The sequence below is a fragment of the Astatotilapia calliptera genome, chromosome 9 (genome assembly GCF_964374335.1).
Source record: "Astatotilapia calliptera chromosome 9, fAstCal68.1, whole genome shotgun sequence".
NCBI lineage: Eukaryota > Metazoa > Chordata > Actinopteri > Cichliformes > Cichlidae > Astatotilapia > Astatotilapia calliptera.
The window spans coordinates 8171418-8230429 of record NC_137430.1 but is presented as its reverse complement, the minus strand read 5'-3'; the positions used below and the strand labels follow the sequence as shown (position 1 = coordinate 8230429).

General features: G+C 42.1%; 2 protein-coding genes and 1 long non-coding RNA gene across 4 annotated transcripts; all 3 read left to right on the top strand.

The window, feature by feature from the left end:
• Positions 1–6498: 6498 nt before the first annotated feature.
• Positions 6499–34505, top strand: itgb1a (integrin, beta 1a). Of its 2 annotated transcripts, XM_026179155.2 has the most exons (17): positions 6499–6848; positions 25533–25599; positions 25960–26045; positions 26477–26708; positions 26801–26971; positions 27902–28140; positions 28385–28540; positions 28633–28728; positions 29107–29196; positions 29443–29583; positions 29697–29899; positions 30015–30253; positions 30357–30579; positions 31280–31512; positions 31716–31882; positions 33215–33292; positions 33685–34505. In XM_026179155.2, exons 2-16 carry the CDS (start codon positions 25533–25535, stop codon positions 33290–33292), a joined length of 2421 nt encoding a protein of 806 aa, XP_026034940.1. In that variant the 5' UTR covers positions 6499–6848; the 3' UTR covers positions 33685–34505. The 2 variants fall into 2 exon arrangements, with proteins under 2 accessions (XP_026034940.1, XP_026034941.1); XM_026179156.2 differs by lacking the exon at positions 33215–33292.
• LOC145430905 (uncharacterized) lies at positions 8849–12771 on the top strand. Its single transcript, XR_013911237.1, has 2 exons — positions 8849–9258; positions 12633–12771. It is a non-coding gene; the product is annotated as an uncharacterized LOC145430905 (long non-coding RNA).
• Positions 34506–38485: 3980 nt separating the features above from the next.
• Positions 38486–51479, top strand: LOC113028741 (ras-related protein Rab-18). The gene is made up of 7 exons (XM_026179159.2): positions 38486–38698; positions 40697–40752; positions 47014–47075; positions 47355–47427; positions 48302–48420; positions 48835–48901; positions 49578–51479. The coding sequence occupies exons 1-7, from the start codon at positions 38631–38633 to the stop codon at positions 49745–49747; spliced, it is 615 nt and encodes a 204-aa protein (XP_026034944.1). The 5' UTR covers positions 38486–38630; the 3' UTR covers positions 49748–51479.
• Positions 51480–59012: the final 7533 nt, after the last annotated feature.

The window sequence follows — 59012 nt, the reverse complement described above, 5'->3', positions numbered from 1 at the left end:
GTTGGGGGTGGGAATCGAGCATCGTCTGGGATGCTTTACCAAAGGATGGTTGCCCCCTTATACATACGGTTGGAGGGCTGGAGGGGGAGGAGGGGTTCCTCGCCAACACAAAATACCGTGAGACCACAGTCCCTCCTCTCCACACCCTTCCCCATGAAAAAATCAAAAAAAGGGGGTAGCCTATGGCAGGACACTCACAGAGAACAGCAACGTGTTTGTTTTTTCTATCTCTTTTTAAGCTTAAAAGAAGTGAAACGTCGCCCAGGTGTGAACTCTTCAATCCCAGGGTGGTGGTGCCCCCCCCCTCCACGAGGCTGCTGGGGCCCCTGAACTCAGTGGGGGGGTTTTGTGCCACAGTCAAAACAATCCAAAAAAAAAATCAATCCTGGGAGGCGTGGAGTCTTTTTACATGGATGTGCTTTGTATGTTGTGCCGTGGTGAACACACGTTCTCAGCTTGTTCATTTTATTTTTCAGGACCGGGCGACCCTCTCTCCCCTCAGCTTTTACACCGCCCCCTGCCCCTCCCCCACCTGTGCTTTCAGCTGTAGAGCACTGTAGCTGCAGCAGCTAAGGAGAAAGGATACTGTAGCGTGGACTCAAAAGAAATAATGTTGCACTGACAAATATATTTAAGAGGTTTATGTGTTTCTAGCATTCATTTGCAAAAAAAGAAAAGAAACTGAAGAAAATCAAAAACTGTTTTCTTTTTCTGTTCTTTTTATATATACATGCATATATATATATATAGTTTCAGATTATGTGACATAATTCTGAAATGTAAAAATAATGAGATGTTTTCATTATTGAAAAGGCAGAAGAGATTTTTTTTCCTCCCAGCAGTAATGTCCCTCCCCCGTACATTTACATGGCATATTAACCCTTCGTTTTGTACTGTCATTCAGACTTTTGTGCAGATTTTCTTTCTTTCTTTCTTTCTTTTTTTTTTTACAATAACAAGGAATTAAGATTTTTATTTTCAGTACTGCTTCTGTAATTTACTGTTGTTAAGGGCGGGAGGGGAAAGGAATAAACAGCAAAGGCCTTAAAAAATTGGAAAGGGAATTTGTGAGTTGTAATTCAGGCTTTGAAATGTTTTTTTTCTTTCTTTTTCTGCTCCAGTCGGACATCCAAACCACGGCCCTGCTGTGAAGGGTTAAACCAGCAGCTTCATAAGCAAGCAGCTCTTTGAAACAGCATCTTTTTTGTTGTTGTTGTTTTTGCTTGAGAGTGATGTGAAAGCACTATCAAGGCAACGCAGTGATGTTAAAAGAGAACTTTTTTGTCTGGTCTCTGTCTCATTGCCACCGCTTTCCAAAGATACAATAAAAAAAAAAAGCGTCTCCACACGAAGGAGGATGAACTTTTCTTTGCTGAGGAGTTTTGCTTTTTTTCTGCATTTAATAAAAGAGAAACAACTCACCGGCTCGATTGGCCTGACACTGAGCAATGACAGGTGAAAATTAACCTCCTGATCCCAGATCAGAACTCTGCTAATGTGAGTTTCCACCTTACTGAAGTAGTTAACAGTGGTGAAACTGATGGCATAAAGTAAAGGGCGGGTGGTGACCACTAATGAGAAGCTGATGTGAGCTGGGATCAGTCACTCAGCTGGATTTTGATCCTGGTCTATCATTAGTTCAAACTGCATTTTCACTGATTTTTTTCTTCTTCTAAATTTACAGGGGTCATATCGTTTTGCCACTTATTTTGGCAGGCCAGGAAATGAGACAGAAAGTATCACCACAGAGATTTTTAAAATCTCTGGTTTCAGTGTCAGTTTCAATTTAGAGCGTGAGATACAGCATGTAAGCAGCTCAATGAGGAATGCTTATACACACATCTTGAAAGACATAGCAGGACCCTCATCATCGTTAGCAAGCAAATTAGAGTCCTAACATCTTTCAGCTGCTATATCCTTCACACGCTATTGACTACATGAGAGCTTAGAGCATGCAAACCCAACTTCATCGTTGTTTTATCTCTCCTCAGACTGCTGAAAACTAATAATCTTGCAAAACTATGCTCAACATTAATTAATGATTAATTAATTAGTCATTAACACACAGAGTATCATCAGTCATTTATCTGTGTGGCACGATTGATGGAGAATTGTAGCTTGATATACACCACAATTAGAAAGTGTCTGATATGGATACTTTATTTAGCAGTACTTCTTTGGGTTTTAAAGTCTTCTTTTCCAAAGGCTTTAAAGTGCTGCTTCTTTGTGAATATGTTATCTACTAATTCTAAAGATTAGTCTTTAATTATTAATTTTGGGGATAATGAAAAATCCCTTTTGTGTTTAGCTTTTCTATTCTATACCAGTGCAGTCGCTCTTATTAAAATCTGCAGAAGTCATTATTGAATCACCTCCTTAAAAGGCTATTAGTTTATCACTTATTAAGAATCAGTCAGTGCTGTAGCTACAATATCAGTAAAAAAAAAATCTCTTGCTCCAGGTCAAACGTAACATGGAGCCAAAAAATCAAAGCCACAGTCGCACTGTGAGGAGAATCACTCACATTGTTTTTTGTCACAACTAGAAATTTGAAAATGTTTGACTTACTAGTTTGTAAAGGCTTTTTAGCTTTGCAGGAAAGAAGTTATAGCAGCATAACCACAGCACTAGTAACGTCCCGGACAGGCTCGCATCTGAAACTTGTAGTTTTATATTTTGCCACTGGGTGGCTCTGTGGAGTAATATTGAGTTCTTTATTCTGTATCATATTCCACGTTTGTTAAATAAAAGGAACATTATTATGAAACGGTCTCTAATGTATTAATGTAGAGCACTACAGTAAATGTGTATTTGCTTCATTATTTTTCTTTTTTGTTTCCATATTGTTTAATGTCTGCAAATGATTTAGTGGACTAGGAATGATTTGCCAGTTATAATACGTGCAAACATAATACACAGTTTGTTTGTTTTTTATTGTGGGCATTGTGATATGTTATCACGGACGCAGAGTGACTGGCTGACTTCAATAAGTTGCTGTGTTACACAGTCTTTACTGGTACTGCCAAATAAAACAGAACCGTTAGTTATCTGCGCCTTTCCTGCTATAACAAGAGGAAATTGTGTCTGTCATCTCGCTATTTTTCCATGACGAAGTCGTCTGCCCTCAAAGTGCAGCTCTGAAAAAAACTTAGATTTGAAATCGTATTTGTTATGCCCCTGTCCATGCAGTAGCCAAATCCCACCACAGGGGGGCTCCAGAATCCACAGAAGTCCTATGGCATTTATCCAGGACACCTCAGCTATTACGGCCCATCACTTTTATACCATTGGCTGTAAAAAAAAAAAAAAAAAAAAAAGGCTACAAAAACTCACCATCCACTTCATTAGGAACAGGTTTTTTGTTCCATATTGATATGATAGCATCACAGAGATGCTGCAGATCTGTTCGTTGTACATCCATGATCTGAAATTCTCATTCCTCCATATCCCAAAGAGGCTCTCTTGGACTGAGATCTGGTGGTGGTGGAGGCCACCTGAGTACAGCGAGCTCATTGTTATATTCAAGAAACCAATTTGAGATAATTTGAGCTTTGTGACCTGGCATGTTGTCATTAGTAGATTATACACTGTTGCCAAAAAGGGATGGATATAATCAGCAAGAGTAGCTACTCAGGTAGGATGTGGCATTTTAAATGATGCTCAGTACTAAGGAGCCCAAGATGTGCCAAGGAACCACAACATTACACCACAAGCAACAACTTGAATTGTTCATACAAGGCAGGATGGAGCTGTGCTTTTATGTTCTTAAAGCTAAAGTCTGATCTTATCATGTGAATTTTGCTGGAATGTATGCACAGTTTTATTTATATAGCACCTTTTAAGATAAATATCACAAAAAATTGTCTAAAAAAGTTACCCAAAAGCAACTTTACTTAAAAAGATGGCTCTTTAGTTGTTTTTTATAAGAAACCACCAAATCCGTAGATCTAAGGCTCAGTGGGGGAGAGTCTAGGGGTCACTGTGGGAAAATCTGTGTCTCCTTTAGTTTTCTTGTATAACACAAGGTCTCTGATATCCTGATCGCAGGATATCAGAGACCTGCTGGAAACAAATGGCTGTAAAGGTTCAGTGATGTACATCAGTGTTTACCCACAGAGAGCTCTGAAAGTCACAACCAAAATCTTGAAGTGGACTCTGAAGTTGACGAGGAGCCAGTGCATCTGAATTAGAAAGTGACCTGACAGTACTCACAGGTGCATTCTGAACAACTTGCATACATTCTGAGGAGGTTTTGTTGAGACAAGTGAACAAGCAATTGCAATTTTCCAGAAAGGATGAGATAAAAGTATTTGCCATAATTTCTAATTCACAGCGTGAGAATCACAGCGTGAGATTTCATGTGATCGTGATCATCCAAAGTTAAAGCACAAAACTGTGAGGGGCACAAACAAGGACTTCTGTTTTTTCTATATTAATCTGAAAAAAATGTCAGCCACCCATGCAGGACCTGAATCTGGTATTTAGAAAATCAGCAGCACAAGAGAATACAAAAATAGGGGTTGACTTTGCCTCCACACCTAAACAGAAAAACAAGAACAGTCAGTGAGATTTGGCAAGTGGGGGAACATTAAGATCTGTTGTAGTTCCCAGCTCAGGGAAAATAATAACAGCTCACAATAATTTCTATTGGCACCATAGGCAAGAAAAGCAACTGACAATCTGTATAGCTTATATCTTTATATGTATATATTTACAAAAATTGCTATATTAAAGTTTTGTTTTTTTGCTTCTATTGTTTATTGTTTATTTCATAGCATGGTGTCTATTATTCAGTGGAAAGACAGTGGATCACTGCTGGAATATCCACTCATGTCTCTTTTTGCAGGATGTCTCATGGAACTGCCTGTAGGATTGTCTAGATTTGCATTCAAATGCCCATCCAAAACAAATGCCTCTTTGGGGAATGTTTGCTCCCTTTCAGCAATGTCTTCTTTCTTACTTAAGTGTGATTTGGGATGTATATCAGTAAAATCACAACTTAATCGGAACCTGCAGCAATTTCTGTTTCTCTGGAATGATATGAGCCATGTCGTTTATATGAGCCATATCACAAGTCATATCAACGTTTATCCTTGTAATAATACAAAAAAAACATACTTTGAGTTTTAAAACTACTGCTGAATACCTGAAAAAAGTAGAAAGAAATAGCTGTAGTTTCTAGAACAGATCTTTCTGTGAGAAATAGAGAGCTGCATTCTCTTGTAAACACTCCCAGGAGGCTAAACAGGATTTGAGGGTCTTCCGGCCCACTGTTTATTTTTTCTCACTTTCTTTCCCCCACTGTGTCCACTAGTGCTCAGGCACAAAATAACAAATCAGAAAGTTTAAAGTAAATAAATAGCTGAGTGAGTTTACTTATTTATTTTTTTACTAGAACTCATACAAAAAAGTAATGGTAGTGGCTCATTTTGTATTTGTGGCATCTAATACCTCTAAAAGAATTTTCATAAAAAAAATAAATAAATTTCAGCTTTGTGGTTGTTAAAAAAAAGTATTACACATTTTTAAAGAGTCCACTCGAATTTCAGGTTTTCAGTAATATAGATACTTTACAGCAAACCCTTGATTTTATTCTTTTTCATTTTTTGTTTTCTATTGGTTTTATATAACTTTTTATTATATAACTAAATTGGATTAACACCAAAAACATTTTAAATAAATTATCATATTTAAAATATGAGTAGAAGAAATTACGACTGGATTTTTAAAAAATGTTTTGTAGTAAATTACACAGTAAAAGATAATTAATCAGATGTATTTAAACTTTATAGCCTACTCTTTTTTTTAGCTTCAGTGTGAAACTGTTAGTGGACAGTGAGGTACAAGTACAGAGCCAACTGTCCTTATAGTGATGAGGATGATGCTGATGGTGATTAAAGATGTGGGGCTGTCTTCTAGCGTTGACGTAGGCAACATAAGGGTCAAGTGAGCAAAATTAAGACGGTTAAACGAATGCGCGCGCCTTCAAAACAAAAAATATCAAAGCTTGTTTGTTTGTTTTTTGAATACGTAAAAAGACTTTGATGACGCATTGGGAAAACTTTTTAATTAGAGGAAGTGAAACTTTAATTGGAATGGTTAACAGGACATCTGTATCTTAGAAAGTACTAAGATACAGTACTAAGAAGGTCTAGATTTTACCCCAGATATTACAAAAATTTTAACCCCATATAAACAAAAAAAGAAAGAAAAGAAAATTAAAGACTTCTACCACCGTCTTTGTTTTTTGGAATTCCCCATTAATCTCCATTTACCAGAGAATTCTTACTCTTCTGTAAAGCTTTCGTCCTTCTCGAAAGGGGCTATAAAAATCTTTAACTTAAAAGTTATTGAAATTTTTTCCTATTTTTGTTATATATACAATTATAAAATATAAAGATAATAAACAAAAAAAATAAAAAGATTTGAATTTGATTTTATGTTGAAGGAGCTGTAACCGGAAACGCTCGGTGTGCCATTGTCCGCGATGCTGCTGCATTTTTTATTTATTTTTTTTAGGAACAGCGGCGGAGGACTGAGGATTTCACTCTTCGCTCGTCCCCTTCATTTAATCCGCGGTAAAGAGGTCCGCCCAGGCAGTGTGCGGATACTGTCTCCCTCTCCAACTACCGAATATTTGGTTTTAAACATATATACTGCCGACATATTTCTCTGCAGAGAGGAATGAGCAGCAGGATAAATCTCCAGTGACTTTTCGGAGGAGAGAGTGGTCCCCGGTGCCAGCAGGGCAGATAGTTGCTGTCTGCCTGTGCCGCTCCTGCGGGCAGAGGACTACAAACGCTAGCTTACTTCTGCTTATGTCTCCTGTATGAAATAACAGCGCCAAGGTAAACTTCATTCGTTCATTTATTTCCTCTTTTTTCTTCTTTTTTCTTTATTTTTCTAAACGTAAGTTTATACTGTCACTGTTACATTTTAATGGCAGGTATATAAAGTTTGTAACATTTGTAACATTTTATTATTTTTCTCATCGCCCACGTTTTTTTTCACTGATACTTGAACCCGTTTGCAATAATCTAATCACGGGCATTGTGTTGTGGTTTAATTTGACATGACAGACATGCAGATTTAAAATGTAAAGATTCTGGCTGTTTATGGGGCATAGTTGTGGTTACTGGCCATGTGTCAGTGTGTTACATTGTCATTAATAGTCAAACTGAAGTGTACTAATGTGCTCGGTGTTGTGCCAGAAATCTGATCGTCAAAAAGTGATTTCCGGTATTTGCAAAAAAGTGATTAAATAATATTAAAATTAGATAGATGAGTTGTTGGCCTATGATATGCAAAACATGTGCCAAATGTATAATAATAGATGATATCATAATAAATGATATCATCTTCAGACACAAACAACATTCCTGTCACAAGGTAGAACATGCAATCAGTTTTTGGCAAAGTGACTAAAATGTATTCTTTATTTATCTAGTTAAAAAGTATCGTTGGCATTAAAAATGGCTTTTTAAAGAGAATTTGCAACAAATAAAACATAATAGTTCTACAAAGATATTTTAAGTGGCCACAAAGGTCTGAATTAGTTATAATGTAGGTACAATGTCACATAAAGTCATAACTTCCAAAACATTAATTTATTTATTTTATATAGAACCACTTTGTAAATACTGTTGACCTCAGTCTATTTACCAATATACGCAAAAAAACAAACAAACTGCTAAAAACCTAAAAACAGAGCTATAAGACTTTATAAGTGTTTACTGTCTGCTGCTTGTTGTTGCCCATGCAGTGCGTGATTGATAGGCTGAACAACTTCCATTTATTGAGTAACCCCCCAACCCCCCAGTCATTTAAAGGAGAGCTGGAGAGTGAAGGCCTTGTAAATAATATAGCCCACTGCACTGAAACCACCACTAGGTAAAGATCCTAGAAGTTTAATCAGGAAAATGGAGGCAGGAAGAGAGACAAGGATGGAGGGAGTTTGGAGGGGGGAGGGGGTAGAAGGCAATATGAAGGAGGGTGATGGGGCTGGAGGAAGGACAGTAAGGACATGGGGGAGGAATGCTAACTGAGGAGGAGGGTAAATGTAGGACAATGAGGGGAGTTGTAGCCAGTAGCCACCAGCTGAATAGATGTGACCTCAGGTTCCCTGGGGAGCAGCTGCTGGGGGGTGGGGGTGGGGGGCTCCCAGCTGATTTATAATGCCACTTAGACTCAGAGCCACACCCAGGCGTTTCTTCTGGATGTGTGATGTTTCCCATGAACGTGAGTGCGTTTGTTTCTTTGTTGGGGAGTGGCACACACGTTATGTGCGAACTTGTTACACTGAGATAGATGCGATCAATGTGTGTGTTTGTGTTGCTCTGTGAGACATAAGTGATGAATGTGTACAATTGCCCCCTGCGAGACATGCTTTGTGCCGTAGGGGAACATTTCAAGCGGAAAGATGTAACGTGGCACAAATAATTGCCTTTTAAAGCCATTCACCTCAATTGCCTGCACACCCATCCTACCTTGAGTTTGAAAGCGGGTCAACAACCTGATGAGCTCTGAAACAGCGAGACATTCACATGCGATCAGCCAGCACCAACCTCAGCAGTCTTTTCTATAACAAGTGCTCTCCAACCTTATGAGATTTAAAAATCCTATAAGAGCAACAATTTCTAAACAATATAATCACTTTGATTTGTTGCCTTTACTGGGTGCCATTCTCTTAGCGCACAGTTTTTTGGCACAAATACATTTGTTCACTCATATTTTCACCACATTGAACGCCAGTGCACCTCTAGCCCCTTTTCTTCCCTGTTCTTTTTTTAGATGGGGTGCCTCCTCTTTCTAAAATCAGCCCCGGAAACACCAGGGAGGTATGAAGCGGTTAACGCTGACCTCGGCTCTACAAGGTCTGCTGAGAAAATGAAGAATTTGTTCTGCTGGGAGTAAATGACAGCAGACATTTGCAGGGCTGTAAACTCTGTCATTCTTTGTTTATTATTGTGACAGCGGGAGTTTTTAACTGGAAGGCTCCGTGAGTTTGTGTAACTCACAAATAGAGGCAGTTTGTGTTTAGCAGGACAGAAAAATTACATGCGCTGTTTGCGCTGGGTTTCTTTGTCAGATAAGCAAATGTAAGGAAATGACAGGAAATGAGAGATGAGACAGCTATGGCGTGCAGTAAACATCCCCAACTGCACTCAAACTTGCAATTTTACAGCATTCCAAGTTTATTCCTTGTAATTTTAAAGAACATACTACGTCTTAGATTGCTGACATCTCACAGAGCAGCACGTTGGTACTTTAACTCCATCCATCCATCCATCTTCATCCGCTTATCCGAGGTCGGGTCGCGGGGGTAGCAGCCTAAGCAAAGAGGTCCAGACCTCCCTCTCCCCAGCCACCTCCTCCAGCTTGTCCGGGGGAATACCAAGGCGTTCCCAGGCCAGCCGAGAGATATAATCTCTCCAGCGTGTCCTGGGTCTGCCCCGGGGCCTCCTCCCGGTGGGACATGCCTGGAACACCTCGCCCAGGAGGCGCCCAGGGGGCATCCTTGCCAGATGCCCGAACCACCTCAGCTGGCTCCTTTCGATGTGGAGCAGCAGCTGCTCTACTCTAAGCCCCTCCCGGATGGCCGAACTTCTCACCCTATCTCTAAGGGAGAGGCCAGCCACCCTTCGGAGGAAGCTCATTTCCGCCGCTTGTATCCGCGATCTCGTTCTTTCGGTCACTACCCACAGCTCGTGGCCATAGGTGAGGGTAGGGACGTAGATCGACCGGTAAATTGAGAGCTTCGCTTTTACACTCAGCTCCCTCTTCACCACGACTGACCGGTGCAGCGTCCGCATTACTGCAGCCGCAGCCCCAATCCGTCTGTCGATCTCCAGCTCCCTTCTCCCATCACTCGCGAACAAGACCCCGAGATACTTGAACTCCTCCACTTGGGGCAGGAACTCATCCCCGACCCGGAGTGGGCACTCCACCCTTTTCCGGCTGAGAACCATGGCCTCAGATTTGGAGGTGCTGATCCTCATTCCCGCTGCGTTACACTCGGCTGCGAACCGCTCCAGTGCGAGCTGGAGGCCCTCACCCGATGAAGCCAACAGAACCACATCATCCGCAAAAATCAGAGATGAGATTCTGAGGCCACCAAAGCGAAAGCCCTCCGCCACTTGGCTGCGCCTAGAAATCCTGTCCATAAAAATTATGAACAGAACCGGAGACAAAGGGCAGCCTTGGCGGAGCCCATCACCCACCGGGAACGAGTCCGACTTATTGCCGGCAATGCGAACCAAGCTCTTGCAACGGTTGTATAGGGATTGAATGGCCCGTAGCAATGGGCCAGACACCCCATACTCGCGCAACACCTCCCACAGGACGCCCCGAGGGACACGGTCGAATGCCTTCTCCAGGTCCACAAAACACATGTAGACTGGTTGGGCAAACTCCCATGCACCCTCAAGTATCCTCGAGAGGACAAAGAGCTGGTCCAGTGTTCCGCGACCAGGACGAAAACCGCATTGTTCCTCCTGTATCCGAGGTTCGACTAGCGGACGAACCCTCCTCTCCAGCACCCTGGCATAGACTTTCCCGGGGAGGCTGAGGAGTGTGATCCCCCTGTAGTTGGAACACACCCTCCGGTCCCCCTTCTTGAAGATGGGGACCACCACCCCGGTCTGCCAGTCCACAGGTACTGCCCCTGATCTCCACGCAACATTGCAGAGACGTGTCAACCAAGACAGCCCTACGACGTCCAGAGCCTTCAGGAACTCGGGGCGGACCTCATCGACACCAGGGGCTCTGCCACCAAGGAGTTGTTTAACTGCCTCAGTGACCTCGCCCCCGGAAATCGGTGGGTCACACCCCTCATCCCCAGACTCTGCTTCCTCCCCGGAAGACGTGTCAGTGGGATTAAGGAGGTCCTCGAAGTATTCCTTCCACCGCCCGACAATTTTCTCAGTCGACGTCAACAGCGCTCCGCCAGCACTATACACAGTGCAGGTAGAGCACCGCTTTCCCCTCCTGAGACGCCTGACGGTTTGCCAGAATCTCTTCGAGGCAGTCCGAAAGTCTTTTTCCATGGCCTCTCCGAACTCCTCCCACACCCGAGTTTTTGCTTCAGCCACTGCCCGAGCCGCATTCCGCTTGGCCTGTCGATACCTGTCGGCTGCCTCCGGAGTCCCACAGGCTAACCAAGCCCGATAGGCCTCCTTCTTCAGCCTGGTGGCTCCCTTCACCTCTGGTGTCCACCATTTGGTTCGGGGATTACCACCACGGCAGGCACCAACCACCTTGCGGCCGCAGCTCAATGCAGCAGCTTCGGCAATGGAGACGCTGAACATGGTCCATTCGGACTCAATGTCCCCAGTCTCCCTCGGAATGCTGTTGAAGCTCTGCCGGAGGTGTGCGTTGAAGATCTCGCGGACTGGGGCCTCTGCTAGACGTTCCCAGCACACCCTCACTACGCGTTTAGGTGCACCAGGTCTGTCCAGCGTCCTCCCCCGCCACCTGATCCAACTCACCACCAGGTGGTGATCAGTTGACAGCTCAGCCCCTCTCTTTACCCGAGTGTCCAGAACATATGGTCGCAGGTCTGGTGATACGATTACAAAATCGATCATCGACCTACGGCCTAGAGCATCCTGGTGCCACGTGCACTTATGGACACTCTTATGTTCGAACAGGGTGTTCGTTATGGCCAAACTGTGATTAGCACAGAAGTCCAATAACAAAGCACCGCTCGGGTTCAGATCAGGGAGGCCGTTCCTCCCAATCACGCCCCTCCAGGTCTCGCTGTCGTTACCCACGTGAGCATTGAAGTCTCCCAGCAGGACAACAGAGTCTCCAGGTGGAGCACCTTCCAGCACCCCCCCCAGGGACTCTAAGAAGGCTGGGTACTCCGAACTGCCACTCGGCGCATAAGCGCAGATGACAGTCAGGACCCGTTCCCCGACCCTAAGGCGCAGGGAACAAACCCTCTCGTCCACCGGGAAAAACCCCAACGTACCCGCAGCAAGCCGAGGGGATATAAGAATACCCACCCCAGCCCGCCGCCTCTCACCAGGGGCAACTCCAGACTGAGACAGAGTCCAGCCCCTCTCCAGGAGACTGGTTCCAGAGCCCAGACAATGCGTAGAGGTGAGCCCAACTATATCTAGCCGGTACCTCTCAACCTCACGCACCAACTCAGGCTCCTTCCCCACCAGAGAGGTGACATTCCATGTCCCTATTGCCAGTCTTGGCAGCCGGGGGTCGGTCCGCCAGGGCCTCCGCTCCTGGCCGCCACCCGGCTCACAATGCACCCGACCCCTATGGCGCCTCCTGCGGGTGGTGGGCCTGCGGGAGGATGGGCCCATGTCTCCTCTTCGGGCTGTGCCCGGCCGGGCCCCATGGACTAAGGCCCGGCCACCAGACGCTCGCCCTCGGGCACCCTCCCCGGGCCTGGCTCCAGGGCGGGGCCCCGGTAACCCTATCCCGGGCAGGGTAAACTGTTCCCTCGATATTCTTTTCATGGGGGTCTTCTGAATCGCTCTTTGTCTGGTCCCTCACCCAGGACCAGTTTGCCATGGGAGACCCTACCAGGGGGCAAAAGCCCCCAGACAACATAGCCCCTGGGATCCCTGGGACACACAAACCCCTCCACCACGATAAGGTAGCGATTCAAGGAGGAGGGTACTTTAACTAATAATTGTTATTGACTGATCTGCAGGCATTTAACATGAGACTCTAAAGGTGTCATTTTAAATGTTAAAGCTCATGACAGTACAATTAGAACTGAACTGAACACCATTGCACGCTAGGAAAGTGTCTTCTCTATAAAAAAAAACAAAACATGGCACCACAGCTTTGGTTTGCAAATTTGAAGAAACAATAAGGCTTCTGGGACAGTGTCCTTTGAATAGATGAGACCAAAGCAGAGGTGTATGGCTGTAATGCAGAGCACCATGTGGCGAGAGCCAGTTTATCAGCACAAACACCTCATACCAACTATCAAGCATGGCCGTAAAGGAATGATGATTTGGGCTTGTTTTGCAGCTACAGCACTTGGGCACCTTGGAGTCATTGAGCTGACCATGAACGCCTATTTATAACATTTATAAGCATATTGCATTTTATAACTTTGGGGCCATCTGCCCAAAAGCCAAAATTGAAATAAAACTGGGTCCTGAAACACGACAGTGCTTCCAAGAGTCTACAATAAAGTGACTGAGTGTTGCAGTGGCCCAGTCGAAGTCCAGACGTCAATCCAACTGAAATGCTGCAATGGGACCTAAAGAGAGCTGTGCGTGAACAAATACCCGTAAACCTCAATAAACTGTAGCAACGTAGGAAAGAAGAGAGCACCACAGCGATGCCAGAGACTGGCAGAAAACAATTCTTTCAACTTACTGCTGCTGAAGGTACAAGCTATTGAATTGTGGGCTGTACTTCATTTTTATACAAGCCCTCTAAATTTTGGCTTAAAAATGTGTTAAATAAATAATGGCACAGTATAATATGTGAAGTCTTTGTATTTACCTAATTTTAAGACACACTGGAAGGGTTGCACCAGAAGTGTTATTGCTGTGCCAGATATGCAGAGCCACCCACTGTGATGATCCATTGTGAATAAGGAAGCAGCCAAAAGAAATGTTTAACATAAAACCTTAAAATTAAAAGAGAGTCTACTTTTTTCTACCACAACAGTAGGAGATATTTAGGGGGTGCATTCTATTACAATATAATACAGCGGGTAACATCTGTTAAATGTATTGTATACAGAGGTTTTTGCAGGCTCTTAGCTACAGTTATTAAATAGTTAAACTGCTGACATCACAATCTGTCTTCGTGCTCAAGTCCTCTTTTGAGCAATAATCTCTCCCCATGTGTCTGTCTAAATCACATGTATGCATGAACACATAAAACAGGAACAATTTGAGCTGTGAAGTGTTTACTGCTCCAGTCTCTCCTGGAAGCAGAAGGGGAGGTCCTTCACTTTTAGTGTAAAGTATGAAGCTCTAATGAAAGACATCTGAGTGTCTTTAATGAGCAGTGGTTTCGAGCAGGCTCTCCATAGAAAAACAGTTGAGGTGTCCATGGGTGGCCTCATGCAGTGAAACCAAATGTCAAAGTTTCTTTATTACATGTGTCCGTCCACATATCTGTAAAAAAAACATGTAATGTCAGATTGCTGGTACTGTAGTTTCTTCCCTTTGAGTGTGTTCTCTTTGATTACCACCATGTAGTCTACATTCATAGCCTTGATTAAAATACCTAAACAGCGGCTGAATGTCCAGATGAACAGGATCAACAAAACTTTACTGTTTTTCAATCTGTCTGAGAGAATGACATCATCTGTGATTGAGTTACTACTGGACAACTGCCTCACTCTAGTATTGCAAGTAAGTCACTGACAATCAACTAGCTTCACACCTCCAGAACTAACATGCTGTTGTGTGAGTCCTTGATATCACCCAGCTGCTTCCCCAGAGAGGATCTCATGGTTATAGCCAGACATACTCAAGCACCACCTTCTTTGACTGCAGCTGGCAATGTTGGTCCCTTTTCTGTAACAAAGAGAATGTCAATCTCTTGGAATTGCTGCAATTGTCACATCTAGTGCATAGACCTGGAGAATTGACCTATTTCTAGTCAGCAGTTGCCCAGATTACTGACTCTACTGGAGAAATAATGTTTATTCCTGTCTCCATCCCAACAGACAATTCATTAATCATTTCACAGCTGCAAATATTTATGGGAGACTGCAGGCTGCTGTCAGCCCAGGTTCTGCTCTGATTTTTGTAGAATTAAAAAATGCTTCAGCTGTCAGTTAATTTCCAGTCGCTCCCTTTGGCTCCAGTGCTGCTGTTGTTTAAAGCAGTTTCCAAGTTTGTTTAGCTTCTTGCACAGTTCTGATTACAGTGATGGACTGGTTTAGGTTTAGATCAGACACGCTTCATTCAGAAAGTCAATAAGCTGCTGTTCTGGCAGATCACAACCATTTCACCTCTTTGTAGTAAAGTAGCCTTTTCCTGGCTCTCGCTTGTCATTAACTTTCTTTGTTCTCCTATTTCCCACTGAACATCCATATATGTCATGCCTGGCTGGTTTCCAGGCATATTGATGCAGGCTTCTTGTACGTTCTTTAGCTTCCTGTGTTTTAGAGCAGGAAGGACAGAGTCAGCAAAGACAGGGAGTTTGGAAGGGCTTATTGTACAGCTGCTCCCAGCTCCACAGACTGAGCCCAAGGCTCACACTGTCACAGCAAGATAACCCCACAAGATTTCCACAGCCATCCTACAGTTTAGACTGGTGGTTGGTAGTGGTAAAAACTGGACCCTCTTGCCTTGTCTCACTCTGCTTTTATAGCATTGCTGTAAATGGTAAAACAGATGGCTCCTTAAAACTAAACAAAGCTTGTCTTCTGTCAAACAAATCTGCCTTACTTCAACAGCAATTCTTTTTTCAAGAATGCTACAGAATAAAGTGTGTCGTTACTTCTACAGAAACAAGTATTAAATTGGTTATATGTTTGTAGGCTCGAGGGAGATTTATGATTAACTTTGTGTCAAACCAAAGAGAGATTGGAGAGGCCAGGCAGGGAGGACGAGTCCAAAATAACGTTAGCATTGCACAGCTATTTTCAACACAGGGATAGAGCCCTGAAAAGCGATATGGTCTTGGCCCTCCACCAAAGGCTGTGGCTGGGTTTCGATTGTTTCTACTTAGCTACCATGCGAGGACGTGATGTGATGAGATACAAACCCAGTTTGATGTGCACTTTTCTTTTTAAGAAAAAAAGAAACCAGTCCTATGAAAGTGTTATAGATTATCTGAGTGGAAAAGTCCTTCAAATGCAGTATCCCTTCTCAGAAGTATATCTTTAGCCTCTGTCACACACAAGGAGAATGTTGGCAGGGCTCAAGAGAGCATGCGTGGCTAAGTGTTTTGTGTGAAAAGCTGCAGCAGAATTTTTAAGGCCAGCAACAGGCTCTCTGTCGAATCGCTGATAAAACTGTTTTTTAGGCTGTAGCTATTATCCTTATTACTCTATTAAACTATCACACTGTGCATAATTACAGGTCTCTCAGGGAAATATTCTGGAAAACTTTGACATTGCCTGAAACACTTTTTAACAGGATTCCTGATTAAGAAAACAACTAGACGGCTTCTACCGGTATTATGTAAATGAGCTATCACCTTTAATAGCTAAAATGTGAGCAGCTGTTGTTATATAATGGCACATCACTGCTTTAAGCAAGGTGCTAGGGTTATAATGGCAAAAACAAATTCAAGGTTGGGTTTGCAGTGAAGCAGAAAGTGCATAAATACACATTTTTTTCTTATTTACTCACTAAAGAAGATGCCTAAAATGCCACTGCCTGTAACTGTTAAGGTTTTTGAAATTATGTGCTCTTTATCTTATACAAATCACATTAGTGCATTTCACTAGCATTTAAAGCTAGCTAATTTGAATGGAATTCAGTGACTGTTGCTGATATATGGACTGCTTTTAGCTACAGAAAATAACTCTTTCAACGGCTTTGAATTAATAAGTAAAGGAACCTGACTTATACTTATAAGTCCGATACCAGCACTAATATCTGGTGATTTAAAAATCAGATATATCAGCTGATACTGTCTCACTTAGTGAGTATGATAATAAAGTTTAATATTGTTTTTAGGCACAATAGGTGGATTACTCATGTACTCTCTTCAGGCTCTGCCTGGCTCTGCTTGGATCAGATGCTGCTTGTCATTGTGTTTCAAATGTGCTCCCAACAGGGAAGCTGCAGAGACAAACTATGCAGCATCAATAACATGGTTGCAGGGTGTTTTTCTTCTCTGAATTTGAATCTCTTAATTTATAAATGTAGATAAGAAATTATTGTCAAATAGCTAATACTGGCCGTTATAGGTCAGGATCTTAGCAAATCTGCGCATCACTATTATGCCGCTACAGTTTTTATGTTACAGTTACTGGGTAATTGTTGCTTCTGTCAGTTTCCTAGTTGAATATTCAGTATGCATTTTATATTACATATTTTACCCATAATCAATGAAAAACTTGTTAGCCGCTCCTAGAACCCCTGGATCGTTTTCTCGCAATGGGAAAATAGAAATGGAAGCTGAATATTGACTGTATGTTTTTCAGACTAAAAATGGGAAAGAAAACTCACTGCTCATCCCGTCTCATGCCTTTCAGCCTCACTCTTCGGGCCAGTTATTTTTAGTGTTTTTTCCATTTCTGGAAGCTGTTTCGCTTGAGGAATCGCACAGAACTAACATGCTGATGTAACGTGGAAACTATGACATTTCTCAGCCGCTGTCACCTGGAGTGTTTTACTCTTTTCTTCTGTGCAAAAATTCACATCGACTACTAAATTGGATTGTCTGCACTTATCAATCCCCTTGAAACAAAGAAGCACCAAAAGATATTGTATTTTGTTTCATTAGTATTATTTAGCGCACAGAGGCCCTTTTAAGCCAAAAATTGGATGGTGAGTGGGAGCACTTTAAGTATCAGATCCTCGTGGTCTCAGAGGGCAGCCTGATTCATTACTTTTGAGAGGGTCCTCCGGATGATGGTGGGGGTGGATAGAGACACAGGCAGACACTGTTTGGTATTCTCCTTCAGTTCTGTCCGGCGGCTTGTATGTCTCAGAGCTCAGACATGTTCCCCACTCCGCTGTGTTTGAAGGGTATGTGGAGTCAAAGGGGCCACCGGCTTGGCTCCACTCACAGCGGAGGGAGTGAACTGAGCGATTGTGCCGGGGATATGAGGGAGGAGGGAGGCAGCGCAACGGAGTGCGTTAGGGAAATGAGGGAGAGAAAATGGGAGGGATGGGAGTATAGGATGCCAAAGATATGCCACAGGCAACTCTGGAAACTGAACACATGTTGGAATGCTGGAATTAAATATCAACTAAAAACTCCAAGCTATCAGTGTCTATGAAATGTATCAGTCTTAAGCTGTGAAGACCTGTTAAAAGTTACGTAATTGTCATTACCAATTAAAGTTAATGACAGTAAAAGTACAGTAAAAGTGCAAATGGAGGAGAGAGGATTAGGAGATACATGAGCAGAAGTAAAGTCTGTGGGATCCTTTCCTTTGGACTTGAGGCTACCCTTTTTCCTTTGAGCTGTGGACCGCCCTTTCCTGTTTTTCCTTCTTTTCCATTCCCTCTTTTCACAAACTTAGAAGAACAGCCTTTCTGAGGGAACCAAGCACCCAGCCTTTAGCCACAAAGAGAGCTGTGACTCTGAGCAGCAACCAGTTCTTTGCAGCTCCACTGTATGGTTTACCGTGTCTCCCTGTTTCTCTCCCTTGACTCCAGTGGTCATTATTCATGGCAGTGCTTGCTGAAGTAAGTAGTCCTAAGTACTTGCAAATGCAGCTCAGCTTGAAGGGAAGTAAATCCAGTCTTTTAAAGTAGCTCAATTAATTTCTGCACCACAGATTTTCACGCAGGGATTCACCCCCCACTCACCTCAAGCTAATATCTGTTAACGTGATGTAAAAAAGTCATAAACAATATGTGCAGATGAGAAAAGTCGTGGAAAAATGGAAAAAGTGGGTTTGTAATCGGGTTTAATCAGGAAAATTGAGGCAGGAAGAGAGACAAGGATGGAGGGAGTTTGTTTATGCATCGTGGGTGTCACAACAGCTCACATTTCCCCAAAGTGCAGTAACAGTGTTATGGGTTACTATCCTGGTCAGGCAATGTTCAGGCTCTCTGGAATGCCTCAGCCCGTTTTAGTCACGCACCACAGCGTCTGCCATACATCACTTTCTCTTGCCAACTGATAGAGCCTTCAGAAGCCTACGAAACGCTGGGCTGCCACTAGTCACAGTTCAGGTGTGTGTGAAGAGTTAAATTTCCATGTATGTATGCAGACGTCTGAGTGGGGGAGAGACAGGGAGTTAAAGTAACTGCTCTTTCTGCTGTAGTCAGGGAATTTATCTATATTACCCTTTCCATCTACTCACACATTAAAGCACACACATGTCATTACATTTGTTATGTAATAACACATTACCAAGTTTGATTCATATATTTTTCATAGTAAAAATTACCAGGTTGTTTGTGAAAGCATACTTCTAGGTGTACGGTCTTTTCGAACCTCATGAATTTTGCAAAGTTAGCGCAAAGAGAATTATAGATGATAACGTGTTCTTAGCATTAGTTTGCATGTTCATAAAATCCTGGTTACAGCATCCTGGTGCCTGGAACCAGTTCTCCCACACACCAGTGCAGGATAACGACAGTGTGTTAAAAGCCTGGTTTCCTAGGAACTTATAAATAATAATATGTGCTGCCATTTATTTGCACAGCTTCTGTCCTTGTGGGTATGCTTTTTACATTTCACCATATCAAAACATGTCTGAGTGAATAGTAATAGTAATTCTCAAGCAATTTTATTAATTACAAAAATATGATTTGGTTTCTTCTTACAGCCTAACTGTGTTTCTCATCCTGTAGCAGCACCTGACAGATATAAGATTTTTAAGACCAATATCAATATGTTGTGATTTAAAAATCTGATATTCAGATATCCTAGTAAGTAGAGTCTCCTCTACTTACTAGGGGGGGATGAATTTAAAATAAAAAAGAATGCTTGGACACTACTAGCATAATGGACAAGTTTTTTGACGGGGCTCCAAGACAAATGCAAAGCAGAGGTTGAAACAGTATCCCATGGTTGTCTATGTTTTTAAACCCATTTTGCACGGAGAGACATTTTTTGAAAAGAGGTAGTGGTTTTACACATACACCCATATGGGTGTGTGTAAAACTACAATCTCTTTCAAAAAACAGAAAAAACAACCATTATTTTACGCTTGGAGGATGTGTTTTTGCAGGGGGAGTGGGGGGGGGGCATTTTATTGTAAAACAAAGGGGGGCCTAACAAAAAAAGTTTGGGAACCACCACGCTAACATTATACCAGCTAATGTTAGCTGTGACCTAGAAATCACATTTTCCCTTTCATAAACAATTTCAGTTTGTTTGAGTTTTGTCCGAAAGTGTCTGAAACCAACAATATAATTTCTACTTCAAAGACAGTTTCAGTAACACTGGCTTACTGACAGGAAAAGTTCATGATATCCTCAAGAATGCACCTCAGTATCGCAGAGCCATTGCAGGGGGGGGGCGCGGTATGAAAAGGGGAAAAAAAACGCTTGGACACTGCTAAGCCAAAGACTAGAAGCATGTCTTGGTGAAGCATATCTTCCCTTTGGTTTCACCTACACAAGTGCCAAGGTAGGTCTCCCCTGCATAATTGGGTCTCCCTTTATCGGAGCATGCGCTGGGCTGTTGAAATCACGGACAAACAGTATCCCACATTCTTGATTTTTAGTTCACAAACACTTGTTGTAATGACTAACTACTCCTGACATTTTGGAGATGTTAGCTCTTTATACAGTAAAGTTACGGTGGGATACAAATAATATCAGGCCGATCCTGCCACGATTTGTTCCCCCTGTCTAAGGCTATGTTCACACTGCAGGCAAAAGCGCATCAAATCCGATTTTTTTGACCCTATGCGACCCATATCCGATCATGGTGTGACAGTGTGAACAGCACAAATCCGATATTTTCAAATCCGATCTGGGTCACTTTCATATGTGGTCCTGAATCCGATACATATTCGATGTTTTAGAAAGCGACTGCTGTTTGAACGGTCATGTTGCATTAAATCCGTCTTTTACGTCACTGACACAAGACCGATGGAAATTATCAGCGCTGGAGAAGACATCACGAACGCTTCCTGGCCATCCAGTGTAGATGTAAGTGAAACTGTTGGGAAGACAACGCTGGAGAAACGTGAACATTTTATTTGTACTGTATAATCTGCAGATTCTGACAGAAATCTGCAACTATCCTTTGAAGCACCGCTCCTCTCTAAAACAGCAATAAGGATCATTATTAGGTGGTGGGAGGTTTGGAATCTTCTCTAACCCCTGTTCTCTGCGGCCTGCTGGAGCGGGGGGGCTAGGAGGAGGAGTTGGCCGTCCGACTGCGGTCTGGAGTGTGGGGCCTCCCTGCTGCTGCGGAGTCGGGGCAGTCTGCCTCTCCCCACCGCAGGGAAAAGGGTAACACCACCTGGGTCTGGGTGCAGTTACCCCCTCCAGGGGCAAGGGTACCTAGACCTGGTTCTTAGAGTACGCTTGGGGAGTGTGATCGTGTGTACAGCGTCTCTTTATGTTTGTCTCCACGTTGGTTGAGTGTGGAGTAAGTGCATATGAGAGCATGAGGGTGGGAATGGATGTTTGTATATGTGTGTGCCTGTATGTCTGTGTCTATATGTCAGGTTGGGTATCAGACGCCACCTCTCTGGGGACATCTCAGGCCCTCCAAGGTATGGAGGCCTATCTCCTCCCACCACCACTTCCCCTGCCAGTGGCGGACTCCCTCAGGTGTCGGTGCGTTGGTGGTTCTTTGTGTCTGGGGATGGGCGTCCAGGTACACACCGGCTCACTCCTTGGCGGCCGCTTATCGGGGCCTGGAGCCTGGGGCTCGCTCGGGCCACTTCGGAGGTGGGGTGCCCCCGGCCTCTCGGCCTGGGGCTCGGTCACTCAGGCACGGCTGGCTGCCGGCGGAGCTCACGGGCGCGTCACTGCAACCCCCCCTGGCTTCTGCTCCGCGGCTGCTGAGTGAGCCCTCATCTGGGACTCTCCTCAGCTCTTTCTGGGACAGTGGCGCGGCTGCCCCTCTGTTGGTCTTTCTTGGTCTCTTGTGTTCTGGGGGCCTCTGGATGTCTGGAGTTTTGATCTCCTCCATGCCTGCTTCATGCCCTGGAGGACGGGGCTGTGGCCCCCCCACACCCTCTAGCAGATCATTACATGAAGGAACCTTTTAAAAAAACAAGCGCGTCCATGCTCACAGGTGTACAAACGGGTGATCACACCCACAAACTTCACCCTTTTTGGCTCCTACCTCAAAGCACACTGTGTTCTGTTGATCTTATGTGCTGCACAATAATGTTTAATATTTAGTATTTACTGTCATATTCCCATATATCATTGTGATGCTGTTTATTCTATTACTCTTGTTCTCTTCTGCTTGTTTTCTTTTTTCTTTCTCAACAGGTGATCCAGGTGATTGATATATGCATTTTTTTTCTGCTCATTCTGTTGGTTTTTGTCTTTTGCCCTTCTCCCCCGTCCCTCTTCTCAGCTGTTTCTCTTTCCCTCTTTCTTTCTCCCCTTCTTTCCCCCAGTCAAGTCTGTCCCATATTCAGCAAGTGAAAATAAAATAAACAATAAAAGGTGAATCAAATGGACCATTATGGCAAGGCTGGGATGGTCAATTTGGTAAAGTAAATCCGTTGGGCATCTTTCTTTGCCTTTAGACAACAATTCTGATGGCAAAAGAGCCAAACGGGACAGGCAAAAGAAAAAAAAAAGGATCATTATTAGGTTATCTACATTATTATGTAAATAACAAAATAACTTAAAGCAAAAATTGGGAAACGTGAAGTCCGAAGTCTTTATATTAAGGGCCATCAGTCAAACAATATTGTTTGCTCTGGGTCTAAACAGAGCGCGTTGTGTGTGACGCCTTCTTTTGCGCATGCGGGCCGCTTTGAGCGTTCACACTAGAGCGCATTTGCTGTCGCATTTTATTTGTAGTGTGAACGAGCAGACAAAAAAATCGGATTTGATCAAAAAATCGGAATTGAGCATTAAGACCTGCAGTGTGAACGTAGCCTAAATCACGGACAAACAGTATCTCACAGTTGTTTATGTTTTTAAACCCATTTTGCACAGAGAGGCATTTTTTGAAAAGTGTATTGATAGCAATGTTGAATATTATTACACAGGAAAAAAAAACAACTACACGTAAAATAATCACACCGTGACGCCTCTGCCTTTGTAAATGGAGGGACAGTAACTGCGTGTGTGTATGTAAGCCTGTAAAAACTGAAGATAGATTAACATTTTGTCTCTATCTGCTATTCTGCAATTCATCTCATGTAAACAATAACGTGGCGCACAGTGTGATGTGAAAAAAGGCACATACCTTTGACGTTGTGTGACGAACTCTGTATTCCTCGTCCACACGTAAACGCAAAGAAGGAGTTTTAAAAAATCTCAGTTTTCGGTGATTCGAAACGCCGTTTACGTGTGGACGAAACAGCTGCATTTTCAAAAATACCTGTGTAGGTGTGGACGCAGCATAAAAGAGTTAGTAGTTTATTTTATTACTACCTGTAATTTATTGCAGATTACTTGTATTTGCTTAATTGTTTACTAAATGTTTGAGGTGTGAAATAAACCGCAATGGAGCAAAATATGGGTGTGTGTGGTTGGAGGATGTGTGCGCGTGCGGGGGGGGGGGCATCTTGGCTGCTTTCAGACCCATGAAACATAAGCATTTCCCCAAAAATTGTTGTGTAGTTTTTTGTTTTCTTATATTTACTCTGCTCAACTCTGCTTGGATCAGCTGACTGCCAGCAAGAAAAGTAAAGAGTAGTTGAAGGGTGTCTCTCCCATTTCTTTACCTGTTAAATTTTCATTTATCAGCAGTTACGCATGCAGACACCAATAGACCAGATGGCTAATATCAGCTGATAAATTGGTCTGATTGCATTCTACGCTGAATTTTATCATTTATGAATTGCATAAACTGCATTTCTGAAATGCAAACAGACAGATTACAGTTGAGTTTAAACATTCATGCTTATATAATAAACAACTTTCCACCAAGTATGTCCTACCTTATCAGTGGTGGGTTTTTGCTTTCGAAGTAATCGTTTTTCTACCTTTTTATTTTACTAAAACATATAACAGTGTGTGAGGAAAAGCACCTGGAAATATTGACAAGTTATTTAGTTGATTTAGAAGTCTGGGAAGTCTGACGTTTCTGGATGACCTGTTCCTGAACCTTCCTTGGGCTGCTCTCAGTCTTCAGCTCTATATCCTACTGTAGTTATTTACTAAGCATTCCTCTGTACAGCTGCAAAGCTTCATGGGATTGAAGACAGCATGGTTATTTTTCTAACTTGACACCTGAAAAGAGTCTTATTGCCATTGTTTTTATTTGACTGCAAACAAGAAACATACACAGAAATATCATGTTTGTGAACCTCTTTGAGTTTAAGATCAGGATTTTCACCTGAGTCACTTCTTTATCCTGTATACTGACTACACATAAACCAATCATTCGCAACATTTAAAGCTGGGTCATAGATCTGTATTCTACCATAGAAGATGCTATGGGATCTTTTTATTCCATTAAATGTCCAGCTCCAACACCAACTAGAACATGCTGCCCATGCCCAGCAGTGCCAAGCCAGCTGATCTAATCTGGGGGGCTGTAGACAGGCCGTCTGTCCCTCTGTGTCTGGATAAACGCACACACACATTCACACAAGTGCTTAGGAATGCATCAGTCAACACAGTGAACACTGAACATCAGAGCTTCCTTTAGCACAGTGTGAGGGAATGCAGTCTTTTATTGCAGCCTCCATGAATAGCCAGCAGCAGCCAGTAGTCTAAATAAGTTAAAATCAAAGTTTTGTGACTTTACCGCTGTCTGTCTGTCAGTCTCTAATTTGGATCCTTGACCTGTAGTGTGGTAGACTTCTATATTCTGAGAATATTTTAGCAATGACTCACCATCAGTTTGTGTTTTATGGTCAGATGGAGTGTTGGGTATACCTTCCACATGTTTTAGATTCAACATGATCTGATCCTTTGCTGGCTGGTGGTTGGTTGACAGTTCTGTCGAGGAGCTTTCTCAGCTGCGGCTGAGTAGGTCTGCCAGTAAGAGGTGCTGCGAATCTTAAAGAATGCCAGCACAAACTATATCTTAATATAATCATCGGTTATGCAGAATTTATAGTGACACAGAGGCATAAAAACGAAACACTGTGAAAACAGTAAAAAAAAAAACATAAAACGTAAAATACATAAAAATAAAGCCTGTAAACTCGAACTCAGCTGTTTTTAGCTAGGCTATGAGCTCGTGCCTACTTATTTGGGCATTAGCATGTTTGTTGCTAAAATAAGTTGTTGAGCATTTTAGCAGCTTTGAGCTATCTGTGATAAAATATGTCCACACACAGCAACTAGCCAACCAAATGGCCTGCAGTCAGACAGGGATCAATGTACACGACGACAGAGGGGATGACTCTAGGGAGCTGATGCTATTTACAGTAAAAGGAATTGTGGGAGAGAAATAAATAATAGGTACAGTCCAAGCTAAGGATGAGTTGATGTAATCTTGTGTGTGTGCGTGAGTGAAAGTGGTTTGATTTAAATGAGCGGCCTGTTACCCTATGACCATCTGAGAATAGCCAAGCACGCTATAACAGGATAATTTATTACCTCCAATTATAACCAAGCTATTTGCAGGTTTAATCTGTCATCTCTTGGACACTCGTTCTCACTCTTGTGGACCTTTTTATCCGTGGATATTATTAATTCAGACACTCAGGCCACCAAGCACACCAGATCCTGTTATTGGAAATAAAGGCACAGTCAAAATGGCATTGTGCTTTTCAAAACAGCAGTCGCTCTGTTTATGTCAAGACCAGAACACCTTGATGTATATATTTTTTCCCCTTGTGTGTTTTTCAGATGGACCTGAAGGTGATCTTGATATCTCTGTTGTTAGGAGTCTTTTGCTACTGTAATCCTCAGAAAGGTAAGATTTTCCTCTTGATATTTCCGTAGCATCCTTCATGTGTCCCAATTATATCATTTTGTTGATGTCAGCTCGTATAGTAAACATGCAGTTTATTTTGATGAGTCCCACTGTGGCGAGGGAGGGTTAATGATGTTGCTGAGCAGAGCTCCACTTCAGCATCAGGGCATAGAGGATAATGGAAAAAATGGAATTATCCGTCTCTGTCTCCCATTACCATTGAGACGCGGAGTGTTGCAGAGGAACCGATTTGTAAGCGCGCAGGCGGGGGCTTAACAGGACTGCTTATTTTGCAGCGACTGCGCTATACCTCTCCTCCCTCTGACTCTGCTCTCTCTTCTCTCTTTGTTTTCCATCTAGAGGGGAACGAGTGCATCAGTGCCAATGCCAAACACTGTGGGGAATGCATCCAGGCTGGAGCCAAATGTGGCTGGTGTGAACAGGAAGTACGTGAACTGAAGTGGTCAGCTGTTTTCACTGCTGCGGAAGTGAAAACAGCTGTTAAGCCTAACATTATGTTTTATGTTAGGCTTATACTCTTTGTTATCTTTGAAACATCGATAGATTCGTCAATTCCCAAAGAGAAGGGTGGCATTTTTAGCAATCTTTTATATCAATGATATACAGAGGAGCAAGAAGCCAGTATTTTACACTCATCCAATTTACAAAGACTGCTCCTACCTAGGAGCGCAGGGTAGGCTGTAGTCTGTTATACTTTTCTAGTCTCCACTCTCTCTCTCCAAAGTGATCATTTGGCTTGTTGTACATTGTAGAACATCCTTGTTTACACATAACAAAGATGCCTACATATGAACAGATTTTAACTTGTTAAACTGACAGACTGCTCCTTTAATTCTCTCTGTGCTGCTGCTCTTAGAACTTCCTGAAACAGGGTGAAGCCTTGTCAACCCGTTGTGATGAGGTAGAGTCTTTAAAAGACAGGGGTTGTAATGATTCGCAAATTCAGAATCCAACCGGCAAGAAGTGGATCATCACAAACAAGCGTGTGACCAATCGCAAAAAGGTTACTGGGGTCGAAACCAATAAACCAAAGCCAGAGGAAATCACTCAGATCCAGCCCCAGAAACTCAGACTCAACCTTCGATCTGGTGAGAACACATTTTATACTGTTACTGGAAGTGCATCCAGGCTGGAGCAACCTCAGTTTTATTTAAACTTTAAATGTGATCTCTTTATGTAGGTCAGCCCCAGTCTTTTGACTTGAAGTTCAAACGAGCTGAAGATTATCCCATTGACCTGTACTACTTGATGGACCTGTCCTACTCAATGAAGGATGATCTGGAGAATGTCAAGAACCTGGGAACCAGTCTCATGTTGGAGATGAAAAAGATCACCAGTGACTTTCATATAGGTGGGGATTATCAATAACACCTGTTTAATTTTCTCACTATAAAATGTAATTACACAAGTAAAGAAAGACTTTTATAACTGCACAAATATACATTTGTAGCCCCCCTCAAAATTATAAAAATAAATAGATAGACAGTTTAGAGGTATACTCTTAAAGCAATTTTGAGGTTGGATGAAGTTCTTTTCAATTCAATTCTCATTTAAAAACAAGCAAAAAAAACAAACAACTAATCATATGTGTCAAGGCTCTGTGTGCGGGCAGGCAGAGATGAGGATCCAAATGCAGGACTCGGAAAATGGAATGTAACTCAAAAAACCTCAGCTTTATTGCTGGCAGGAAAACAAACATAAAGTGAGGACGGAACACTGAGACCAAGAACACACAGGCATAAACTGATGGTACGACGCGACACTGAGAATGGGAAAACACAGGGCTTATATACACAGGGTAGTAACGGGGAAATCGGCAACAGGAGGGAGACACAGCTGGGAGAGATCAGGGCTAACGAGACAGGGGGAACAAAGCTGCACATACTAACATCAGACAGGAACAAGAACCTTCAAAGTAAAACAGGAAACAAAACACACTTTACTAAGACACAGACTAGACAGAGACAGACTTGACACTGACCAAAGGCTACTAAATCATAATCATAATCACAACAGTATCAGATCATAAATCATAATATAGAAAAACACCAAGATAACTGAAAAACCAAGTACCAGAGAAACATAAAGGAAAATCCATGATGCAAAAGTACCAAAACATAATGAACTCAAAATACTGGGTCCAACGGACCCAGAACCGTGACAATATGCAGGATTAAAAGATAATCAGGCCGTTGTGCCTCACACCTAACCCCACAGTTACAGACATACGCATTGTCAAAGCAAACATCTAGTTTAGTTTAGTTTAAAATTTATTTTGCAGGTTTTGGTTCGTTTGTGGAGAAGACGGTCATGCCTTACATCAGCACCACTCCATCCAAGCTGCTAAACCCATGCACAGGGGACCAGAACTGCACCAGCCCCTTCAGCTATAAGAATGTCTTGAGTCTGACCAGTGACGGCAATATGTTCAACTCTCTGGTGGGCAAGCAGCAAATCTCAGGAAACCTGGACTCTCCAGAGGGGGGCTTTGACGCCATCATGCAAGTGGCTGTTTGCGGGGTAAGCATCAAGAAAAGGAAAGTGATCCTGTGGGAAATTTTCACTCTCAAGTAATTTTCCAGTCATTATGGGGCTTGCTTGGAGGGATATAGTGCCAGTAAAAGTGTTTAGATGTAGTGTCAAAAAGGTATTTTATGAGTGCTTGGTGTTTACAAGGAGATTTGTGGATGTAGTCAAAAGTTCATGTGTCACATATTAAGCTGTTCTGGTAATTACTTAATATATTTTCTTTTTTATTTATCAGAAGGAAATTGGCTGGAGGAATGTTACGCGTCTGCTGGTGTTCTCCACTGATGCCGGTTTCCACTTTGCTGGAGATGGCAAACTGGGAGGCATTGTACTGCCTAATGATGGAAAATGTCACTTGGAGGACAATGTGTACACAATGAGCCACTATTATGTAAGTAGTTCCTTTGTGCTTTGGTTGTTTTGTACAGGTTAGCTGTGTTGATTTTGTAAATATGGCTTTTTCTCTTCCTTGGTCTTTTTAAGGATTATCCCTCAATTGCTCACCTGGTCCAGAAGCTAAGCGACAACAACATTCAGACTATCTTTGCAGTCACAGAGGAGTTTCAGCCTGTGTACCAAGTTAGTTCTTCTTCTTGTTATCCCTGTGATACTCATTCACGTCTTTCTTCATTGTCATTTTTTAAGCATGCATGTGTTTGTCCAGTGCAACAAAAACATCTGCAAAAAGCTTAGCCATCTGCTAAGTTAAGACTACCATCCCCTTGAAGTTCTCATTATTTCTTGCTAACAAGCTGTTGCTTTTTAGGTCCACCTTTCGAAGTGTGAACACCCATCAAAGCAATAGTTGAAATTTGTGTGATCAGAATCTGCAATAAAATGGTTAAAATATTATTTTGTGGGCTGTAGTGTAAGTTGAAACAACTTGTGTCTCTTTCTGAGGCCACGAGATTAATAGAGTTCTGAAGTTTTGCTCTGAACATGCCTCTTCCTCCACAGGAACTGAAAAATCTGATACCAAAGTCTGCAGTGGGTACACTGTCTGCCAACTCCAGCAATGTAATCAACCTCATCATAGACGCTTACAATGTAAGTACATTGTTGAGATTTTTAGCATAATGTCATAAAACTTTGATCAAGTTATCATTTCCTCATATGAACTCTGTTAAAATCTTGTAGCGATTACTGAGCTGGAACATTCCTTTTTTGTACTTGTATTCTCATTTAACCTACAGCCATGCCTTTGTGTGTTGTACTCTGTCAAAACAAAGCTACCAGATGAAATTCCAAAGCAGGAAAAAACCTTCATGTTGTTATGTTTTTGGTTTTTGGCAGTCTCTCTCATCTGAAGTTATTCTAGACAACAGCAAGCTCCCAGAGGGAGTGGAGATAGAATACAAATCACAGTGTAAGAACGGAGTGGTTAACGACAAGGACGATGGACGAAAGTGCTCCAATATCTCAATTGGAGATGAGGTGGGAAATACAGAATGACTTCTTGTTGTTGCAGTTCACAGTTCATATTTTCCATTTCAGTTTTCACACCATTCTTCTCTCATTTAGGCTTTCTTTCTTATTCCATTACTCAGGTCAACTTTAACATCACTGTGACATCTAAGGGCTGTCCAAATGAAGGCAAGAGTGAGACCATCAAGATAAAGCCCCTGGGATTCACAGAGGAGGTGGAGATTATCCTCAACTTCATCTGTGACTGTCAATGCCAGAATAACGATGTTGTTAAAAAAAGCGAAAAGTGCTCCTTAAATGGGACCTTTGAGTGTGGAGCGTGCAGGTAAGCCTTTAATTCAAAAGATATTTTGCTGAAAAATGCCATCGTTCACTTCTCGCCTTCGCATGTACTTGGACTTCTTTTAAAATGCATCACAACCTCCCCTTTATTGTCTCAGGTGTTTTGAAGGCCGTGTGGGTAGAAATTGCGAATGCAGCAGCAACGACATGGCTACAGACGACATGGATCAGACCTGCCGTAAAGACAACAGCACGGACATCTGCAGCAACAACGGAGAATGCGTGTGCGGCACATGCGAGTGCAAGAAGAGACCCAACCCAGAGGAAAGGTACAGCGGCCAGTTCTGCGAGTGTGACAACTTCAACTGTGATCGCTCTGAAAACAAACTGTGTGGAGGTGAGTGTGTCAATGTTACAGATTATATCTGTGGCTTCATTTAAGTGTTTAGGCCATTTACAGTATTTAATCACAATTTTCCTTTTTTAACTTTTTTCCTTAGGGAATGGACGATGTGTGTGCAGGGAGTGTATCTGCGACCCCATGTGGAGCGGTAGAGCCTGTGACTGTTCTCTGGACAACAGCACATGTTTGGCCACCAACAAGCAGATCTGTAACGGCAGAGGAAGATGTGAGTGTGGCGTTTGCAAGTGCACAGACCCCAAGTTCCAGGGTCCCACATGTGAAACCTGCCCTACCTGTCCAGGAGTCTGCGCTGAACACAAGTAAGTCTTATGTGTAGAAATAGTTCTGGTTTTGCATATATTTCATAGATGACAAGTTGTGTAAAATGTAAATAAAACCAGCATGCAATGATTTACAAACCCATATTTTATTTACTATAGAAAAGAAAAATATGTCTGATGTTTAAAAGAATATACTTATAAATCACAAGGCATCACAAGGTAATTAAAGGCTCAATTGGGAGTGCTGACAAGATACTGTAGTGATTGGTGCAGATATCTACAGCTTTACTACGGCTGTGAGTGCATGCTCACTGAAATTATTGCAAACCTCTACTGTGTGCATGCATTAAAATAATAGGTGATTGGCATGTGTGTTCCTGTTCAGCTGCTGAACACTTCTCTTTAAGTGTTTGCTCTCATAATGTCTCTGTACTATGCAAGTACATGTACGTAAATCAGCTTTGAGTAAAATCTGACTGCATATCCACTGCAAATAAGAACTTAGTAATAGCTGATCTGTCATATATTCATTGCTAATAATAACATGTCAACATATAACAAAAAAGATAACAAAAAAAAAGAAAATTATCAAAAATCTAAATAAAATATAGAAATAAGGCTACGTTAACTGACTCCATGACAACAAGGAGGTAGATGGGCTGCTGCAGTTGTTTCTTTTTTGTTGTCACGTGGCAAATCTAACTGAGTGTTTACTAACAACACTCCTTGTCCTTTCCAGACTGTGTGTCCAGTGCCGGGCGTTTGGCACCGGTGAGAAGATGAAAACATGCAAAGAGGAGTGCAGCTACTTTAACCTGATTACAGTGAAGGACAGGAACAAGCTGCCGCAGCCCAATGACTACCCTTACCCCGTGATGCACTGCAAGGAGAGGGATGCCAATGACTGCTGGTTCTACTATACCTACGCTGTCAATGACACGGAAAGGGAAGTCCATGTGGTCGACAAGCTGGGTAAGGAGAGGGCTGGGCTCACTGGGAACAGGGTGTGGAAGGTTTCTGTTACAGAAAAAGCTAATTACAGGGGCCATGGTGGTTGGCTTACAAAAATAGAGCTTTTGTTTACTCACATATAGCTGTGTGATGGTATGTTACTCCCATGGTGTTATTGCTGCACTGCGATTTCAAGCTGCCTGCTGAACCCTGCTCTTTTTCAGACTGCCCCTCCGGTCCTGACATCATCCCCATTGTGGCCGGCGTGGTCGCAGGCATTGTCCTCATTGGCTTAGCCCTGCTGCTGATCTGGAAGCTGCTGATGATCATCCACGACAGAAGAGAGTTCGCCAAGTTTGAAAAGGAGAAGATGAACGCCAAATGGGACACGGTGAGTGCCTGGAACAGGAAGTGGCTCTGTGAAAGACGAGCAGGATAAATGTTTTTGATTGTTTTAGTTTTGGTTTTTTTGGATGAGATTAGTAAGTTAAATGTGGAAAACAGGTGTCGGTTGGCTGCTCAGCAACAGCAGCCGCTGTCAGAGAATTAAGTTGCGAAGATCATTGTTGTTTTTTAGCAACGGACGAGATTTGCAGACTTTTCGAAATCATTATGAAGTATCTTGTTCTCACTCTCCACCGTCCCACAGCTGCACACACAGACTGTATTTGTTGCTTTTGAGCGGAGCTCAAAATAAAGAGGGAAAAATGTTGAAGACTGTGTGGACTTTTTTGGGAATGCTATGCACTCTGAGCATAGCTGGACTTTTTCTGGGGAGTAGCCACAACTCCTCCCCTCCCTGCTTCTTCCACATCATCTGCCAATATCTATATAACAAAAATCTGGATTTCAGCATAATTCCATGTGCAGTAATATTCCCCCATCTAGTGGCAGGAGTTTGTCAAACCTGCAGTGAATAATGGGGTTGATGGTGCAGATGTCTCTAATCAGCAGCAGTAAAGCTGCTCTGCATTTTGGGGTCTTTCTTATTCCCACAGGCAGCGTGGCCTAAAGCTCCACATCCCTGTAATATTGAAAAATAAGAGTGCATGTAATCCTGCTCCCTGACAAGATAAAAGGAAGACGTCTGTGTCAAATATCATACCCAGATGCTTTGTTTGATTTGTTTTTATCTTCATCCTATAATTTTTAGGTATCCATCATCAGTTATGATCTATTTTTATATATATATATATATATATATATATATATATATATATATATATATTTATATTGTGTATATTGACATGATACAGTTGTATTTAAGCTGCAACAACACTTACATTCAGTACAGGTCTTTAGGTGCAATTGAAAATAAACATCACGGGTGCCCTTCATGTTTTTCTGTAAATGTTTTAATCTGATGGCAAGTTCTTTTTATCCTTTTATTTGAGAGGTGGGAAACTGCCAGACAGGGAGGGGAGGATTAAATGCTTCAGCACCTTCAGCACCTTCCGGTTAACCAAAAGCAAAAAGACAAGAAAGACTGCAAGTGAACAAGTGAATCATAGATGAGCTATGTTAGGAAAAATGCTTTGGTGGCTCATTGCTTAATAAGAGCTTCCAGCTAAATTCCTTCTATTTCACATGCTGTCTTTTCTTCTGTCACCGCACCTGATTCCTGCTTTTTCATTTTATCTCGCCTTTTGTATTTTTTTCTCTCCTGTACTGTCACTCTTTGTTTCCTCATTCATCTCTGCCCTGTGCTCATCTGCACCCATAGCAAGAGAACCCCATATACAAGAGTCCCATCAATCAGTTCCAGAACCCAAACTATGGACGTAAAGCTGCTGTTCTTTAAGTTTGTATTTCTTTTACTTTCCACTTGGTTTTCCCTGCACGGGCTGTTTATGTGTGTGCTGTGATCTCTCTCTCTCTCACCTGTCTTTTTAAAGACCTACAGACTCTGCAGCTACATTAAGAGTAGATTAATGAAGACTGCATGAACAGGCTGTGACAAGCAAAGTTGCTTGGTGATTTTTACCTTCTGGTGTTTAGTATGTGGTCACAAAAGCATGTCTGTTTGCAAAGTGTGATACAACAAAAACTGAAACTAAATTCTGTGAATATCCCAAGTTGTTGTATATTTAATCATAACCGGTGTTTTTGGAAGAATAACACACACACACACACAAACATGCATGGTTTGATTGAGTTTTAGAATTTGACCAAATTTCAACTTTTCTTTTCCAGGGTGAAAATCCAATCTACAAAAGCGCCGTGACGACTGTGGTCAATCCCAAATATGAAGGCAAATGTTAGCTCCACAGTTCAGCTCTGCTATCAAGTATCCGACAGCCGCAGCCTTTACCGTAGCTTTGAGTTCTGACAGGAGCGTGCGGAGGAATTTATGTGCATTTTTTTTTCCTATTTGCTTTATCATTACAGTGTATACATTTGCCCACTGATTCAGTATTTTTACTAACACTTGATGATATGATTTTTATGCATTTGTTGTATTTTAGATGTACAGTATGTGTATATACTTTTAAGTTGCGTATTAGTTCTCCTGCCGCTGGACTGGTACGGGCAGAGGACTTGGCTTTTTTTTTAGCAACACAGCGTAGACGCCATGGATAATATAACACGTGCACAACACTCCTTCAGCTTCTGTCTGTCTCTACTCGTCTGACTCTGTCTGCACTGACCTCCTGTGAGTTTCTGTATGTTTGCTGACAGGGCCTGAGTTTAATATGTAAATTCTTGGCCATATCAGGACAGTATGCCGGTGTGTATATATCGAAAACAACTGCAATAGGAAGTACTGAGTAATGTTGAGCATTCGACTTAGATTAGGCTATTGCACAGTCTATTATACAGTATATATTATATTGAGTGCGGCGTAAGAACATCTAGTGATTCAAATATCATTAAAGGGAATGCATACCACTTGTTCAGATTTTGAAAATGTGGTGGTAATGAACAATCAATGGATTTTTATTACTATAAAATAAATTACTGGTTAACTAATGAGATATGATTGTATATGGTAAATGAAGTAACTTTGACACTCATTCTCAGGTCCTTTGCTGTCTTCTTTTCAAGTACACCAAACGCATGTCCTGTCAGTGAACTGGTGAAGTTGCCCATTTGATCCGATCGTGCTGGTTTGTTTTTGAGACTGTGAGGCTGAAACTGTCTTTGAAACGTCACATGAAGAACCTCTGAAATGTTTCCCAAACCCAAATGCCTCTGATACCACACTCAAGCCTTTTACAGTATTATTTTCAAAGTGCCTTTTATCTCAGTATCATGTTCTCCCACAGTGCTGTTTATGACTTATTTATTAAATAATGGACAAAAAAAAGTGTATTTTCTTTCTTTCAGGTGTTTCATTTGTGGAAGGGCTGTAAATACTGTTAGGTTCATAAAGTTTGTGGACGATAATTCAGTTTTTTTTAAGTTTGCATGTGTAAGCAATCACAGCAGAGTGTAAATGAAACAGTCAAGTCAATATGTGATGGAAGCGCAGACTTTCAGCTTTTCAGCTTGCATGAACTGTTTAGGAATTATGGACATTTTTATGCACAATCACAAAATTTCAGAGTCAAAAGTAATTGGGGAGTTGATTGAGAAGTATCAATCAACTGTGTTTTCTAATTAGTTTTTATTTTATTTTATTTCTTTTTTTTTATTTCAATTCAGTTTAGTTTCACAAAGGTTTGATATTTCTTCTATATTTTTATTTGAGTTTAGTTTTCCAAGTTCACAGTATCGTTTCAGTTAGTTTGAATTATTTTCCAAAATTCGAATTATCCCATCAGCTGCAAGCATCTTGGGATAGGCACCAGTTTAGCTCGGGTGTGAGCATTTGACCATATGCAATATAGCCGGAGAGCAATAGGCCTGGGTTCCGGTTTGACCCATGGCTCTTTGCTTCATGTCTTCCATTTCTCTCTCCCCACTTTCCTCTCTGTCTTCACTGTCCATATTCAATAAACCCCCCCAAAAAATATCTTGTATTCTTATCCTCCTAAGACCTGAACACTTTCATTGCAAGCATTTTTAATTTATCTTTGAGCCGTGAGCTGAAGAACAGCATGTCAGGGGAGGAGACTTTGATACATGTTGACTTCTCAGAAAACTACAGCTGTAAATACAGTTCTCAAGTTCAGGCAGTCCACTTTGGGGCTTCACATCAGCAGGCCATCCTTCATACTTGTGTGTTGTATGTTGGTGGACTCTCAGTGCCTGTGTGCTTTAGCACCATCTCCCCCAGTAGACATAAAGGCCCTCCAGCAATATGGCAGCACCTAAATCCTGTACTAGATTACCTTCAAGGCCAACATCCACAAGTGTCTGTGCTGCACCTTTTAAGCGACGGAGCCTGTACGCAATACAAACAACCAAGAAACTTCTACCGACATCTTCAACATCTCTCTGAGCAGTGCCGTTGTCCCCACGTGCTTCAAGGCCACCACCATCGTCCCCGTGCCCAAGAAGTCTTCTGTGTCCTGTCTCCACAAGGCTGTGTGCTCAGTCCTCTGCTGTTCACACTGCTGACTCATGACTGTGTAGCAACACACAGTTCAAATCACATCATTAAATTCGCTGATGACACGACCGTGGTGGGTCTCATTAGCAAGAACGACGAGTCAGCGTACAGAGAGGAAGTGCAGAGGCTAACGGACTGGTGTAAGGACAACAACCTGTCTCTGAATGTTGACAAGACAAAAGAGATGGTTGTTGACTTTAGGAGGACACGAAGCGACCACTCACCGCTGAGCATCAACGGCTCCTCTGTGGAGATCGTTGACAGCACCAAATTCCTGGGTGTACACCTGGAGAAGGACCTCGGCTGGTCCCTCAACACCAGCTCCCTGCACAAGAAAGCCCAACAGCGTCTCTTCTTTCTGAGAAGACTCACCGATCCTGACCACCTTCTATAGAGGAACTATTGAGAGCATCCTGAGCGGCTGCATCACTGTCTGGTTTGGGAGCTGTGCCATATCAGACCGCAAGACCCTACAGCGGATAGTGGGAACAGCAGAGAAGATCATCGGGGTCTCTCTACCCTCTATTGAGGACATCTACACCACACGCTGCATTCGCAAAGCCACCAGCATTGTGGCTGATCGGACACACCCCTCTCACACACTCTTTACACTCCTGCCATCTGGAAAAAGGTACCGAAGCATTCGGGCACGCACATCCAGACTGTGCAACAGCTTTTTTCCACAAGCCATCCGTCTCCTCAGCAAAAAGGGACTGACTGATAAACACGCACACACACACATACACTAACATTATCACTCAGCTTAACTCAAATACCTCAAAACATTGAGACTGGACTGACTAACCAACACAAAGCGCAAACACACTGACCTACACCACCAAACCATCGCACACACCAACCTGTAAATGCTCTTTTGCACAATATTATTACTAGATATATTATATATTATTATTTATTTTTTTTGCACTAACTTGTCTTGTAGCACCTTGGTTCCTGGAGGAACGTTGTTTTGCCTCACTGTGTATTTTTAAACTGTATATGGTTGAAGTGACAATAAAGTTGAACTTGAACTTGAACTTGAACCTTTTCACTACAGAACTGGACAGAAGAGGATTCAAGGCTGGCTCTTGGAATTTTTTCGAGGCTCGTAATGGAAAAGGAGCACCAGATGGTGTCGGGGGAGCCTTAAAAAGAGCAGCTGACATGATGGGGCATGACATCCCAGATGCAGAAGAGTTATTCAGGGCCTTTTCTGAAACAAACACAAGTGTGAAACTGTTCTTTGTGAAAAGTGAAGATGTTGAGGAAGCTATGAAGAAAATGCCAAAGCAGATACCAGCTGTTCCTGGAACTATGAGAATTCACCAGGTCATTACTGGAGCTCCAGGAGAACTGATGGTTTGTGATGTAAGCTGCATGTGCAGTTTAACTGCAAGTGCTGCAACACCAAGTGTTTCACTTTTGGCCAGAAGATAGAAACAGCTGTATCACAGGCAGGCAGTGGGGGGAATCCAGAAAAAGAAATCCAGTGGGAAAGTCCAGAGCTGATTGGTAAATGGTGTATCCTCAGATATGATGATGATTTGTAAGTATGTATGTAAATAGCAAAGTTGCTATTTGGGCTGATTAGGAACTGATGAATGTAAAAACAAAGAATTGCGTGATTTTTATTTTTTTTTATTACCTTATTTTTGTTTCTGAGAAAAATGAGATCCACATATGAGGATTCACTTTAAATTTCGATAGAACAGTGGCAGTATAACGCCCTCATAAGTGGATATCAGATCCTTGTAGAGCAAAATTTAGCATTTTGGTCTATACAACCCAAAATGTGATTTCCACATATGTGGACGCCAGGTCCTAGGAGGTTAAAAAAAGGCTGATGGAGTATAGTTGACTGTTTTGACTAAAGACAAAATAAAATTGTATTTGGTATTCTACATAGGTGTAATTACCTTTTGCCATTGTCGAGCTAGTTATGGACCTGACCATAAGAGGACCAAAAATGTAGCCTTTGAAAACAACATATATTGTTTTGTACAGTTACATGTGTAAATACTGACCAAAAACCTTCCCTGTCTTTAGAATAGGATTAAAACATTAATAAGATCATGTTCAGTGATACTGGTGAACGTGAGTGGAAAATTCATAGGAGCCTATATTTTTCATATATAAACCAATACTTTTTTGGTACACAGAGGGCAAGAAGTAAAATTCGGTGACATGCATAAATACCTCATGTAAACAAATGAGCCATTTTCAAAATGTCAAAATTGCCAGTCACGATCAATTCACTGTGACTGTCATTGACATAAGAATTTCAAATGGTTGACTTTGAAATTACATTAGTAACAAATGTATCGGAGTGTGAAAAATCCCCGTTTAAAGAGTCCAGTAGCAAATATACAGTACTATTAAAATGACACGAACACATGACGTCGACATGTTGAAACACTGCGTCCTTTGTCTTACATAATCTTCTCCCAAGATATCCTGTAAGATCTCCAGCGGAAGTAGTGACAAGTCATACCGGAAATGGTTGGAGTGAGACGTCTCACCAAAGGGCTGTCATATTATTATCTGTGCTGTGAGCTGTAAACAGGGACGCAAGTTAGTCAGCTTCACTTTAACAAGTCTCTTTTAGAGATTTACTGAGAGTAACACAGCATACAGTGAAGAAAGAATGGAAGACGACGTGCTTACCACGCTGAAGATACTGATAATAGGAGAAAGCGGCGTTGGGAAGTCCAGGTAAGACCAAGTGATCAACAAAGTGATGTCGTGGCTCCCTGCTAACGTTAGCCAGCGCTAGCAGGGATGTAGCAGGTGGATAAAGAGAATTTAGTTTTTAAAACGATGTAGACGGTTCAGTGCTGGTTTGTCCTGTTCTTTATTCTAACAGAGGTCAGACTGTCTTGGTACAACATGTACAAGAAATGCTTACAGTGTGCACACTGTTTAGCTAACGCATTAGTCAGATGCCAGAAGCTCTGTACGTGACATCAACTATGTGCACGTCTGACATAATTGCTAGAAACAGGCTGTTTTTGTTCACACTAATTTGATGGCTAAACGAGAAGCTGACACTCTTTTAAGTCCATTTACTTGTACTGCTAGCATCTCCGTCATTAAGAACCCAGCAGAAGGATCGATCCGAACCGGTCACGCTCAAGTAAGCGTACCCCTTCTCCAGATGGGACTTCAAAACATGTAAACGATACACTTGCTCTTGTCGTCATGTGGTAATCAGAGTCCTTATTAACAACCACAAATCAACCTGATAATATTCCACGCAGGGTAAAATGCTTTTTACCCACATCAGCATGGAAGTTTATAGCGTGTGTCCCTGCCAAAAGAGATCATGATCCAGGTTTGCAGGTCTCCATAACAGTGGTCCCGGCTGCTGGAGGAATTCTGATAGCCTTCCTGAGCCATCAACCATCACATTGTAGACTATGGTGTTGACTACAAGCGTGCCTTCCATAGCCATAGAACATTCCGAGAAAATTATGCCATTGTAAGCCTTTAAACAAGTTCTTGACCAAAAGTACACCCATCTATTGAAAATAGACCAAAGAGAGGCAATAATAAGACTTGGAACTTCAGCATCAACAAGGACAGAGTGTTAAAGTTAAAATCAGCTAGGTTTTAAACCAGAAAGCAGAGATGATAATTAATAAAAAGTTTGCAGTAATTTATGTTCTTTGCAGCTGATATTTTAACGCCCAGTACTGTGTCCGCTGTTAGCTGAAATTTTTCCAATTTCCTGGGTCAGTTCATTGATGTGCAACATGTGTCTACTTATACTAAAGAGTTCCCTTTTTTTTTTGAACAGGGCTTGTACTGCTAGTTGGCATCTTTTAATGGCTGGTCTGTATAAGCTCTGCCCAGAGGAAGGACTGGCTTTATGCCGACACCATAACACAGATCTGTGTTTGCTTATATTTCCAGAAAACAGAAGAATATCTAGACGGCTGTACTGCATGCTGTCTGCCGTGGCATCGTCCAGGCCGTGATGCATTGTTTCCAGAAAGCAATTTAGTATTATTATTAAATAGGATTTCGCTTAATACAATAAACAAAATCAGACCATGATTAGTTTCAAATGTCCTAATTTGAATCATCCATAGCCAGCTTTGGTAATATCAAATAGGTACACTTATTTTTGAATAGTTTACAGATATTTATTTTGTTTCCCTGCAATCTGAAGGCCTTAAATCATGACAGATTTGAATGCTTGGCAGAGAATGTATGTGTTTCATGTTTCCTGACCTGTACAGAATACATTTCTAACTTGGCTGTTTCCCTGCATGAGTTCATCAGCCATATGGCCCTCAAACAATAAACACTTACTGCTTCAGCATCTCTTCTGATGGCCCGTGAGGAAAAAGTACGAGAATTATGTCTGGGTCAAGGGAGAGGAGCGAGCATATTGCCATCGTCAGCGGGGCTGTTAAGGCCTTTGCACTCGATTAGTCATGGTTAAGAAACGAACCCTGTCCTCCTGACTGCAATCTAGTGGTGATGTCATCTGGAGCTTGACATCACCTCTTGCTTGCAAGTGAAGGACAGAGTGATCAATAGAAGGAGATAGAGAAAGAGACTGTCTCCTGCCGCAGGAGTCAGGGCAACTGGAAACCTGACTTCAGCTCAAAAGCATCCTCAAGAGAGGAGAATACAATTACTAAAAAACACACGTGTGAGTCATGATGAGGTCTAATCTTCTTATTTCCATCTTCTTGTCAACAGCCTCCTACTAAGATTTACAGAAGACACATTCGACCCGGAACAATCAGCAACAATAGGTGAGTTGAACATGTGAGGTCTGTTAAAGGGTAAAATGGAAAAAATGTGGCTTTGTAGATCAGAATGTGCTGGCAAGTACAGGATCATCATCAGCAGCAGCAGCAGAGATTAAATAAGACACAGACGTAGAGTAGTAAACAGTCACAAAGACAAGGATCTTGAATTTGAGTAATAATAAGCAATACATCGATTCATCTGAGGCACAAACAGCATGAGCTCATTTAAACCTGTTGTCTCATGGGTTAGTAATGATGTCCACATTACATATGAGTATGCTAACACTTTAGCATTCAACCAGTGTCAGGAGTAGAGACTAAAATAGGGGTGCTTTTGGTCTATGCTGCATAGAACAACACATGCATTTGTCCTCCACAAGATGAACATGAAAGAATAGGAGGAATTAAAAAAATTGCTTTTATCTATCAAAATACTATCAAATATGACTATGAGTTTATATCAGCACTGAATCTTTAGTGGTTAATGTTCACATGCAACACTTGTTGTGATCTCAGTCAGCAGCAGCACAGCTCCTGCAGGCAGCTGTATAACCACGGTGGAGCCAGGAAGGAAAAGGAGGAGTAGATTTGATGAAGCAGCAGGTTGCTGCCAGCATAGAGCCCGACCAGTATAGGACTTTAAGATCAATATGAATATTGTTGTGACTTGAGACTAGAGCTGGGCGATATGAGATTTTTTTCATATCACGATATGTTTTTTTCATTTCAGGCGATAACGATATCTATCACGATATAAGCCAAATAACTATATTTGTAAGATTTAAATGTGCCGTTGCTCACAAGTAAAATGTGAAATAATCAGCAGCTTGTTTTTAAATATTTATTTCCCATAATAAGTTCAACAGGGTAGATGTACTTAAGGAACATGAGACTTTTTCAGATAAATAAAGGCAAATATTGCAAACTACACAAAAGGCAGCCGCTACAGCGTTTAAGTTTCAAAATAGAACAAATGAAACAGACTAAATTGTCAATTCCACTTAGAAACAAAGTATTAATTCTAAAAATAAATCTTAGTTTGTTTTACAGAAGAACAGACAAAACTGACTAACTTTTGTCAATATCAAATAAACTGAGAACTAAAAGGAAATTCTCAATCTCTCCTTGTTGTATAGCTTAGCTTTTCAAACAGTTTTAACAGTTACTTTAGTCTGACAAAAGCCGAATGACGAATTAGCGCTTCCAGTCAGAGACTGAGGCTACGTCCACACGTACACGGGTATTTTTGAAAACGGAGATTTTCCGTTTTCGTTTTAAAAAATAATCCTGTCCGCACATAAAGGGAGAAATGAAGGAAAACGCTGCTATGAACATGCCAAAGCAGCAGGTGGCGCTAGATTCCTAACCGTGCAGAAATGTTGGCCAATCAGAAGTCTAGAAGCCTCGGTGGGAAAAAGTAAACAAAGCTGCGGCATAGAAGCAGAACCGAGTCGTATGTGTGGACAGACAGTAACTGTGTGTATGTGTAAGCATTTAAACACTGCAGAGAGTAGAATTAACAGTAACAGTATTGTAGAAATTCATTTCACCGAAACAATAACGTGGCGCAGTGTGACGCATGCACCAGTTTATTGTATTTCCAGACTTGCTTTCGGCACAATTTACAGTGCACGCTACTCTGTTTTTTGTCAGACTTGAAATAGCCGAAATACCTTCACACTACGGAACTTCTATGGCTCTTCCGTTCGACAATCTCTCCGGCATTGGAACCATCATCTGTTTTCTCTTCGGTCACGCTCGGTTGATTTTTCTAGTCGGCACACTCATTTCCTCCATTATACGCTGGCTCCATTACCCGCTGGCTGCTTCCCAAACAAACACACGTGCGGCTTGGCACTTGTGCTGTACGTAACAAGTGACGCGACGTGACACTGCGGCTGTGATTGGTTCGGCTCTGCGCTACTTTATTTGGATTGGCTGACCTTTTTTTTTTTTTTTTTTTTTTTTTTTTTTAAGAGGACAAGAGCGGCGAGGTCTATCGCGATAGCTTAATTTCTCTATCGAGTAAAAGTTATATCGCGATACATATCGTTATCGTTCTATCGCCCAGCTCTACTTGAGACATTTCTTGAATTTCTTCAGGCATACAAAAGAGTTTTGTTTTGTTTGTCTGTTAATTATTTATGTGTCCTTATTCGAACAGTATGATAGTGCAGGTTAAAAAAGAACTTGTTTTAATGTCACAGCAGGTTGTGGATTATTCATTTATGCTGTGCTTAAAGTGTTGTCTATACCTAATACCTCTGTCGTCAGTCAGTTAGTGTGAGGGTCTGTGCAGACATCCACATGTCTGCCAGTTTTTTTTTGTTTGATTTTTTTGACCACGTGGACTTGTCCTCAGAGAATTTACATTACAGCGCATCAACTACACATGCAACCAGGGAGCAGACGTCAAGAAGTGTAACAGGAATGACTACTCAGCCAGTCGTACTCCAGCTGTCCGTGTCTGTAATTCAGGCTGGTAGTTGTTTGTAGTTTCTAAAGACTTGTTGTTTGAGACTTGGAGTTTGCATGTTCTCCTTGTGTCTGTGTGGGTTCTCTTCAGGTACTCTGGCTTCCTCCCAAATTCCACAGACATGCAGTTGGTGGGATTAGGTTAGTTGGTAACTAAATTGCCCATAGGTGTGAAGGTGAGCGGGAACGGTCTCTCTGTGTTAGACCTGTAATAGACTGGCAATATAGAATAGAATTAGAATAGAATTCAACTTTATTGTCATTGCACATGCACAGGTACAGGGCAACGAAATGCAGTTTGCATCCATCCAGAAGTGCTTTAGCCGTGATATAGATATATTACAATATATATTAGCAATAATATAGATATGTAAGTATATTACAGAAATGGGTCTATTATGGTATGTTATAATGTACACGGTATGAAGTATGTTGTGAATATTCTGTAACTATAAGTATGTACAGGCTGTAGTGAGTACAGGCTATGAACAGGATATAAATATGAAAAACTATACAGAAATCGGAGATATACAGCTATACAGAAATGTGAACTATGCAAGTTATAAACAGTTGTAGGATTAAAAATTATCGTATGTACAGAATGATTATTTACACAGAATAATATAGGGCGAGAGACACCCTGGACAGATTGCCAGGGTGTATCCTGTCTCTCGCCCTATGACAGCTTGGATAGGCTTCAACCCTCTCGCAACCCTAAAATTGGATAAACGGAAGAGAAGTGATGGATGTCAGTCGGGCTCTAGAACAACGTTTTCTACATTAAAATAAATGAATTTGTCATAAACAGTTGCAATATGGCCATTTAAGCTGATTAAACACACAAAAGCAGCGTGATACCAGATAGAACTGTCTGATATTTGATGTTTGTGCACTCAGACTCTTAGACCAGCGAAACATGAGAGGGCAGAAGAGACAGTTATGCTGTATATCTGTAGTAATGATTTTTAATTAGAAACGTTGAAATGGATGATTTGGAAACTCTACAGAATGACTTGCTGCACTATTTTCTAGTACATACTGAATCATTCAACTGGTGCCTGGTTTTAGGCTTTACATGAGGATATTTTCTCCATAAACGGATACAGTTGGTGTCCAAAAGACCAAATATGCTGAGGGAGGACCACCAGACCAGATGCCCGCTGTCCCAATGCGAAAGCCAGTCGTGGTCATACATGACGTGAACTTCTGCCGTTGTGTGTACAGCATTAAACTCTAGCTCACCACAACACATAAGTTGAAGTACACCCTCAGTTGACACATGCATTTGATCTTTTCATAGATCGTGGTATTCAATTTTGATTAGGAATATCAGAAAGGTCTTAAATTAGCTGTAGTAACAATGAGGTTACGGGTTTTTTTTTTTCAATCCTGTTGCTCAGCACTATTTGCAAACACCACCACTTATCAGGACCTCAGTAATGTAAGGATGTTAGTGATGCCTGCCAGAATATTTGTGCTGTGACACACCCACGCAAAGTTGGAGTTTTTAACAACTTTAAACAACTGCAGTAGACTAAAGTGACAACCATGCTCAGCTAAATGTACTGTCCTTCACTCTGTTTCCCAGCCTGTAGTGTGCAGGCCTGGCTGAGGCTGCTGACAGATACTGTACATGGTCTGGAGCAACGCAGCCACAAGTTGACGGACTTTTTATGTTATCTGTTCCAGGCTCAGTCAGCATACTGGCTGCATGTGTTTGCTAAACCCCCAGTACCTACTGCAGATAACTGTAAAAGAGACGTTAAAGTTTAGCTTTTTTCTTCTTTTTCCTTTTTAAGTCAAGCTAGGGTCGCTAGGCAGAAATGTGGACGTTTAGGAGATTCTGCAGCACTTGGTGAGCTAAAACTAAAGTCACCACAATCCCACACACTGAGACAGCCACAAAGCTTTCAGATTAATTTTAAAGTTAATGCTGTGTGGAGAAAAAAACAATCTGTGGCAGACCAAACTATCCATCTTATCTGGTAAAGGTTTTTAGAAGTAGTGGCAACCCCAAACTGTGTATCTGCAAATAATATCAGCCTTTTTTTGTTAATTGAATAAATCAGTTGACGGATCGAGGACACACCGACTATACTTTCATAAGCTATTAAAGCTGCAGCTACCTTAATTATTTTATTTTGACAAAAGCATCCCTGAGCTCCAGATTTAAAATATTTTGGAGAGAATTTGGATGAAGAATTCTACTTTCTTTTCTTTTTTTTCTTTTTAGTTTTTCAAACCAAACTAATGTGGTTTTGTGAATCGCTTGTAGCTCACAATGCTGTCTTTGTTAAAACGGCCGAAAAGCACAGATCCCAAGAGGGGTTGGAATGGAGAAAATACTTTGTTTTGTCAAGGTCAAGGCACGGGCCGCTACTGTTTTACTTGGCCAGCTGGGATTCTCTGCCAAACAGATGTCTTTATTGGAGTCAGTTCTGTGCTTTGACTTGAGATTCAGTTTTTTTTAATCTGGTATCATTCAGTCTCAGTTAAAGTATTTTCTTCATCTCACCACCCCGAGGCTGGATTTCTCCCATTGCCAAAGGCTGTCTCGACACATCATCACACTAGCACACAGAGTGTTAAATGATCTTTTGCAACGATGATCAGCAGGCACATTAGCAGCTTTGCATTTATGATACTCTTACTGGTGGCTTAAAGCACCTTGTTTCTTCTCGGTGCCATCGTTGCCAAAGGTTACAGACAAAAGAGAATACAGGCTAACAATGATGTGTCATTCCCCACCACCACTCTCTCTGTGTCGAACTAGTGGGTTGTGCTGCTCTGCCTTTGGTGTATTTATATCGTACAGAGAAGGGCCTGCAGAGAGCAGCCCAGCCTTGACCTGTAGCACTAGTAGCATCTTGTTGTGTTGTGATATTGCAAACAGATGCATTACTGTGCGTTCCCTGGGCAAGGCCCGTCTGTATATGTAGTGAATTAGAGCAGAAGAGACTGGTCCAGGTTCAGGGAAATGTTTAGTGTAAACTCGTCTCCACATGCGCCTGGCAGCAGTATCTGAGCAACCCTGCTGGACGAGAGGAAGAGCTAGTTGTTGTGATGGGCTTTGTGAACAGACTGTGTATTTGTGTGTGAGTGCGGTGCCATATATCAGCCTGTCTTCATGTCCCCTTTCTCCTGCTCGATCTCTCTTCTGTTTTGGCTCTCAGCTGAACTCCCCTCCTCAGTCCGAGATGTAAAAACAAGCCCATCACAAGTGTACATTGCCCTGGTAAATCTGTCAGTGGATGCTAAAACACGGCCTATATGTCATCCAGACGCCGCACGCTCCGCTCGCCGAGACACTGCAAAGAGGCAATAGAGGAGATTTACTTGTTGGGGGGGGGGCAACATTGTTATTTTCACGTCTGCTCCTCTGGGACCTGGCAGGGATTTTTAAGACTGAGTCATTGCTCACTGAGCCATTTTACAGGTGCCGGCCTTTCATTTTTTTTCGTCGGTTTTCGTTCAGGACGTTAAACCGCACTGTCCTTTCGTCGTGTATGTGAATGCACGGTCACACTGTAATTTAAGTGCAGGACACGGGACGGGCGTAATGCCAGTCTGAATAACCAGAGGTTAACACAAGTTCATAGACATTGTGTTTTGACAATTCATCTTCAATAATTATGGTCTGTCACCATGATATGATATTGTTGGCAGTAATTGAACAAACCTGTAGGAGTCATCATATTGGGCCTGAAGCAGGATGAGGTAATCATGTGGGTTTCGGTGATTAACTGCCCCTTTCTTTTTTTTCTGTTTTCTTTTTTTTTCATTGTCTAGGCGTTGACTTCAAAGTGAAGACCATTTCTGTGGATGGCAACAAGGCAAAGCTGGCAATATGGGTATGTTACAGACTCTATCATTATTCCAGTGCTTTAGTATCACTCGGTTAAACAAACATGCAGCTCTTGTTTGTCAGAGCAGAAAAATTAACTATGAAACAGCTCCAGCTCAGGTCTAGACCGGCTCTTCTCTCAAGTAACCAGAAGATGGCGCTTATGTAACACTATTTCCACCCCTTGATACCAAGGAGTGTGTCTGTGTTGTTCGTGTTTGTCTGCCCTGGTTTGTAGCCACTGGTTTTTTCCTTGCAAGTGTGAGCAGTAGTGTGCGTTTTGCAGGACACCGCGGGACAGGAGCGCTTCCGAACCCTGACGCCCAGTTACTACCGCGGTGCCCAGGGAGTCATCCTGGGTAAGCAAAGCTATTAGCACCGTCATTGCTCAAACACCTGTACGTGCATGTGCGTGTGTGTGTGTGTGTGTGTGTGTGTGTGTGTGTGTGTGTGTGTGTGTGTGCGTGCAAGCGCACATGTGTGCGGCCTTTGACTTTACAGTCATGCCCCTGTTGTAAAGTGAGTGATGGCTTTTCATCCTGTGACTCACACACATACGCCTGCCTCTTTCTGGAAGTTAGTTTATACTCTTAAATCAGAGTCTTCATAAGGTCATGCATGTGCAGCATGTATACACACACACACACACACACACACACACACACACACACACACACTACGGAAAGTTAAACCTCTAAAGCAGACTTCCTCTACAGTTCATGGTTTTTGACCACACTAATGATGTAAAGTAACAGAAGGCGCCTCGTTGTATCAGTGGGATTTTGACCCCCCCGTTTTTCTTTTGTTTTTGTTTTTTCAAATAAACCAGTCATGTGTTTAAGTTGATGTTCCTTTATTTTATTGCGGTATTTATTTTAACTTTTTTGTTAGATGATAATGAGGATTATTATTAGTATTAATATTATTATTACCGAAGTGGAAATTACAGTGTTATTGTCAGTAAAGTTTCATTTGCTCTGTGATTTTCAATGATAAACCAGTCAAAAAGGTTCAGCAGTCAAGGACTTCTTACACCTGTCAGATTAATTTTAGTGTGTCAGATGGTCCTATTGCCTTACACACCATAACTACTTTAGCATAATTATTGCAGTTCTCTCAATCGTGCATCCAGAAAATCCACTCACTCATTCTGCACTTAAAATATTTTTTTCTCATCCTGTGAATGAATATTTTCCTGCATTCTGAGCATGCCCTGTTCATTCTGTGTCACAGTGTACGACGTCACGAGACGGGAAACCTTTACAAAGCTCGACAACTGGCTGAGTGAGCTGGAGACATACTGTACAAGGAATGACCTTGTTAAAATGCTTGTAGGGAACAAAATTGATAAGGTCAGTGTGTTTGTCTATAAAATTGTGATGTTAAGGGTGCGCATGACATTTTTAATATTTAGCTTCAGTGCAGTCTTCCCTTGGTTTATGCTCTTTAGATATATATGTGATACACACACAGAACAGGGAGATGGATTGCCCCAAAAATAAGTGTGTTTTACAAAGTGAGCCCTCGACCAGCTGATGGATTGCTAAGCTAAACGATAGTAGCACTTTCATATTTTCTGGCAGCTGGTCCTTTGCCAGGATACCAGAATCAGTAAGTGGAGTTAAAAACGTGTACTGTTATGAATTCATTGCGTTCTGATCTTTGTCTGTGAAAACCACTTTCTCTCTCTGGCCCGTGACGACCACAGTAGCTGACAGCCCAACCCGACAGACCTCAAATAATCCATTACCTTTCCTTTGTTTTAGGAAAACCACGAGTTAGACAGGGCCGAAGGGCTGAAGTTTGCAAGAAAACATTCCATGCTTTTTATAGGTAAGTCAGGAGGATTCCCCGCTCTACAAAGAGCTGCCGGGCACATGAGTTACACCAGACTGTTTCACAGGGGAGGCAGAGTTTGAAATAACTATCATACTCACCGAGGAATGCTTGCATACTTCTATTTATAAAGCAGGCTTCATATATCATCTTTAGTGCACTCTCTTTTTTCCCCCTCTGCTGTTATTTTTCAGGTTTGTCAGTAAAAAGGGGGAACTTAAAAGTTAACACCTAGTTTTTATCTTGAGCACTTAAAGTGTTATTTGGTAATATGTAAAGATTTCTTGACATGTTTTCCAAGCAATTCTCAAAGATATTTCTCGTGATTTGTCATAGTAGGATTTATTTCTTTATGCTATGGTTATTACAATTGAAATGTTCCTGGATGTTATCATGCTACGCAGCAGGTGCTGACTAGAGCCAATAATAACCTGCTATGGTCCAGTATTAGCATCGTGGAGCTGACAGTTACTGTTGAGATGTTTTCCACCACTCTGCACTCCTGCTGGGGGGGCCAGCAGATGATGACATCAAGACGCAGACATTAACAGTTGTTGTTTCTGCGTTTTGTCTTCTTTTTCTCCACCTTTTCCAATCTCTGCCTCCTCCCCATTCCCGTCCCTGTCACTTCTCCCCTCCTCTCTCCTTCCCTCTGCACTCTCTGTCCTCCCAGAGGCGAGTGCAAAGACGAGGGACGGCGTTCAGTGTGCGTTTGAGGAGCTGGTGGAGAAGATAATCCAGACTCCTGGCTTATGGCAGAGCGAGAACCACGGCCGAGCAGTCCAGCTCACCGACGAAGACGCAGGAGGTGGAACCTGCGGCGGCTACTGCTCCCTTGTCTAGACTACCTATACACACACATTTAAAGATTTACACGGGACAAATACCCTCGAATACAAGCATATCCACACACACACAAGCATACACACTTTAAAAGAACAGCTTCCCTTCCTGCTGTGTGCTGTCCTGAGCTCCGTCCTCACACATCAAGGCATTAGAGATCCAACTTTCTCCTCTCTTCTTAGGTGAAAGTGTTTATTTCTATCTCGCAGACAGACACAAACACACACACACACAGACCTTTTGCACACTTTCTAGTGACAACGCGGCGCTAAAATGCAAATACAGCTCAGCTTTCCTGTTAATGGAATTTGAGTGTTTCTCTCTTTCTGTTTTGTTTTGAGTCGCAGTTTTGTGCAGTCGCAGTGCCACGGTCAACACATTAACCGTTCTCGCTTGATACTCGTGTGATTTAGTTATAGGGATGCAGTAAAGCGAGTCCAGAATCGTGAGCCAAAGCTTGTCAGACATATGGCTAAATCTCTGAAGTATGATAATGAGAGTTGAAACTCTTGTATTTGACCTAGGTTTCTTTTCGTATCAAGCATGCTTTTTGTCCTTGGCGTACCTCGCCTTAGCAAGCACAGCTGCATCAAAGCAGGGCAGACTTTTCTCCAGTGTTAGTGTCACTTTTCTTCTGCCCTGCACTTTGTCCTGTTCCCCGTGCACAGGCTCTAAGATTATAATGCTGCTTATGGAGGAGCTTATCAAGCCGAGCCGTCTTGTATTTTATCTCGGCACTCTCGGTCAAAGGCTTGGATCAAATGACTCTGTTGTGCACATGACTGCCTCATTTCTTTCCAAGTGTTTGGAATGGTGTTTTATGACTTTTATTGACTTGGACTTCAAACTAGTGCTGTGTTTTTTGAAAAGAGCATAAATCGAAGAGACTGGCACCAACATGCTTTCCACTGGGTGCTGAAGAAGAGGGGACCTCTTAAAATTGCACGCCTTTTTAAAAAAAAAATTTTTTTTAATGTGTGTAACAAGTTGCTTTAATGGAGTGCGACCTACTGGCACTCATTCACTCAGACAGATAATATCAGTAATATCACCACCACTGCTAGTCTTTCATATAGATCCCTTTGACTGGACAGAGACAAAGGAAAAGTGTTCAATATTAAAGAGGGCAGTGAGTCATACGGGTGTCTCCACTGAATTTGGAAAAATCAAAGAAAAAGCTGTGCGCTCCACATTGCTAATGGATTTCGCAGTTCTCCCATCTCTGTGTTAGCATCTGAGAAACACTCATAAATGTACTGTACCCCTGACCTCTGACCATGTTTGCAGTATTCAAGCGCTGGCATATGTTCCAGGAAATGTACTTCTGGGGGTTTGATCTCCTAACAGGGATAGTGAAAGTGACATGAATTTGAGCATGTCTCATCACACATTGATTTTTATTATTTTTTTAATTGCATGGGAAATCTGTGTGCCATTTTTTCCCCAGTTTGTCTGCTGGTGAATGACGTTTAGAGGCTTACTTATATTTAGCTGAAAATAAATGCTAATTTACCATTTAAATTTAATGGTTACAATAAAAAGGAAGTAGGCTTTTACTTATTAAACTGGTATAGCTGTCTCTTTTGTGTTGAAATATGTCAAAACATTTATAAACGTTGTATTTTAAGACTTTGTCGGGGAACCTTTGTGTAAAGCTGAATGTATCCATATTTCACTACAAATTGCCCTATGTATTAAACTAAATAAAGTTCTTTTTTTAAGTGAATATAAATGGATGTGTTGCTGCTGATGTGTTACTTGACGTGCCCCTGTCATCATTGCCATGTTAGAAATGTGGCTGCTAGGTGATGGGTTTTCACCCGGCACCCGTCACATTCCTGTGTCTTCAGAATAAAGACTTGGTGTTTAAACAGTGTCCGAGGAGCCCTCAGACCCCAGACGTGAGATCTGTCTAAATCATCTTTTTGGCGAACTCCTCAGGAAGCACCGCCGCAGCCATAATTCACTCTATCAGTGCTTTAACTGGGATGTGAATAATTCCTGAGCCATTATAAAAGGGTCAGGGTTGGCAGCTAAACCAAGAACTCTTCCCTTGTAGCATATCCCTCATTTCTTGCCACACTCTGGGCAGCTGTATGTCCCAGTCAAACAAAAGAGACGCGGAGCCCAAAGTCTTCCTGTGGTCCAACCATGTGCTGAGCTGCAGCACCACTGTTTCCTCATGCCTACACTGAAAAAACAGTCTTCGAGGAGCTGAGAGATTATGTATTTTGGAGAATACGTTTGTTTGGTTTACCTTTTAGTGACATATTGTGCAAAGTTGTGCAGTGGATGGTAATTTTCGAACCCCCACCCCAACCTCAAATGCTGTATGCATCAGAACCTGAACCTTTTATTTAAAGAAGGAAATGGAACTTTTTGCGATTTAGAATCTGTTTTTTGTGAAACTGTCCTTGGCAAAGACAGATGGACAACTTAGATATTAGATCTACTGTGAAGACAAGGTTAGAACGCGCAAACTCCACACATAACCAGAGGCACTAGAAGACGAGGTTCTACTGAAGCACCAATGGCCTTTACATAAATGGACACTGCACTCCAACAGTTACTGAATAGTTGCATGCCCATGCAAAAAAGTAGACTAACTATAAAACTATGGTATATCTGAATTTCACCGTAGTGTTTGACTAAAAAGACACGACTCATGTCAATTAAGGTTAAAAAAAAAGAAAAAAGGTCACCTTTTTCCAAAGTGAGTTGGAAAGTGTTTGAATGTTAAAAAAGTGATGATTAAAAATTAAATTGTCTTTTTGGCAAAAAGGTTAATGTGTTGACAATGGCTCAACTTACATTCAGAATACAGGGATATCAGGGCAGTGTAGCAGCTTGGATTTGGGGTGGAACTCTATCAAGTCAAATCAAGTATTTTTATGACTTTAAGTGTCAGGCTAAATTCAGAGATTCATCACAATCAAACCTGCGACTGAGTAAAATGGGTCTAGCGATACCCAGGATGCTAACCTCTGAGAAGCCTTTAGTTGTAACAGTTCCACCTCTGGGGTAGATGTTCCAAATTTATCCACCTAAAGCCAAAAAAGTCAAACTTTGTGCTGGCATTGCAGGAACATGACTGGATTACCACATCAATAACTTGATCACCCTCAGTGTCTGTGGTTTCAATGCAATTCATGCAGCAGAAGATTCAACAGGGGTGGATGAAAGACGGTGGTTTCCCTGGGGAAAAGAGTTTTTGGTAAACCTTGGTCAAACAGAAAAGCACTGAAAGGAGGATTAAACACTCTTTGGCACCCAACATGTCACATGAAAACACCCAGAACACCTCATGTCCTGACACACCTCGCTGTCTGAGAAAGCCTGAAAGCTGCTCTGGGGGGCACTGCTTGATAGACTGCTCTCTGTCCTGCTGCCTGTGTTTGAGCATGCAGCCAGGCACAAAGCTAACAGAGCAGATCTGGCTCTCATTAGCACAACCTGGTCTTCCTGCTCCTCCTCTGCCTGCCAGAGCAGCAGGCCTTATGGGTTAGCGTTCAGATGAGCTCCTCAGGAGAGCAGTCATGCTGTCGTGTGTAAAAACCTTATGAGACATTGGGCATCGTTTCATAAGGTGTCGGGTTCCCAGACGGCACTCACGTCGTCATGCTTATTGCCATTTTGCTATCAGGTGATTGTTTTGCCATGTTAACTTATATAAGTGAGGAAGAGAGTGAGAAGGTGATTGGAAAAAGATCATCCTCTAGTACAACCACCTGCACTGACTATTGTAGCGAGGAGCTGTGATATGGTAGGGGATAGGGCTGAAAGGTGCAGCAGGCCTTTGCTGAGTTTAACAGAACTTCTGGACAAGAGCTCAATGTCCTCTGCACTTAGGGGTTTAACCTCACTTGTTGATTGTAAAAGGAGCCCGTAGGTCTGCAGATTGTTTCACTATTTTCTTTCTGAGGTAAGTTAGAGGAAAATGCCCCTTTGCTCCTTTTCCTTCCTCTAAAGTTGGGCAAAGTCGAGCTCAGGCCTCCCTTAGGTAAGCCACTGAGTCCCAGAAAACTGGGAGGTAATGACCTGCATGACCAGAACTGATGGCTCTGGCACTGCAGGTGGAAACACTTTGATTAAAAGGAACCTAGTGTTTACATTGTTGCACTCGTTCACATTTAGACCCTTTGACATTTTTGTCAGGCAGCCGTAGAATCCAGTTTCAGGCCTGATCTCTTGAACTTGAACTGTGCAACCTCCTGTGTCCTTTGCTTCACAAAGAACACCCACCACCTCAACCACCTACATTCTACAAAATCTTGAACCTTGTATGGGCTTGTTGGAATTAAGCAAAGTACTTGAATGGTAAACTCCAATACGGTTCACAACTAAGGCCACAGTTTCCATGTAATTAAATAAAATTCCGCCATTACAACAAAACCTTAAATAAAGGTGTAAAAAGGCAAGCATAAGTTACTCCATAATACAGCCCATGCCCTGAAATGGAAGGCATACTTACAATGTAAGATGAAATATGGTTTTGCCATGAAATGACCAGGTTATTATAAACTTCAAATTATTCACAGGATAATTTGTGTCACCTTTTCTGTAAAAGATGTGGAAATAGTTAAGGTTAAGCCCCTCCCCAATATGACCTCCTCTCCAAAATGTACAGCATAGTGAACACTACTTACCTGCTTTTAAGTATTTGTTTGTAAATATAACTATATCATAATTTCAAGTAAAATATTATCACAAAACAAATAAAGTAAATTCTATTTAATTATAGGGAGATTGCGACGTTAGTCTCTGGGTGTATTATAGCGTTACCAGAATTTCTATAGATTTTGTCGACACATATGCTCCTCCACATCCTCAGGAGCAGCATGTTTGTTGCATATGTGTATAATAACATCAGGCTCCACATAACCTAATAAGAACAGGCCCAGGGTGAACAGGTGACCTCGGTCTTTGTTCAGCGTGAACCTCTGGCCTCGGATGCATGTAAGTCAGTTCAGCGCATAATAGATCTGTAACTGAGTTTCCTCATATTTGATACCCTGTCAATCTAATTTGAACCTAAATGATTGTATTGTAACTCACTCCTGTTATTTTCAAAAACACAGCACCGTGTGTACTAGTCCTAAAGAAAGCAGGAGATGGGTGCTCTTCAACCTCGAAAAGAAAAGTCCTCTTGCTGTTGGGGTTGCTTTCATCCCGGCCTCAGGTTACTGTGGCAATAAGCGGGAGGGCTGAGGACAGGCTGGCAGGATGAGTAACTTCATTCATCGTCTCCCCACCCATAATTCCCCATGTTCACGTCACTTCCATCCCGTGTGGCATATCTCCTGCCACTCACTGCCTCTGCGTCTCGCATTCCGCAGCCGTGTCATCATCATCCGCCGTGTCAGATCGCCCCACCAGATGCTACCGCTGCAACATGGAAGCAAACAGCCATGTACTCAGGCCATCGGCTTCTATAATAAACTAATCACATTGTATCAACATGGACTGGGTGTAAGCTTTCCACATGCCTCAAACATTTTCATGGACAGGACGCATGTTTGACTGCAGCACTGCAGAAAAAAAATTAATAAACTCCCTTCTGGGTGAGATGATTGGCATGTATAGAAACAAATTCATTATTTTGTATAAATAATCTGGGCCCCTGTGTAGTAATTTCACTGCTTATTTTTCTTTTCCAAGCTGATCTTAATTTTGGGGCCAGACCAGAGAATTTTGTTGTAAACCACCAAGACTAAAAGACCCCAATTTCATTCTCTTTGAAGAGGCAAGGAGGTCTGTAAGGTCCTGGAAGATCCACAGTTATTCGACAGAAGCCGTTTTTCCGCCAGGCCGGAGCTTAGCTTGAAAGAAGGGAGAGATTTCTGAGGTTGAAACTTCCAGACACTGTCGAGATTTCCCAGCGTCTTGTAGCTTACGTCCCTAACCTTATATAGAAGTCCAGATCACTTTGTTTTTTTTCTGACCATTTGCTGTCCTTTACGCCTTTGGATGAAACCTGAGCCTAAGTTTATTACTACACGCCACAGGAAACCTGGGCTCCTTAACTGTATAGTGGACAATTGAATTTGAAGACACAAAGCCAACCTACATCTCCCACCCTCCTACCAGCACCCTTTAGTCAAATAAAGCTCTCTCCAGGGAAATCGCAGCCAGGTCATGCAAACACAAAATACTTTCATTTCATTCTGGTTGTGTGTCTTCCGCGATCCACTTTGTTGCAGGAGTTCCTTTCAATCAGATTATATGGAATAACAGAGACATGACAGTTGTTTTGTAACCACATAGCTTACAAGAGTCATTTAGCGGGTTCAAGTACAGGTATGTCTGTCCGTTCAATGGCCTGACAGAATTCGTGGTTTGATCTTATGTTACCTAAGGCTATAGCGATCATAATTAAGCAGGTCTTTGGGTGGAGATCTGCCAGTTCACTCCTCCTGGGGAGTACACCACATTTTAGCAGCTTTGTTATACTGAGGAGAAAAAAACCTGCAAAAAACAAAACATTAAGAAACTACCAGTTATGAAAAAATTTACATTTTAATTGAAATATTTTGAAGTTACATTTGATAAGCGTTAGCAATCTCCACAAATTTGATTCACAATAAATGTTTTTTGACTAGCACATTTAATTCTTTTTAATTCAATTTTATTTTATTTATGGGTGGGGTGGCTGTAGCTCAGGTGGCAGAGCAGGTCAGCCACGAATCAGAAGGTCGGTGGTTCGATCCCAGGCTGCCTCCTGGCTGCATGTCAAATATCCTTGGGCAAGATACTAACCCCATGTTTGCCTACTGGTGGTGGTCAGAGGGCCTGGTGGCGCCTATGTCCGGCAGCCTCGCCTCTGTCAGTGCGCCCCAGGGCACCTGTGGCTACAATGTAGCTTGCCATCGCCAATGTGTGAATGGGTGAATGACTGAATGTAGTGTAAAGCACTTTGGGGTCCTATGGACTAGAAAAGCGCTATACAAATGCAGGCCATTTACCATTTTTATATAGTGCCAAATCATAACAACAGTCACCTCAAAGCGCTTTATATTGTAAGGTAGATATTACAATAATACATACAGAGAAAACAATCATATAAACCCCTATGAGCAAGCGCTTTGGAGACAGTGGGAAAAAAACCCTCCCCTTTAACAGGAAGACAACTCCAGCAGAACCAGGGCAGCAGATGGCTGCCTCTCCCTGGCAGATTTCTCACAGTCACAGTTGCATATCAGACAGAATGCAGGTTTAAGAAACTTCTGCATTGGCTTAATTTTTTGAACCTGACAACTAGGGGTGTGGGGTTTAGCACTGTTGCCTCACAGCAAAAAGTCTTGGATTTGACTCCACTATTTGGCCGGGGCCTTTCTGTGTAGAGTCTGCATGCTCTCCCCGTGTCTGTGTGGGTTCTCTCTTGGTACTGTGCTTCCTTCCACAGACATGTGGTTAGTGGGTGATTCTAAATGGCCTGTAAGTGTAAATGGTTATCTTTCTCTGTGTTAGCCCTGCATCAGATTGATGACCCGTCCAGTGTGTACTCCCCTCTTACCCTATGGTAGATTTACACCAGCTAGTGGGCCTGATATGTTATTTCCAACACTACAGTTTTTCTGGACACTTCTAGAGTTGTTTTGCATGATTCACAGTTCAAATTAATCCTTATAGGAACTAAAAACCCTTTTAAGCTCAATTCTATGTTACTTTGAGCCAACTTTCTTTGGATTGATTGTGTGAGGTGAGCATATACTAAAGGTTCTGCTTCTGGATTTTGACTTCTAGTGAGTTCTATAACTTATAGATGCAATTTTTATTTTCTTTTGAGCACACATTTCTGTTGCCTATTCTACTGCCAAGAAGCCATATTTGGTTTTCACTCACGTTTGATGAATTTCATCTTGTGTTTCAGCTTTAGGTGGCTGTGAATTTCTTGGAATTTGGAAAGGAACTGTTTTTGATTGTTTGTTTCAGATGTCAGATGAAACCGACACCTTCAGATGCCATAGACTTGGTAACCAGATGTGCATACATGTGGACATTCCTGTATGCCTGCCTGCAATATCTTTGTGGCTGTGTTGGTGTGTGAGCGTAGTGAGGTATAAAGGAAGCTGTAGTGCTAGATTGGCTACTTCGGGATCCCCCAGTTGCAATATGGCTCATGTTATTACCCGCTGAGCTCCAGCTTGTGTTAACGCAGAGCAGTACCGTCTGCATGTCTTGCTTTACATCAGCTTTCACAAACACTGTGCCCAGAGCAGGTTGTAATAAAAAAACAGACCCCCCACCAGCACCACACCCTACTAATACCTTGTGCCTCCCCTGGGGCTGTGAACTGATATTGTAACAATAGTGTGTATGGGATTGGTGGAGGGGTAGCCTCTTGCTTCCCCACAGCTATAACCTTGACTTCTTCACAGGGCTCAGAGCAACTCCCAAATTCACTTATGGAGATGGATTTCTGGGCTCGTTTTCCCAGGAGGCAGCAGTCCTGCACTCAGATATTTACATTCATCCAATCAAGTGTCAGACAGTAGCACGTATATATATTTCATTGAGCTCATGAGCTGCCAGCCATTACCACCTCCACTGTGTGGAGATCAAAGTCTGACTCCTTTATTTCACTTTCTCGCTGAATGGTATGAGAATAGGGATACACCTCTCAGGCATGTATGAAGCTACTGCCAACAGCTAGTTAGCTTAAAATGTAAACATAGGTATATCATAAACGTCAGCCTAGAACTGGAAGCAGGGGGCAAACAGCTTGCCCGGCTCCAAAGGTAACACAATCCTACCAGCATATTTAGAGTTCACTAATAAACACTTGCCAGACTAGCTGTTTCCACTCAAAATACTAAGGTAAAAATGTGCAGAAGCACTCCTTATCTAACTCTTGGCAACAAAGCAGATGAGCACATTTACCAAAGTATCCATATACCCCTTCAAATCAGACAATGTGCCATTCAGACACATTTTTGCTTCAGTAGCCTATTAACTGACAGATCTGTCTCCCTAAATACAAACCAAACAGGCCATTAGGCTTTAATTCAATATTTTACTGGTCTTCATTCTAACATTGCTCAGCCAAGCTATTTCAGCTGCAAGGAACCTGACAGTTATCATATTTACCTTCTGTCATGGCAACGCTGACAAGAAGCGTTTAAGCTAATGCTGGTTGTGGCCTGGTACCACGAATGCACTGGGTGAAAAAAAAAAAGCTGTGAGGTAAGACTTTGTGCACATTCTGCTGCAGTGTAAATACAACTTCATTTCTGAATGTCCCTTCTTTGTAATGCCGACTCAGGGA

Excerpts from the sequence above, each read along its gene's own strand:
- itgb1a (XM_026179155.2), top strand. The coding sequence starts at position 25,533 with ATGGACCTGAAGGTGATCTTGATATCTCTGTTGTTAGGAGTCTTTTGC. Across the intron at positions 26,709-26,800 it reads CAGACTCAACCTTCGATCTG|GTCAGCCCCAGTCTTTTGAC; the intron begins GTGAGAACACAT and ends CTCTTTATGTAG. Across the intron at positions 28,541-28,632 it reads ACACAATGAGCCACTATTAT|GATTATCCCTCAATTGCTCA; the intron begins GTAAGTAGTTCC and ends GGTCTTTTTAAG.
- LOC113028741 (XM_026179159.2), top strand. The coding sequence starts at position 38,631 with ATGGAAGACGACGTGCTTACCACGCTGAAGATACTGATAATAGGAGAA. Across the intron at positions 40,753-47,013 it reads GGAACAATCAGCAACAATAG|GCGTTGACTTCAAAGTGAAG; the intron begins GTGAGTTGAACA and ends TTCATTGTCTAG. Across the intron at positions 47,076-47,354 it reads AGGCAAAGCTGGCAATATGG|GACACCGCGGGACAGGAGCG; the intron begins GTATGTTACAGA and ends TGCGTTTTGCAG.